Source organism: Pseudophryne corroboree, chromosome 6 (assembly GCF_028390025.1).
Source record: "Pseudophryne corroboree isolate aPseCor3 chromosome 6, aPseCor3.hap2, whole genome shotgun sequence".
In the NCBI taxonomy this organism is placed as follows: Eukaryota; Metazoa; Chordata; class Amphibia; order Anura; family Myobatrachidae; genus Pseudophryne; species Pseudophryne corroboree.
Window position 1 is genome coordinate 687,553,505 of NC_086449.1, and position 72,089 is coordinate 687,625,593.

General features: G+C 37.9%; 9 pseudogenes; all 9 read right to left on the bottom strand.

Moving 5' to 3' along the window:
- Positions 1 to 937: 937 nt before the first annotated feature.
- Positions 938 to 1,056, bottom strand: LOC134937254 (5S ribosomal RNA; annotated as a pseudogene).
- Positions 1,057 to 5,172: 4,116 nt separating this feature from the next.
- LOC134937255 (5S ribosomal RNA) lies at positions 5,173 to 5,291 on the bottom strand (annotated as a pseudogene).
- Positions 5,292 to 9,411: 4,120 nt separating this feature from the next.
- Positions 9,412 to 9,530, bottom strand: LOC134937256 (5S ribosomal RNA; annotated as a pseudogene).
- A 4,105-nt stretch (positions 9,531 to 13,635) lies between these two features.
- LOC134937257 (5S ribosomal RNA) lies at positions 13,636 to 13,754 on the bottom strand (annotated as a pseudogene).
- A 4,119-nt stretch (positions 13,755 to 17,873) lies between these two features.
- LOC134937258 (5S ribosomal RNA) lies at positions 17,874 to 17,992 on the bottom strand (annotated as a pseudogene).
- Positions 17,993 to 22,112: 4,120 nt separating this feature from the next.
- LOC134937259 (5S ribosomal RNA) lies at positions 22,113 to 22,231 on the bottom strand (annotated as a pseudogene).
- A 4,120-nt stretch (positions 22,232 to 26,351) lies between these two features.
- On the bottom strand, positions 26,352 to 26,470 carry LOC134937261 (5S ribosomal RNA; annotated as a pseudogene).
- Positions 26,471 to 30,582: 4,112 nt separating this feature from the next.
- LOC134939176 (5S ribosomal RNA) lies at positions 30,583 to 30,701 on the bottom strand (annotated as a pseudogene).
- A 10,614-nt stretch (positions 30,702 to 41,315) lies between these two features.
- Positions 41,316 to 41,434, bottom strand: LOC134937355 (5S ribosomal RNA; annotated as a pseudogene).
- Positions 41,435 to 72,089: the final 30,655 nt, after the last annotated feature.

Below are 72,089 nucleotides of genomic sequence, written 5' to 3' on the forward strand. Positions count from 1 at the left end.
ATGTAATAAACTTCAAATATAAATATAACTTCCTCCCTGTGGGCAAATGCTATAGCAAACCACATGAAAAATGAGAGTTTTGGAGCTTAAAATAATGTACAGAACATCTTTAAAAGTTCAGTTTCTGTGTATTGGTGGCACTTTCGCCACACTTCTGGTGTCCGGGTGCATTGAAAGTCCGGAGCACGTCACTTCTGCACCACTTCCAGAACGTTGCCATGCATGTGCATGCCTTCTCTTATGGTCTCAGTCAAAGTAGAGCCTTAGCTTCTGCTGTGTATATGTCTCCTGATGTGGTGGCCATCTTTCATTAGGTTTCTCTATATGGTTTATGGTGGCGGCCATTTTCTAGTAGCTTGTGGCACTCATGATATAGGACCTTTTCACATGTCCATGGGTTATTTCCATTGTGGTTAGTGGGAAAAGGAAAACACATTGTAAATTCTCATATACAGAAGTGATAATATTGCAATCGCTATGATTAATATTAGTAACATTTTGTCAAAAACCATGTATAGGTCTATTTAGAAAAATGTAAATACTGGTAATTGAATGTAGAGATATGTAAAAATAAGTGTATAAATAAACATGCATGGAAAAATATCTATATAAAAATATAAATATAAATATATAAAGAAATATATATAAAAATATTTAAAAATGTATACAAATATATAAAGATAAAAGAAAATGGAGATTTAAAGAGGATTGTGATAGTGCCATGACAATTAACATTTTTAATATATCAGTGATATTAAATATTAAAGTCAATACGTGCACTATTGTATAGCATTTGTTGTAATGGTGCTTTTATGTATTAAAGTGAATATGTGCACTATTGTATAGCTTTGTCATAATGGTGCTTCTATGTGTATTGATATATTAATTATTTGTGTTATCTAGTATGCACAGACAGCATATTCGGTATTACGAGTTTAGTTTACAGCACCTGATCTTCCCAGGTGGTCTCCTTTGCTGGTACTGATCCGGCCCAACACTGCTTTGCTTCCAAGTTCGGTCGAGATTGTGCCTTTCCAGTGTGGTTTGACTGTAGAATATTTTATTTTTTAACCATGCCTGTGTTGCCCGCTACAGTGAACTAAGTGGTGGTTAATTGACCATAACAGTGTCAATGACTACCAATACAGTGATATAGTGCAGGATGTGAACATGAGTGGGTGGTGATGGTAGGGAAAGTGGGGTAGGATATGTGGGGTGGAAAATGGGGAATACTGTTCGCTCTTCAGTGTGATGTGCTTTCATAAAAACAGAGCAATTTCGTAGTTCTCATTAAACCCCATCGGGTGTAGAGTCCGTAACTGGAATATCCAGAACATCGCTCTTCATGAAAGTTTATTGGCTAAGTCGCCTCCTTTTTCTCCCAGTTTGACCAATTTGATGGCTTTAAAAGTTAGTGATTCCGGATTAGACTTGTGTGTTATGTTAAAATGTTTTGAGACAGCATGAGATTCCACATTGTTCTGTATGTTTCGGATATGTTCTTGTATCCTCATTTTCAATGGTCTTTTCGTTTTTCCGACATATTGCTTTCCACAGTCTCATTCCAACAAATATATGACAGATTGGGTGTTACAATTGATAAAGTCTTTAATTTTACACTCCTTTTTTTCTGAGTCCGTGAAGGTCTTCCTAACCAGATGTAGGAACTTGCATATGTTGCATCTGCCACATTTGTGTGATCCTGTGCATTTAGGTAGTAAACGACTCTCCTCTTGTGCATTAGTTAACATACTTGGGGCCAAAATGTCCTTTAGATTCCGTGATTTTCTGAAAATAATTTCAGGGCATGGAGGTAAAAGTTCTTTGAGAATCGGGTCCATTAGTAAAATTCCCCGATGGTCATTGAGTGAATTGCCAATGGACGCCTCTTGCCGGTTGTATGTTGTAATGAACGCCATACAATCTTTTTATTTTCTCTATGTTTATATTCCAGCAGTTTTGATCTTTCCAAAGTTTTGGCTTTAGTCACCCACATGTACGTGTCTTTCCATTCAAGGTCTTTTAATACGTTTAATACAGATATGGTATCTTTTAAATAAGATGGTAATTATTTCACATAGGTTTTTAGAAAAACATCGGCATATTCAGATAGATTCGAGGTAAGTAAGTCAATACCTGCCACTACTGGTCTTCCTGGTGGGTTGGACTGATTTTTGTGAATTTTTGGCAGAAAGTGAAATATAGGGGTAGTGGGGTCTAATCTCATTAAATATTGAAATTAACTTTTAGTGATAGTGTCTGTACATAAACCGTGTAATAATAGTATTCGTAATTCTTCAACAAATGCATCTTTCAGATCGCCTATTAATTTTTCGTATAAGGTTTCATTCCCCAATAATCTTAAGGTTTCTTTGGTGTATTTGTTGCGATCCATTATGACCCCTTATGACCCCTTATGACCCCTTTGTCAGCTTGTTTTAAGAATATGCCGTTGTTCTTTTGTAAGTTTTTAAGTGCTTCACTTTCTTGGTTTGTGATGTTCTTCTTTATTTTCTCCTGTTAGGTTTCACAAAGGTCCAGTCAATTCATAACAGATTTTAAGATTGCTCCCTTTGGAATCTAACGGGTAGTATTTTGATACCAGTTTCAGACCTGATTTCGACTGATTCTCATAATTGCTGATGATGGCATCTTCCTTCCTAAGAAAATGTCTTTTGAGAGTTAATTTCCTTACAAATTTATTTAAGTCAATGAATGTTTCAAATTTGTTAAGACCTCCCATGGGAGCAAAAGTGAGGCCCTTGTTGAGTAAGGATACCTCTGTTTTCATCAATATATGTTTTGATAGAATGAATATCCCTTTTTCTCTTAGATCCGTTGTTAGTGTTCTTTTCTTGATCTCTCTCCCTCCTGCTGCCCCAATTTCCTCTTCTTCTGTGTAGCATCTTTTTAGTGGTGATGCTGGTCTGTAATCTTCTTTCAGTGTATTCCTCATTATTTCTTTTGGGCTTGTTCCTAATCATTGGGGTAAAAAAACTTGGTCGGTATTTGATCCCAATCTCTGTAGGGCTGTGAATTTGTTTGATGTTCCTGTGTTTGAGGATGGAGTTGTCAAATCTGAATTCTGTCTTGGTTTTCCTTTTATGGGTACTGTTTTCCAATATGATTTAACTGTTCTGTCATTTGGTTGTCCTGTTGCTCCAAATCTACTCCAATTCTTGATTCGTCCTTGTTCATAATCGTATTTGTCCCTGAGAAAATTTTTCTCTTTGCCTTTAGTGACCTTTGCTTCAATGTGTTCTAGTTTTTTGATGAGGACTTTCTCATTGATGTTGTAATCTTCTTTGCCTTTAAATGGTTCCAGTTCTGCCTCTTTGTTTTTGATAATGTTCTCCAATTCTGATAGACATTTTTTCTTCTCCTCAACTAGGAGTTTCATCAGATCAATAGAACAATTGTGCAACACTTTATCCCATTTTTCTAAAAAGGTTGTATCAAGATTGCCAAATGTGGGTTGTTTGGAAATTCTCAGACCCCTTGGTATTTTATCAACTGATATATAGTGTTCTAGGCCCTTTATATCCCACCACATTTTTACTTCTTTAGTGAGGAGTCTCTCTATTCCCCAGAACAAATCATCTAAGTCGCAAGGTGGGAGGGGTTCACTATTAGGTTTTTCTCATTATATATTTTTTTGACAACAATCAATTCTCTTTGTTGTTCAATCTGAATTTCTTAACGTAATTATAATGCTAAATTATTTCCCAGGCTACAGTAATTATTGTTACCAATAAAAATCACAAAAAAATTGGAAAAAACTGTCCAACAAATTAAAATTAAGATAAAGACTCTGCAACCCAACATATATGGCTGTTCTGCTTTGACACTCCCGATATATAGGGTGTCTGCTGATCCCCCAAGTAATATTGGGATGGTAAATCCCTAAATTAATTGAATTTAGGAAGGAAAAGGATGGGGCTAGCGACCGCTGGTGTCTATAAATAAATAAAAAATACTTAAAACAATTAAAACATTTATTAAGAATTCACAATCTTTTTCTAAAAATGGGATACAAGGTAATTTCACATATATAAAAAAATGACATAAAGTGCAAAAAGTTAAAGTGCTTATCTGAGTCAGAGGTCAAATGCTGCCCCATCATACAGACTTCATCAAGTAGTAAAGGCAGAGTGGGACTGGGCTCATATTTATACCTGCACTGCTCTTAACTCAGTTATGACATCATATCCTGTTTAATAAAGGTCTATTTTACTATGTAATAAACTTCAAATATAAATATAACTTCCTCCCTGTGGGCAAATGCTATAGCAAACCACATGAAAAATGAGAGTTTTGGAGCTTAAAATAATGTACAGAACATCTTTAAAAGTTCAGTTTCTGTGTATTGGTGGCACTTTCGCCACACTTCTGGTGTCCGGGTGCATTGAAAGTCCGGAGCACGTCACTTCTGCACCACTTCCAGAACGTTGCCATGCATGTGCATGCCTTCTCTTATGGTCTCAGTCAAAGTAGAGCCTTAGCTTCTGCTGTGTATATGTCTCCTGATGTGGTGGCCATCTTTCATTAGGTTTCTCTATATGGTTTATGGTGGCGGCCATTTTCTAGTAGCTTGTGGCACTCATGATATAGGACCTTTTCACATGTCCATGGGTTATTTCCATTGTGGTTAGTGGGAAAAGGAAAACACATTGTAAATTCTCATATACAGAAGTGATAATATTGCAATCGCTATGATTAATATTAGTAACATTTTGTCAAAAACCATGTATAGGTCTATTTAGAAAAATGTAAATACTGGTAATTGAATGTAGAGATATGTAAAAATAAGTGTATAAATAAACATGCATGGAAAAATATCTATATAAAAATATAAATATAAATATATAAAGAAATATATATAAAAATATTTAAAAATGTATACAAATATATAAAGATAAAAGAAAATGGAGATTTAAAGAGGATTGTGATAGTGCCATGACAATTAACATTTTTAATATATCAGTGATATTAAATATTAAAGTCAATACATGCACTATTGTATAGCATTTGTTGTAATGGTGCTTTTATGTATTAAAGTGAATATGTGCACTATTGTATAGCTTTGTCATAATGGTGCTTCTATGTGTATTGATATATTAATTATTTGTGTTATCTAGTATGCACAGACAGCATATTCGGTATTACGAGTTTAGTTTACAGCACCTGATCTTCCCAGGTGGTCTCCTTTGCTGGTACTGATCCGGCCCAACACTGCTTTGCTTCCAAGTTCGGTCGAGATTGTGCCTTTCCAGTGTGGTTTGACTGTAGAATATTTTATTTTTTAACCATGCCTGTGTTGCCCGCTACAGTGAACTAAGTGGTGGTTAATTGACCATAACAGTGTCAATGACTACCAATACAGTGATATAGTGCAGGATGTGAACATGAGTGGGTGGTGATGGTAGGGAAAGTGGGGTAGGATATGTGGGGTGGAAAATGGGGAATACTGTTCGCTCTTCAGTGTGATGTGCTTTCATAAAAACAGAGCAATTTCGTAGTTCTCATTAAACCCCATCGGGTGTAGAGTCCGTAACTGGAATATCCAGAACATCGCTCTTCATGAAAGTTTATTGGCTAAGTCGCCTCCTCTTTCTCCCAGTTTGACCAATTTGATGGCTTTAAAAGTTAGTGATTCCGGATTAGACTTGTGTGTTATGTTAAAATGTTTTGAGACAGCATGAGATTCCAAATTGTTCTGTATGTTTCGGATATGTTCTTGTATCCTCATTTTCAATGGTCTTTTCGTTTTTCTGACATATTGCTTTCCACAGTCTCATTCCAACAAATATATGACAGATTCGGTGTTACAATTGATAAAGTCTTTAATTTTATACTCCTTTTTTTCTGAGTCCGTGAAGGTCTTCCTAACCAGATGTAGGAACTTGCATATGTTGCATCTGCCACATTTGTGTGATCCTGTGCATTTAGGTAGTAAACGACTCTCCTCTTGTGCATTAGTTAACATACTTGGGGCCAAAATGTCCTTTAGATTCCGTGATTTTCTGAAAATAATTTCAGGGCATGGAGGTTAAAGTTCTTTGAGAATCGGGTCCATTAGTAAAATTCCCCGATGGTCATTGAGTGAATTGCCAATGGACGCCTCTTGCCGGTTGTATGTTGTAATGAACGCCATACAATCTTTTTATTTTCTCTATGTTTATATTCCAGCAGTTTTGATCTTTCCAAAGTTTTGGCTTTAGTCACCCACATGTACGTGTCTTTCCATTCAAGGTCTTTTAATACGTTTAATACAGATATGGTATCTTTTAAATAAGATGGTAATTATTTCACATAGGTTTTTAGAAAAACATCGGCATATTCAGATAGATTCGAGGTAAGTCAGTCAATACCTGCCACTACTGGTCTTCCTGGTGGGTTGGACTGATTTTTGTGAATTTTTGGCAGAAAGTGAAATATAGGGGTAGTGGGGTCTAATCTCATTATATATTGAAATTAACTTTTAGTGATAGTGTCTGTACATAAACCGTGTAATAATAGTATTCGTAATTCTTCAACAAATGCATCTTTCAGATCGCCTATTAATTTTTCGTATAAGGTTTCATTCCCCAATAATCTTAAGGTTTCTTTGGTGTATTTGTTGCGATCCATTATGACCCCTTATGACCCCTTATGACCCCTTTGTCAGCTTGTTTTAAGAATATGCCGTTGTTCTTTTGTAAGTTTTTAAGTGCTTCACTTTCTTGGTTTGTGATGTTCTTCTCCTTTATTTTCTCCTGTTAGGTTTCACAAAGGTCCAGTCTATTCATAACAGATTTTAAGATTGCTCCCTTTGGAATCTAACGGGTAGTATTTTGATACCAGTTTCAGACCTGATTTCGACTGATTCTCATAATTGCTGATGATGGCATCTTCCTTCCTAAGAAAATGTCTTTTGAGAGTTAATTTCCTTACAAATTTATTTAAGTCAATGAATGTTTCAAATTTGTTAAGACCTCCCATGGGAGCAAAAGTGAGGCCCTTGTTGAGTAAGGATACCTCTGATTTCATCAATATATGTTTTGATAGAATGAATATCCCTTTTTCTCTTAGATCCGTTGTTAGTGTTCTTTTCTTGATCTCTCTCCCTCCTGCTGCCCCAATTTCCTCTTCTTCTGTGTAGCATCTTTTTAGTGGTGATGCTGGTCTGTAATCTTCTTTCAGTGTATTCCTCATTATTTCTTTTGGGCTTGTTCCTAATCATTGGGGTAAAAAAACTTGGTCGGTATGTGATCCCAATCTCTGTAGGGCTGTGAATCTGTTTGATGTTCCTGTGTTTGAGGATGGAGTTGTCAAATCTGAATTCTGTCTTGGTTTTCCTTTTATGGGTACTGTTTTCCAATATGATTTAACTGTTCTGTCGTTTGGTTGTCCTGTTGCTCCAAATCTACTCCAATTCTTGATTCGTCCTTGTTCATAATCGTATTTGTCCCTGAGAAAATTTTTCTCTTTGCCTTTAGTGACCTCTTCTTCAATGTGTTCTAGTTTTTTGATGAGGGCTTTCTCATTGATGTTGTAATCTTCTTTGCCTTTAAATGGTTCCAGTTCTGCCTCTTTGTTTTTGATACTGTTCTCCAATTCTGATAGACATTTTTTCTTCTCCTCAACTAGGAGTTTCATCAGATCAATAGAACAATTGTGCAACACTTTATCCCATTTTTCTAAAAAGGTTGTATCAAGATTGCCAAATGTGGGTTGTTTGAAAAATCTCAGACCCCTTGGTATTTTATCAACTGATATATAGTGTTCTAGGCCCTTTATATCCCACCACATTTTTACTTCTTTAGTGAGGAGTCTCTCTATTCCCCAGAACAAATCATCTAAGTCGCAAGATGGGAGGGGTTCACTATTAGGTTTTTCTCATTATATATATTTTTTGACACCAATCAATTCTCTTTTTTGTTCAATCTGAATTTCTTAACGTAATTATAATGCTAAAATATTTCCCATGCTACAGTAATTATTGTTACCAATAAAAATCACAAAAAAAATGGAAAAAACTGTCCAACAAATTAAAATTAAGATAAAGACTCTGCAACCCAACATATATGGCTGTTCTGCTTTGACACTCCCGATATATAGGGTGTCTGCTGATCCCCCAAGTAATATTGGGATGGTAAATCCCTAAATTAATTGAATTTAGGAAGGAAAAGGATGGGGGTAGCGACCGCTGGTGTCTATAAATAAATAAAAAATACTTAAAACAATTAAAACATTTATTAAGAATTCACAATCTTTTTCTAAAAATGGGATACAAGGTAATTTCACATATATAAAAAAATGACATAAAGTGCAAAAAGTTAAAGTGCTTATCTGAGTCAGAGGTCAAATGCTGCCCCATCATACAGACTTCATCAAGTAGTAAAGGCAGAGTGGGACTGGGCTCATATTTATACCTGCACTGCTCTTAACTCAGTTATGACATCATATCCTGTTTAATAAAGGTCTATTTTACTATGTAATAAACTTCAAATATAAATATAACTTCCTCCCTGTGGGCAAATGCTATAGCAAACCACATGAAAAATGAGAGTTTTGGAGCTTAAAATAATGTACAGAACATCTTTAAAAGTTCAGTTTCTGTGTATTGGTGGCACTTTCGCCACACTTCTGGTGTCCGGGTGCATTGAAAGTCCGGAGCACGTCACTTCTGCACCACTTCCAGAACGTTGCCATGCATGTGCATGCCTTCTCTTATGGTCTCAGTCAAAGTAGAGCCTTAGCTTCTGCTGTGTATATGTCTCCTGATGTGGTGGCCATCTTTCATTAGGTTTCTCTATATGGTTTATGGTGGCGGCCATTTTCTAGTAGCTTGTGGCACTCATGATATAGGACCTTTTCACATGTCCATGGGTTATTTCCATTGTGGTTAGTGGGAAAAGGAAAACACATTGTAAATTCTCATATACAGAAGTGATAATATTGCAATCGCTATGATTAATATTAGTAACATTTTGTCAAAAACCATGTATAGGTCTATTTAGAAAAATGTAAATACTGGTAATTGAATGTAGAGATATGTAAAAATAAGTGTATAAATAAACATGCATGGAAAAATATCTATATAAAAATATAAATATAAATATATAAAGAAATATATATAAAAATATTTAAAAATGTATACAAATATATAAAGATAAAAGAAAATGGAGATTTAAAGAGGATTGTGATAGTGCCATGACAATTAACATTTTTAATATATCAGTGATATTAAATATTAAAGTCAATACGTGCACTATTGTATAGCATTTGTTGTAATGGTGCTTTTATGTATTAAAGTGAATATGTGCACTATTGTATAGCTTTGTCATAATGGTGCTTCTATGGGTATTGATATATTAATTATTTGTGTTATCTAGTATGCACAGACAGCATATTCGGTATTACGAGTTTAGTTTACAGCACCTGATCTTCCCAGGTGGTCTCCTTTGCTGGTACTGATCCGGCCCAACACTGCTTTGCTTCCAAGTTCGGTCGAGATTGTGCCTTTCCAGTGTGGTTTGACTGTAGAATATTTTATTTTTTAACCATGCCTGTGTTGCCCGCTACAGTGAACTAAGTGGTGGTTAATTGACCATAACAGTGTCAATGACTACCAATACAGTGATATAGTGCAGGATGTGAACATGAGTGGGTGGTGGTGGTAGGGAAAGTGGGGTAGGATATGTGGGGTGGAAAATGGGGAATACTGTTCGCTCTTCAGTGTGATGTGCTTTCATAAAAACAGAGCAATTTCGTAGTTCTCATTAAACCCCATCGGGTGTAGAGTCCGTAACTGGAATATCCAGAACATCGCTCTTCATGAAAGTTTATTGGCTAAGTCGCCTCCTCTTTCTCCCAGTTTGACCAATTTGATGGCTTTAAAAGTTAGTGATTCCGGATTAGACTTGTGTGTTATGTTAAAATGTTTTGAGACAGCATGAGATTCCACATTGTTCTGTATGTTTCGGATATGTTCTTGTATCCTCATTTTCAATGGTCTTTTCGTTTTTCCGACATATTGCTTTCCACAGTCTCATTCCAACAAATATATGACAGATTCGGTGTTACAATTGATAAAGTCTTTAATTTTACACTCCTTTTTTTCTGAGTCCGTGAAGGTCTTCCTAACCAGATGTAGGAACTTGCATATGTTGCATCTGCCACATTTGTGTGATCCTGTGCATTTAGGTAGTAAACGACTCTCCTCTTGTGCATTAGTTAACATACTTGGGGCCAAAATGTCCTTTAGATTCCGAGATTTTCTGAAAATAATTTCAGGGCATGGAGGTAAAAGTTCTTTGAGAATCGGGTCCATTAGTAAAATTCCCCGATGGTCATTGAGTGAATTGCCAATGGACGCCTCTTGCCGGTTGTATGTTGTAATGAACGCCATACAATCTTTTTATTTTCTCTATGTTTATATTCCAGCAGTTTTGATCTTTCCAAAGTTTTGGCTTTAGTCACCCACATGTACGTGTCTTTCCATTCAAGGTCTTTTAATACGTTTAATACAGATATGGTATCTTTTAAATAAGATGGTAATTATTTCACATAGGTTTTTAGAAAAACATCGGCATATTCAGATAGATTCGAGGTAAGTAAGTCAATACCTGCCACTACTGGTCTTCCTGGTGGGTTGGACTGATTTTTGTGAATTTTTGGCAGAAAGTGAAATATAGGGGTAGTGGGGTCTAATCTCATTAAATATTGAAATTAACTTTTAGTGATAGTGTCTGTACATAAACCGTGTAATAATAGTATTCGTAATTCTTCAACAAATGCATCTTTCAGATCGCCTATTAATTTTTCGTATAAGGTTTCATTCCCCAATAATCTTAAGGTTTCTTTGGTGTATTTGTTGCGATCCATTATGACCCCTTATGACCCCTTTGTCAGCTTGTTTTAAGAATATGCCGTTGTTCTTTTGTAAGTTTTTAAGTGCTTCACTTTCTTGGTTTGTGATGTTCTTCTTTATTTTCTCCTGTTAGGTTTCACAAAGGTCCAGTCAATTCATAACAGATTTTAAGATTGCTCCCTTTGGAATCTAACGGGTAGTATTTTGATACCAGTTTCAGACCTGATTTCGACTGATTCTCATAATTGCTGATGATGGCATCTTCCTTCCTAAGAAAATGTCTTTTGAGAGTTAATTTCCTTACAAATTTATTTAAGTCAATGAATGTTTCAAATTTGTTAAGACCTCCCATGGGAGCAAAAGTGAGGCCCTTGTTGAGTAAGGATACCTCTGTTTTCATCAATATATGTTTTGATAGAATGAATATCCCTTTTTCTCTTAGATCCGTTGTTAGTGTTCTTTTCTTGATCTCTTTCCCTCCTGCTGCCCCAATTTCCTCTTCTTCTGTGTAGCATCTTTTTAGTGGTGATGCTGGTCTGTAATCTTCTTTCAGTGTATTCCTCATTATTTCTTTTGGGCTTGTTCCTAATCATTGGGGTAAAAAAACTTGGTCGGTATTTGATCCCAATCTCTGTAGGGCTGTGAATTTGTTTGATGTTCCTGTGTTTGAGGATGGAGTTGTCAAATCTGAATTCTGTCTTGGTTTTCCTTTTATGGGTACTGTTTTCCAATATGATTTAACTGTTCTGTCGTTTGGTTGTCCTGTTGCTCCAAATCTACTCCAATTCTTGATTCGTCCTTGTTCATAATCGTATTTGTCCCTGAGAAAATTTTTCTCTTTGCCTTTAGTGACCTTTGCTTCAATGTGTTCTAGTTTTTTGATGAGGACTTTCTCATTGATGTTGTAATCTTCTTTGCCTTTAAATGGTTCCAGTTCTGCCTCTTTGTTTTTGATACTGTTCTCCAATTCTGATAGACATTTTTTCTTCTCCTCAACTAGGAGTTTCATCAGATCAATAGAACAATTGTGCAACACTTTATCCCATTTTTCTAAAAAGGTTGTATCAAGATTGCCAAATGTGGGTTGTTTGGAAATTCTCAGACCCCTTGGTATTTTATCAACTGATATATAGTGTTCTAGGCCCTTTATATCCCACCACATTTTTACTTCTTTAGTGAGGAGTCTCTCTATTCCCCAGAACAAATCATCTAAGTCGCAAGGTGGGAGGGGTTCACTATTAGGTTTTTCTCATTATATATTTTTTTGACAACAATCAATTCTCTTTGTTGTTCAATCTGAATTTCTTAACGTAATTATAATGCTAAATTATTTCCCAGGCTACAGTAATTATTGTTACCAATAAAAATCACAAAAAAATTGGAAAAAACTGTCCAACAAATTAAAATTAAGATAAAGACTCTGCAACCCAACATATATGGCTGTTCTGCTTTGACACTCCCGATATATAGGGTGTCTGCTGATCCCCCAAGTAATATTGGGATGGTAAATCCCTAAATTAATTGAATTTAGGAAGGAAAAGGATGGGGCTAGCGACCGCTGGTGTCTATAAATAAATAAAAAATACTTAAAACAATTAAAACATTTATTAAGAATTCACAATCTTTTTCTAAAAATGGGATACAAGGTAATTTCACATATATAAAAAAAGACATAAAGTGCAAAAAGTTAAAGTGCTTATCTGAGTCAGAGGTCAAATGCTGCCCCATCATACAGACTTCATCAAGTAGTAAAGGCAGAGTGGGACTGGGCTCATATTTATACCTGCACTGCTCTTAACTCAGTTATGACATCATATCCTGTTTAATAAAGGTCTATTTTACTATGTAATAAACTTCAAATATAAATATAACTTCCTCCCTGTGGGCAAATGCTATAGCAAACCACATGAAAAATGAGAGTTTTGGAGCTTAAAATAATGTACAGAACATCTTTAAAAGTTCAGTTTCTGTGTATTGGTGGCACTTTCGCCACACTTCTGGTGTCCGGGTGCATTGAAAGTCCGGAGCACGTCACTTCTGCACCACTTCCAGAACGTTGCCATGCATGTGCATGCCTTCTCTTATAGTCTCAGTCAAAGTAGAGCCTTAGCTTCTGCTGTGTATATGTCTCCTGATGTGGTGGCCATCTTTCATTAGGTTTCTCTATATGGTTTATGGTGGCGGCCATTTTCTAGTAGCTTGTGGCACTCATGATATAGGACCTTTTCACATGTCCATGGGTTATTTCCATTGTGGTTAGTGGGAAAAGGAAAACACATTGTAAATTCTCATATACAGAAGTGATAATATTGCAATCGCTATGATTAATATTAGTAACATTTTGTCAAAAACCATGTATAGGTCTATTTAGAAAAATGTAAATACTGGTAATTGAATGTAGAGATATGTAAAAATAAGTGTATAAATAAACATGCATGGAAAAATATCTATATAAAAATATAAATATAAATATATAAAGAAATATATATAAAAATATTTAAAAATGTATACAAATATATAAAGATAAAAGAAAATGGAGATTTAAAGAGGATTGTGATAGTGCCATGACAATTAACATTTTTAATATATCAGTGATATTAAATATTAAAGTCAATACATGCACTATTGTATAGCATTTGTTGTAATGGTGCTTTTATGTATTAAAGTGAATATGTGCACTATTGTATAGCTTTGTCATAATGGTGCTTCTATGTGTATTGATATATTATCTATTTGTGTTATCTAGTATGCACAGACAGCATATTCGGTATTACGAGTTTAGTTTACAGCACCTGATCTTCCCAGGTGGTCTCCTTTGCTGGTACTGATCCGGCCCAACACTGCTTTGCTTCCAAGTTCGGTCGAGATTGTGCCTTTCCAGTGTGGTTTGACTGTAGAATATTTTATTTTTTAACCATGCCTGTGTTGCCCGCTACAGTGAACTAAGTGGTGGTTAATTGACCATAACAGTGTCAATGACTACCAATACAGTGATATAGTGCAGGATGTGAACATGAGTGGGTGGTGATGGTAGGGAAAGTGGGGTAGGATATGTGGGGTGGAAAATGGGGAATACTGTTCGCTCTTCAGTGTGATGTGCTTTCATAAAAACAGAGCAATTTCGTAGTTCTCATTAAACCCCATCGGGTGTAGAGTCCGTAACTGGAATATCCAGAACATCGCTCTTCATGAAAGTTTATTGGCTAAGTCGCCTCCTCTTTCTCCCAGTTTGACCAATTTGATGGCTTTAAAAGTTAGTGATTCCGGATTAGACTTGTGTGTTATGTTAAAATGTTTTGAGACAGCATGAGATTCCACATTGTTCTGTATGTTTCGGATATGTTCTTGTATCCTCATTTTCAATGGTCTTTTCGTTTTTCTGACATATTGCTTTCCACAGTCTCATTCCAACAAATATATGACAGATTCGGTGTTACAATTGATAAAGTCTTTAATTTTATACTCCTTTTTTTCTGAGTCCGTGAAGGTCTTCCTAACCAGATGTAGGAACTTGCATATGTTGCATCTGCCACATTTGTGTGATCCTGTGCATTTAGGTAGTAAACGACTCTCCTCTTGTGCATTAGTTAACATACTTGGGGCCAAAATGTCCTTTAGATTCCGTGATTTTCTGAAAATAATTTCAGGGCATGGAGGTAAAAGTTCTTTGAGAATCGGGTCCATTAGTAAAATTCCCCGATGGTCATTGAGTGAATTGCCAATGGACGCCTCTTGCCGGTTGTATGTTGTAATGAACGCCATACAATCTTTTTATTTTCTCTATGTTTATATTCCAGCAGTTTTGATCTTTCCAAAGTTTTGGCTTTAGTCACCCACATGTACGTGTCTTTCCATTCAAGGTCTTTTAATACGTTTAATACAGATATGGTATCTTTTAAATAAGATGGTAATTATTTCACATAGGTTTTTAGAAAAACATCGGCATATTCAGATAGATTCGAGGTAAGTCAGTCAATACCTGCCACTACTGGTCTTCCTGGTGGGTTGGACTGATTTTTGTGAATTTTTGGCAGAAAGTGAAATAAAGGGGTAGTGGGGTCTAATCTCATTATATATTGAAATTAACTTTTAGTGATAGTGTCTGTACATAAACCGTGTAATAATAGTATTCGTAATTCTTCAACAAATGCATCTTTCAGATCGCCTATTAATTTTTCGTATAAGGTTTCATTCCCCAATAATCTTAAGGTTTCTTTGGTGTATTTGTTGCGATCCATTATGACCCCTTATGACCCCTTATGACCCCTTTGTCAGCTTGTTTTAAGAATATGCCGTTGTTCTTTTGTAAGTTTTTAAGTGCTTCACTTTCTTGGTTTGTGATGTTCTTCTCCTTTATTTTCTCCTGTTAGGTTTCACAAAGGTCCAGTCAATTCATAACAGATTTTAAGATTGCTCCCTTTGTAATCTAACGGGTAGTATTTTGATACCAGTTTCAGACCTGATTTCGACTGATTCTCATAATTGCTGATGATGGCATCTTCCTTCCTAAGAAAATGTCTTTTGAGAGTTAATTTCCTTACAAATTTATTTAAGTCAATGAATGTTTCAAATTTGTTAAGACCTCCCATGGGAGCAAAAGTGAGGCCCTTGTTGAGTAAGGATACATCTGATTTCATCAATATATGTTTTGATAGAATGAATATCCCTTTTTCTCTTAGATCCGTTGTTAGTGTTCTTTTCTTGATCTCTCTCCCTCCTGCTGCCCCAATTTCCTCTTCTTCTGTGTAGCATCTTTTTAGTGGTGATGCTGGTCTGTAATCTTCTTTCAGTGTATTCCTCATTATTTCTTTTGGGCTTGTTCCTAATCATTGGGGTAAAAAAACTTGGTCGGTATGTGATCCCAATCTCTGTAGGGCTGTGAATCTGTTTGATGTTCCTGTGTTTGAGGATGGAGTTGTCAAATCTGAATTCTGTCTTGGTTTTCCTTTTATGGGTACTGTTTTCCAATATGATTTAACTGTTCTGTCGTTTGGTTGTCCTGTTGCTCCAAATCTACTCCAATTCTTGATTCGTCCTTGTTCATAATCGTATTTGTCCCTGAGAAAATTTTTCTCTTTGCCTTTAGTGACCTCTTCTTCAATGTGTTCTAGTTTTTTGATGAGGACTTTCTCATTGATGTTGTAATCTTCTTTGCCTTTAAATGGTTCCAGTTCTGCCTCTTTGTTTTTGATACTGTTCTCCAATTCTGATAGACATTTTTTCTTCTCCTCAACTAGGAGTTTCATCAGATCAATAGAACAATTGTGCAACACTTTATCCCATTTTTCTAAAAAGGTTGTATCAAGATTGCCAAATGTGGGTTGTTTGAAAAATCTCAGACCCCTTGGTATTTTATCAACTGATATATAGTGTTCTAGGCCCTTTATATCCCACCACATTTTTACTTCTTTAGTGAGGAGTCTCTCTATTCCCCAGAACAAATAATCTAAGTCGCAAGATGGGAGGGGTTCACTATTAGGTTTTTCTCATTATATATTTTTTTTGACACCAATCAATTCTCTTTGTTGTTCAATCTGAATTTCTTAACGTAATTATAATGCTAAAATATTTCCCATGCTACAGTAATTATTGTTACCAATAAAAATCACAAAAAAAATGGAAAAAACTGTCCAACAAATTAAAATTAAGATAAAGACTCTGCAACCCAACATATATGGCTGTTCTGCTTTGACACTCCCGATATTTAGGGTGTCTGCTGATCCCCAAGTAATATTGGGATGGTAAATCCCTAAATTAATTGAATTTAGGAAGGAAAAGGATGGGGGTAGCGACCGCTGGTGTCTATAAATAAATAAAAAATACTTAAAACAATTAAAACATTTATTAAGAATTCACAATCTTTTTCTAAAAATGGGATACAAGGTAATTTCACATATATAAAAAAATGACATAAAGTGCAAAAAGTTAAAGTGCTTATCTGAGTCAGAGGTCAAATGCTGCCCCATCATACAGACTTCATCAAGTAGTAAAGGCAGAGTGGGACTGGGCTCATATTTATACCTGCACTGCTCTTAACTCAGTTATGACATCATATCCTGTTTAATAAAGGTCTATTTTACTATGTAATAAACTTCAAATATAAATATAACTTCCTCCCTGTGGGCAAATGCTATAGCAAACCACATGAAAAATGAGAGTTTTGGAGCTTAAAATAATGTACAGAACATCTTTAAAAGTTCAGTTTCTGTGTATTGGTGGCACTTTCGCCACACTTCTGGTGTCCGGGTGCATTGAAAGTCCGGAGCACGTCACTTCTGCACCACTTCCAGAACGTTGCCATGCATGTGCATGCCTTCTCTTATGGTCTCAGTCAAAGTAGAGCCTTAGCTTCTGCTGTGTATATGTCTCCTGATGTGGTGGCCATCTTTCATTAGGTTTCTCTATATGGTTTATGGTGGCGGCCATTTTCTAGTAGCTTGTGGCACTCATGATATAGGACCTTTTCACATGTCCATGGGTTATTTCCATTGTGGTTAGTGGGAAAAGGAAAACACATTGTAAATTCTCATATACAGAAGTGATAATATTGCAATCGCTATGATTAATATTAGTAACATTTTGTCAAAAACCATGTATAGGTCTATTTAGAAAAATGTAAATACTGGTAATTGAATGTAGAGATATGTAAAAATAAGTGTATAAATAAACATGCATGGAAAAATATCTATATAAAAATATAAATATAAATATATAAAGAAATATATATAAAAATATTTAAAAATGTATACAAATATATAAAGATAAAAGAAAATGGAGATTTAAAGAGGATTGTGATAGTGCCATGACAATTAACATTTTTAATATATCAGTGATATTAAATATTAAAGTCAATACGTGCACTATTGTATAGCATTTGTTGTAATGGTGCTTTTATGTATTAAAGTGAATATGTGCACTATTGTATAGCTTTGTCATAATGGTGCTTCTATGGGTATTGATATATTAATTATTTGTGTTATCTAGTATGCACAGACAGCATATTCGGTATTACGAGTTTAGTTTACAGCACCTGATCTTCCCAGGTGGTCTCCTTTGCTGGTACTGATCCGGCCCAACACTGCTTTGCTTCCAAGTTCGGTCGAGATTGTGCCTTTCCAGTGTGGTTTGACTGTAGAATATTTTATTTTTTAACCATGCCTGTGTTGCCCGCTACAGTGAACTAAGTGGTGGTTAATTGACCATAACAGTGTCAATGACTACCAATACAGTGATATAGTGCAGGATGTGAACATGAGTGGGTGGTGGTGGTAGGGAAAGTGGGGTAGGATATGTGGGGTGGAAAATGGGGAATACTGTTCGCTCTTCAGTGTGATGTGCTTTCATAAAAACAGAGCAATTTCGTAGTTCTCATTAAACCCCATCGGGTGTAGAGTCCGTAACTGGAATATCCAGAACATCGCTCTTCATGAAAGTTTATTGGCTAAGTCGCCTCCTCTTTCTCCCAGTTTGACCAATTTGATGGCTTTAAAAGTTAGTGATTCCGGATTAGACTTGTGTGTTATGTTAAAATGTTTTGAGACAGCATGAGATTCCACATTGTTCTGTATGTTTCGGATATGTTCTTGTATCCTCATTTTCAATGGTCTTTTCGTTTCTCCGACATATTGCTTTCCACAGTCTCATTCCAACAAATATATGACAGATTCGGTGTTACAATTGATAAAGTCTTTAATTTTACACTCCTTTTTTTCTGAGTCCGTGAAGGTCTTCCTAACCAGATGTAGGAACTTGCATATGTTGCATCTGCCACATTTGTGTGATCCTGTGCATTTAGGTAGTAAACGACTCTCCTCTTGTGCATTAGTTAACATACTTGGGGCCAAAATGTCCTTTAGATTCCGTGATTTTCTGAAAATAATTTCAGGGCATGGAGGTAAAAGTTCTTTGAGAATCGGGTCCATTAGTAAAATTCCCCGATGATCATTGAGTGAATTGCCAATGGACGCCTCTTGCCGGTTGTATGTTGTAATGAACGCCATACAATCTTTTTATTTTCTCTATGTTTATATTCCAGCAGTTTTGATCTTTCCAAAGTTTTGGCTTTAGTCACCCACATGTACGTGTCTTTCCATTCAAGGTCTTTTAATACGTTTAATACAGATATGGTATCTTTTAAATAAGATGGTAATTATTTCACATAGGTTTTTAGAAAAACATCGGCATATTCAGATAGATTCGAGGTAAGTAAGTCAATACCTGCCACTACTGGTCTTCCTGGTGGGTTGGACTGATTTTTGTGAATTTTTGGCAGAAAGTGAAATATAGGGGTAGTGGGGTCTAATCTCATTAAATATTGAAATTAACTTTTAGTGATAGTGTCTGTACATAAACCGTGTAATAATAGTATTCGTAATTCTTCAACAAATGCATCTTTCAGATCGCCTATTAATTTTTCGTATAAGGTTTCATTCCCCAATAATCTTAAGGTTTCTTTGGTGTATTTGTTGCGATCCATTATGACCCCTTATGACCCCTTATGACCCCTTTGTCAGCTTGTTTTAAGAATATGCCGTTGTTCTTTTGTAAGTTTTTAAGTGCTTCACTTTCTTGGTTTGTGATGTTCTTCTTTATTTTCTCCTGTTAGGTTTCACAAAGGTCCAGTCAATTCATAACAGATTTTAAGATTGCTCCCTTTGGAATCTAACGGGTAGTATTTTGATACCAGTTTCAGACCTGATTTCGACTGATTCTCATAATTGCTGATGATGGCATCTTCCTTCCTAAGAAAATGTCTTTTGAGAGTTAATTTCCTTACAAATTTATTTAAGTCAATGAATGTTTCAAATTTGTTAAGACCTCCCATGGGAGCAAAAGTGAGGCCCTTGTTGAGTAAGGATACCTCTGTTTTCATCAATATATGTTTTGATAGAATGAATATCCCTTTTTCTCTTAGATCCGTTGTTAGTGTTCTTTTCTTGATCTCTCTCCCTCCTGCTGCCCCAATTTCCTCTTCTTCTGTGTAGCATCTTTTTAGTGGTGATGCTGGTCTGTAATCTTCTTTCAGTGTATTCCTCATTATTTCTTTTGGGCTTGTTCCTAATCATTGGGGTAAAAAAACTTGGTCGGTATTTGATCCCAATCTCTGTAGGGCTGTGAATTTGTTTGATGTTCCTGTGTTTGAGGATGGAGTTGTCAAATCTGAATTCTGTCTTGGTTTTCCTTTTATGGGTACTGTTTTCCAATATGATTTAACTGTTCTGTCATTTGGTTGTCCTGTTGCTCCAAATCTACTCCAATTCTTGATTCGTCCTTGTTCATAATCGTATTTGTCCCTGAGAAAATTTTTCTCTTTGCCTTTAGTGACCTTTGCTTCAATGTGTTCTAGTTTTTTGATGAGGACTTTCTCATTGATGTTGTAATCTTCTTTGCCTTTAAATGGTTCCAGTTCTGCCTCTTTGTTTTTGATAATGTTCTCCAATTCTGATAGACATTTTTTCTTCTCCTCAACTAGGAGTTTCATCAGATCAATAGAACAATTGTGCAACACTTTATCCCATTTTTCTAAAAAGGTTGTATCAAGATTGCCAAATGTGGGTTGTTTGGAAATTCTCAGACCCCTTGGTATTTTATCAACTGATATATAGTGTTCTAGGCCCTTTATATCCCACCACATTTTTACTTCTTTAGTGAGGAGTCTCTCTATTCCCCAGAACAAATCATCTAAGTCGCAAGGTGGGAGGGGTTCACTATTAGGTTTTTCTCATTATATATTTTTTTGACAACAATCAATTCTCTTTGTTGTTCAATCTGAATTTCTTAACGTAATTATAATGCTAAATTATTTCCCAGGCTACAGTAATTATTGTTACCAATAAAAATCACAAAAAAATTGGAAAAAACTGTCCAACAAATTAAAATTAAGATAAAGACTCTGCAACCCAACATATATGGCTGTTCTGCTTTGACACTCCCGATATATAGGGTGTCTGCTGATCCCCCAAGTAATATTGGGATGGTAAATCCCTAAATTAATTGAATTTAGGAAGGAAAAGGATGGGGCTAGCGACCGCTGGTGTCTATAAATAAATAAAAAATACTTAAAACAATTAAAACATTTATTAAGAATTCACAATCTTTTTCTAAAAATGGGATACAAGGTAATTTCACATATATAAAAAAATGACATAAAGTGCAAAAAGTTAAAGTGCTTATCTGAGTCAGAGGTCAAATGCTGCCCCATCATACAGACTTCATCAAGTAGTAAAGGCAGAGTGGGACTGGGCTCATATTTATACCTGCACTGCTCTTAACTCAGTTATGACATCATATCCTGTTTAATAAAGGTCTATTTTACTATGTAATAAACTTCAAATATAAATATAACTTCCTCCCTGTGGGCAAATGCTATAGCAAACCACATGAAAAATGAGAGTTTTGGAGCTTAAAATAATGTACAGAACATCTTTAAAAGTTCAGTTTCTGTGTATTGGTGGCACTTTCGCCACACTTCTGGTGTCCGGGTGCATTGAAAGTCCGGAGCACGTCACTTCTGCACCACTTCCAGAACGTTGCCATGCATGTGCATGCCTTCTCTTATGGTCTCAGTCAAAGTAGAGCCTTAGCTTCTGCTGTGTATATGTCTCCTGATGTGGTGGCCATCTTTCATTAGGTTTCTCTATATGGTTTATGGTGGCGGCCATTTTCTAGTAGCTTGTGGCACTCATGATATAGGACCTTTTCACATGTCCATGGGTTATTTCCATTGTGGTTAGTGGGAAAAGGAAAACACATTGTAAATTCTCATATACAGAAGTGATAATATTGCAATCGCTATGATTAATATTAGTAACATTTTGTCAAAAACCATGTATAGGTCTATTTAGAAAAATGTAAATACTGGTAATTGAATGTAGAGATATGTAAAAATAAGTGTATAAATAAACATGCATGGAAAAATATCTATATAAAAATATAAATATAAATATATAAATAAATATATATATATAAAAATATTTAAAAATGTATACAAATATATAAAGATAAAAGAAAATGGAGATTTAAAGAGGATTGTGATAGTGCCATGACAATTAACATTTTTAATATATCAGTGATATTAAATATTAAAGTCAATACATGCACTATTGTATAGCATTTGTTGTAATGGTGCTTTTATGTATTAAAGTGAATATGTGCACTATTGTATAGCTTTGTCATAATGGTGCTTCTATGTGTATTGATATATTAATTATTTGTGTTATCTAGTATGCACAGACAGCATATTCGGTATTACGAGTTTAGTTTACAGCACCTGATCTTCCCAGGTGGTCTCCTTTGCTGGTACTGATCCGGCCCAACACTGCTTTGCTTCCAAGTTCGGTCGAGATTGTGCCTTTCCAGTGTGGTTTGACTGTAGAATATTTTATTTTTTAACCATGCCTGTGTTGCCCGCTACAGTGAACTAAGTGGTGGTTAATTGACCATAACAGTGTCAATGACTACCAATACAGTGATATAGTGCAGGATGTGAACATGAGTGGGTGGTGATGGTAGGGAAAGTGGGGTAGGATATGTGGGGTGGAAAATGGGGAATACTGTTCGCTCTTCAGTGTGATGTGCTTTCATAAAAACAGAGCAATTTCGTAGTTCTCATTAAACCCCATCGGGTGTAGAGTCCGTAACTGGAATATTCAGAACATCGCTCTTCATGAAAGTTTATTGGCTAAGTCGCCTCCTCTTTCTCCCAGTTTGACCAATTTGATGGCTTTAAAAGTTAGTGATTCCGGATTAGACTTGTGTGTTATGTTAAAATGTTTTGAGACAGCATGAGATTCCAAATTGTTCTGTATGTTTCGGATATGTTCTTGTATCCTCATTTTCAATGGTCTTTTCGTTTTTCTGACATATTGCTTTCCACAGTCTCATTCCAACAAATATATGACAGATTCGGTGTTACAATTGATAAAGTCTTTAATTTTATACTCCTTTTTTTCTGAGTCCGTGAAGGTCTTCCTAACCAGATGTAGGAACTTGCATATGTTGCATCTGCCACATTTGTGTGATCCTGTGCATTTAGGTAGTAAACGACTCTCCTCTTGTGCATTAGTTAACATACTTGGGGCCAAAATGTCCTTTAGATTCCGTGATTTTCTGAAAATAATTTCAGGGCATGGAGGTAAAAGTTCTTTGAGAATCGGGTCCATTAGTAAAATTCCCCGATGGTCATTGAGTGAATTGCCAATGGACGCCTCTTGCCGGTTGTATGTTGTAATGAACGCCATACAATCTTTTTATTTTCTCTATGTTTATATTCCAGCAGTTTTGATCTTTCCAAAGTTTTGGCTTTAGTCACCCACATGTACGTGTCTTTCCATTCAAGGTCTTTTAATACGTTTAATACAGATATGGTATCTTTTAAATAAGATGGTAATTATTTCACATAGGTTTTTAGAAAAACATCGGCATATTCAGATAGATTCGAGGTAAGTCAGTCAATACCTGCCACTACTGGTCTTCCTGGTGGGTTGGACTGATTTTTGTGAATTTTTGGCAGAAAGTGAAATATAGGGGTAGTGGGGTCTAATCTCATTATATATTGAAATTAACTTTTAGTGATAGTGTCTGTACATAAACCGTGTAATAATAGTATTCGTAATTCTTCAACAAATGCATCTTTCAGATCGCCTATTAATTTTTCGTATAAGGTTTCATTCCCCAATAATCTTAAGGTTTCTTTGGTGTATTTGTTGCGATCCATTATGACCCCTTATGACCCCTTATGACCCCTTTGTCAGCTTGTTTTAAGAATATGCCGTTGTTCTTTTGTAAGTTTTTAAGTGCTTCACTTTCTTGGTTTGTGATGTTCTTCTCCTTTATTTTCTCCTGTTAGGTTTCACAAAGGTCCAGTCAATTCATAACAGATTTTAAGATTGCTCCCTTTGGAATCTAACGGGTAGTATTTTGATACCAGTTTCAGACCTGATTTCGACTGATTCTCATAATTGCTGATGATGGCATCTTCCTTCCTAAGAAAATGTCTTTTGAGAGTTAATTTCCTTACAAATTTATTTAAGTCAATGAATGTTTCAAATTTGTTAAGACCTCCCATGGGAGCAAAAGTGAGGCCCTTGTTGAGTAAGGATACCTCTGATTTCATCAATATATGTTTTGATAGAATGAATATCCCTTTTTCTCTTAGATCCGTTGTTAGTGTTCTTTTCTTGATCTCTCTCCCTCCTGCTGCCCCAATTTCCTCTTCTTCTGTGTAGCATCTTTTTAGTGGTGATGCTGGTCTGTAATCTTCTTTCAGTGTATTCCTCATTATTTCTTTTGGGCTTGTTCCTAATCATTGGGGTAAAAAAACTTGGTCGGTATGTGATCCCAATCTCTGTAGGGCTGTGAATCTGTTTGATGTTCCTGTGTTTGAGGATGGAGTTGTCAAATCTGAATTCTGTCTTGGTTTTCCTTTTATGGGTACTGTTTTCCAATATGATTTAACTGTTCTGTCGTTTGGTTGTCCTGTTGCTCCAAATCTACTCCAATTCTTGATTCGTCCTTGTTCATAATCGTATTTGTCCCTGAGAAAATTTTTCTCTTTGCCTTTAGTGACCTCTTCTTCAATGTGTTCTAGTTTTTTGATGAGGACTTTCTCATTGATGTTGTAATCTTCTTTGCCTTTAAATGGTTCCAGTTCTGCCTCTTTGTTTTTGATACTGTTCTCCAATTCTGATAGACATTTTTTCTTCTCCTCAACTAGGAGTTTCATCAGATCAATAGAACAATTGTGCAACACTTTATCCCATTTTTCTAAAAAGGTTGTATCAAGATTGCCAAATGTGGGTTGTTTGAAAAATCTCAGACCCCTTGGTATTTTATCAACTGATATATAGTGTTCTAGGCCCATTATATCCCACCACATTTTTACTTCTTTAGTGAGGAGTCTCTCTATTCCCCAGAACAAATAATCTAAGTCGCAAGATGGGAGGGGTTCACTATTAGGTTTTTCTCATTATATATTTTTTTTGACACCAATCAATTCTCTTTGTTGTTCAATCTGAATTTCTTAACGTAATTATAATGCTAAAATATTTCCCATGCTACAGTAATTATTGTTACCAATAAAAATCACAAAAAAAATGGAAAAAACTGTCCAACAAATTAAAATTAAGATAAAGACTCTGCAACCCAACATATATGGCTGTTCTGCTTTGACACTCCCGATATTTAGGGTGTCTGCTGATCCCCCAAGTAATATTGGGATGGTAAATCCCTAAATTAATTGAATTTAGGAAGGAAAAGGATGGGGGTAGCGACCGCTGGTGTCTATAAATAAATAAAAAATACTTAAAACAATTAAAACATTTATTAAGAATTCACAATCTTTTTCTAAAAATGGGATACAAGGTAATTTCACATATATAAAAAAATGACATAAAGTGCAAAAAGTTAAAGTGCTTATCTGAGTCAGAGGTCAAATGCTGCCCCATCATACAGACTTCATCAAGTAGTAAAGGCAGAGTGGGACTGGGCTCATATTTATACCTGCACTGCTCTTAACTCAGTTATGACATCATATCCTGTTTAATAAAGGTCTATTTTACTATGTAATAAACTTCAAATATAAATATAACTTCCTCCCTGTGGGCAAATGCTATAGCAAACCACATGAAAAATGAGAGTTTTGGAGCTTAAAATAATGTACAGAACATCTTTAAAAGTTCAGTTTCTGTGTATTGGTGGCACTTTCGCCACACTTCTGGTGTCCGGGTGCATTGAAAGTCCGGAGCACGTCACTTCTGCACCACTTCCAGAACGTTGCCATGCATGTGCATGCCTTCTCTTATGGTCTCAGTCAAAGTAGAGCCTTAGCTTCTGCTGTGTATATGTCTCCTGATGTGGTGGCCATCTTTCATTAGGTTTCTCTATATGGTTTATGGTGGCGGCCATTTTCTAGTAGCTTGTGGCACTCATGATATAGGACCTTTTCACATGTCCATGGGTTATTTCCATTGTGGTTAGTGGGAAAAGGAAAACACATTGTAAATTCTCATATACAGAAGTGATAATATTGCAATCGCTATGATTAATATTAGTAACATTTTGTCAAAAACCATGTATAGGTCTATTTAGAAAAATGTAAATACTGGTAATTGAATGTAGAGATATGTAAAAATAAGTGTATAAATAAACATGCATGGAAAAATATCTATATAAAAATATAAATATAAATATATAAAGAAATATATATAAAAATATTTAAAAATGTATACAAATATATAAAGATAAAAGAAAATGGAGATTTAAAGAGGATTGTGATAGTGCCATGACAATTAACATTTTTAATATATCAGTGATATTAAATATTAAAGTCAATACGTGCACTATTGTATAGCATTTGTTGTAATGGTGCTTTTATGTATTAAAGTGAATATGTGCACTATTGTATAGCTTTGTCATAATGGTGCTTCTATGGGTATTGATATATTAATTATTTGTGTTATCTAGTATGCACAGACAGCATATTCGGTATTACGAGTTTAGTTTACAGCACCTGATCTTCCCAGGTGGTCTCCTTTGCTGGTACTGATCCGGCCCAACACTGCTTTGCTTCCAAGTTCGGTCGAGATTGTGCCTTTCCAGTGTGGTTTGACTGTAGAATATTTTATTTTTTAACCATGCCTGTGTTGCCCGCTACAGTGAACTAAGTGGTGGTTAATTGACCATAACAGTGTCAATGACTACCAATACAGTGATATAGTGCAGGATGTGAACATGAGTGGGTGGTGGTGGTAGGGAAAGTGGGGTAGGATATGTGGGGTGGAAAATGGGGAATACTGTTCGCTCTTCAGTGTGATGTGCTTTCATAAAAACAGAGCAATTTCGTAGTTCTCATTAAACCCCATCGGGTGTAGAGTCCGTAACTGGAATATCCAGAACATCGCTCTTCATGAAAGTTTATTGGCTAAGTCGCCTCCTCTTTCTCCCAGTTTGACCAATTTGATGGCTTTAAAAGTTAGTGATTCCGGATTAGACTTGTGTGTTATGTTAAAATGTTTTGAGACAGCATGAGATTCCACATTGTTCTGTATGTTTCGGATATGTTCTTGTATCCTCATTTTCAATGGTCTTTTCGTTTTTCCGACATATTGCTTTCCACAGTCTCATTCCAACAAATATATGACAGATTCGGTGTTACAATTGATAAAGTCTTTAATTTTATACTCCTTTTTTTCTGAGTCCGTGAAGGTCTTCCTAACCAGATGTAGGAACTTGCATATGTTGCATCTGCCACATTTGTGTGATCCTGTGCATTTAGGTAGTAAACGACTCTCCTCTTGTGCATTAGTTAACATACTTGGGGCCAAAATGTCCTTTAGATTCCGTGATTTTCTGAAAATAATTTCAGGGCATGGAGGTAAAAGTTCTTTGAGAATCGGGTCCATTAGTAAAATTCCCCGATGGTCATTGAGTGAATTGCCAATGGACGCCTCTTGCCGGTTGTATGTTGTAATGAACGCCATACAATCTTTTTATTTTCTCTATGTTTATATTCCAGCAGTTTTGATCTTTCCAAAGTTTTGGCTTTAGTCACCCACATGTACGTGTCTTTCCATTCAAGGTCTTTTAATACGTTTAATACAGATATGGTATCTTTTAAATAAGATGGTAATTATTTCACATAGGTTTTTAGAAAAACATCGGCATATTCAGATAGATTCGAGGTAAGTAAGTCAATACCTGCCACTACTGGTCTTCCTGGTGGGTTGGACTGATTTTTGTGAATTTTTGGCAGAAAGTGAAATATAGGGGTAGTGGGGTCTAATCTCATTAAATATTGAAATTAACTTTTAGTGATAGTGTCTGTACATAAACCGTGTAATAATAGTATTCGTAATTCTTCAACAAATGCATCTTTCAGATCGCCTATTAATTTTTCGTATAAGGTTTCATTCCCCAATAATCTTAAGGTTTCTTTGGTGTATTTGTTGCGATCCATTATGACCCCTTATGACCCCTTATGACCCCTTTGTCTGCTTGTTTTAAGAATATGCCGTTGTTCTTTTGTAAGTTTTTAAGTGCTTCACTTTCTTGGTTTGTGATGCTCTTCTCCTTTATTTTCTCCTGTTAGGTTTCACAAAGGTCCAGTCAATTCATAACAGATTTTAAGATTGCTCCCTTTGGAATCTAACGGGTAGTATTTTGATACCAGTTTCAGACCTGATTTCGACTGATTCTCATAATTGCTGATGATGGCATCTTCCTTCCTAAGAAAATGTCTTTTGAGAGTTAATTTCCTTACAAATTTATTTAAGTCAATGAATGTTTCAAATTTGTTAAGACCTCCCATGGGAGCAAAAGTGAGGCCCTTGTTGAGTAAGGATACCTCTGTTTTCATCAATATATGTTTTGATAGAATGAATATCCCTTTTTCTCTTAGATCCGTTGTTAGTGTTCTTTTCTTGATCTCTCTCCCTCCTGCTGCCCCAATTTCCTCTTCTTCTGTGTAGCATCTTTTTAGTGGTGATGCTGGTCTGTAATCTTCTTTCAGTGTATTCCTCATTATTTCTTTTGGGCTTGTTCCTAATCATTGGGGTAAAAAAACTTGGTCGGTATTTGATCCCAATCTCTGTAGGGCTGTGAATCTGTTTGATGTTCCTGTGTTTGAGGATGGAGTTGTCAAATCTGAATTCTGTCTTGGTTTTCCTTTTATGGGTACTGTTTTCCAATATGATTTAACTGTTCTGTCGTTTGGTTGTCCTGTTGCTCCAAATCTACTCCAATTCTTGATTCGTCCTTGTTCATAATCGTATTTGTCCCTGAGAAAATTTTTCTCTTTGCCTTTAGTGACCTTTGCTTCAATGTGTTCTAGTTTTTTGATGAGGACTTTCTCATTGATGTTGTAATCTTCTTTGCCTTTAAATGGTTCCAGTTCTGCCTCTTTGTTTTTGATACTGTTCTCCAATTCTGATAGACATTTTTTCTTCTCCTCAACTAGGAGTTTCATCAGATCAATAGAACAATTGTGCAACACTTTATCCCATTTTTCTAAAAAGGTTGTATCAAGATTGCCAAATGTGGGTTGTTTGGAAATTCTCAGACCCCTTGGTATTTTATCAACTGATATATAGTGTTCTAGGCCCTTTATATCCCACCACATTTTTACTTCTTTAGTGAGGAGTCTCTCTATTCCCCAGAACAAATCATCTAAGTCGCAAGGTGGGAGGGGTTCACTATTAGGTTTTTCTAATTATATATTTTTTTGACAACAATCAATTCTCTTTGTTGTTCAATCTGAATTTCTTAACGTAATTATAATGCTAAATTATTTCCCAGGCTACAGTAATTATTGTTACCAATAAAAATCACACAAAAAATGGAAAAAACTGTCCAACAAATTAAAATTAAGATAAAGACTCTGCAACCCAACATATATGGCTGTTCTGCTTTGACACTCCCGATATATAGGGTGTCTGCTGATCCCCCAAGTAATATTGGGATGGTAAATCCCTAAATTAATTGAATTTAGGAAGGAAAAGGAAGGGGCTAGCGACCGCTGGTGTCTATAAATAAATAAAAAATACGTAAAACAATTAAAACATTTATTAAGAATTCACAATCTTTTTCTAAAAATGGGATACAAGGTAATTTCACATATATAAAAAAATGACATAAAGTGCAAAAAGTTAAAGTGCTTATCTGAGTCAGAGGTCAAATGCTGCCCCATCATACAGACTTCATCAAGTAGTAAAGGCAGAGTGGGACTGGGCTCATATTTATACCTGCACTGCTCTTAACTCAGTTATGACATTATATCCTGTTTAATAAAGGTCTATTTTACTATGTAATAAACTTCAAATATAAATATAACTTCCTCCCTGTGGGCAAATGCTATAGCAAACCACATGAAAAATGAGAGTTTTGGAGCTTAAAATAATGTACAGAACAACTTTAAAAGTTCAGTTTCTGTGTATTGGTGGCACTTTCGCCACACTTCTGGTGTCCGGGTGCATTGAAAGTCCTGCACCACTTCCAGAACGTTGCCATGCATGTGCATGCCTTCTCTTATGGTCTCAGTCAAAGTAGAGCCTTAGCGTCTGCTGTGTATATGTCTCCTGATGTGGTGGCCATCTTTCATTAGGTTTCTCTATATGGTTTATGGTGGCGGCCATTTTCTAGTAGCTTGTGGCACTCATGATATAGGACCTTTTCACATGTCCATGGGTTATTTCCATTGTGGTTAGTGGGAAAAGGAAAACACATTGTAAATTCTCATATACAGTAGTGCTAATATTGCAATCGCTATGATTAATATTAGTAACATTTTGTCAAAAACCATGTATAGGTCTATTTAGAAAAATGTAAATACTGGTAATTGAATGTAGAGATATGTAAAAATAAGTGTATAAATAAACATGCATGGAAAAATATCTATATAAAAATATAAATATAAATATATAAATATATAAAGAAATATATATAAAAATATTTAAAAATGTATACAAATATATAAAGATAAAAGAAAATGGAGATTTAAAGAGGATTGTGATAGTGCCATGACAATTAACATTTTTAATATATCAGTGATATTAAATATTAAAGTCAATACGTGCACTATTGTATAGCATTTGTTGTAATGGTGCTTTTATGTATTAAAGTGAATATGTGCACTATTGTATAGCTTTGTCATAATGGTGCTTCTATGTGTATTGATATATTAATTATTTGTGTTATCTAGTATGCACAGACAGCATATTCGGTATTACGAGTTTAGTTTACAGCACCTGATCTTCCCAGGTGGTCTCCCTTGCTGGTACTGATCCGGCCCAACACTGCTTTGCTTCCAAGTTCGGTCGAGATTGTGCCTTTCCAGTGTGGTTTGACTGTAGAATATTTTCTTTTTTAACCATGCCTGTGTTGCCCGCTTCAGTGATTTAAGTGGTGGTTAATTGACCATAACAGTGTCAATGACTACCAATACAGTGATATAGTGCAGGATGTGAACATGAGTGGGTGGTGGTGGTAGGGAAAGTGGGGTAGGATATGTGGGGTGGAAAATAGGGAATACTGTTCGCTCTTCAGTGTGATGTTCTTTCATAAAAACAGAGCAATTTTGTAGTTCTCATTAAACCCCATCGGGTGTAGAGTCCGTAACTGGAATATCCAGAACATCTCTCTTCATGAAAGTTTATTGGCTAAGTCGCCTCCTCTTTCTCCCAGTTTGACCAATTTGATGGCTTTAAAAGTTAGTTATTCCGGATTAGACTTGTGTGTTATGTTAAAATGTTTTGAGACAGCATGAGATTCCACATTGTTCTGTATGTTTCGGATATGTTCTAGTATCCTAATTTTCAATGGTCTTTTCGTTTTTCCGACATATTGCTTTCCACAGTCTCATTCCAACAAATATATGACAGATTCGGTGTTACAATTGATAAAGTCTTTAATTTTTTACTCCTTTTTTTCTGAGTCCGTGAAGGTCTTCCTAACCAGATGTAGGAACTTGCATATGTTGCATCTGCCACATTTGTGTGATCCTGTGCATTTAGGTAGTACGCGACTCTCCTCTTGTGCATTAGTTAACATACTTGGGGCCAAAATGTCCTTTAGATTCCGTGATTTTCTGAAAATAATTTCAGGGCATGGAGGTAAAAGTTCTTTGAGAATCGGGTCCATTAGTAAAATTCCCCGATGGTCATTGAGTGAATTGCCAATGGACGCCTCTTGCCGGTTGTATGTTGTAATGGACGCTGTACAATCTTTTTATTTTCTCTATGTTTATATTCCAGCAGTTTTGATCTTCCCAAATTTTTGGCTTTAGTCATAGCTCGTTCTAGAATTGACTCTGGGTATTCTTTTTCCTTAAATCGTTTTCTGTATTATTCCAGTTGTTTGTCACATTCTATCTAGTTACTGCAGTTCCTTTTAATTCTATTAATTTGAGAAAAGGGGATGTTGTATTTCCATCGCTTGAGATGGTTGCTTTTATAGTGGAGGTAGCTGTTCGTGTCTACTTGTTTCACAAAGTTCCGTTTTCCCCTGTCAGGACTAGTAATGTGCACCGGACATTTTTCGGGTTTTGTGTTTTGGTTTTGGATTCGGTTCCGCGGCCGTGTTTTGGATTCGGACGCGTTTTGGCAAAACCTCACCGAAAATTTTTGGTCGGATTCGGGTGTGTTTTGGATTCGGTTTTTTTTTTCAAAAACCCCTAAAAAACAGCTTAAATCATAGCATTTGGGGGTCATTTTGATCCCATAGTATTATGAACCTCAATTACAATAATTTCCACTCATTTCCAGTCTATTCTGAACACCTCACACCTCACAATATTATTTTTAGTCCTACAATTTGCACCAAGGTTGCTGGATGACTAAGGTAAGCGACCCAAGTGTCCGACACAAATACCTGGCCCATCTAGGAGTGGCACTGCAGTGTCAGACAGGATGGACGATTTAAAAAATATTCCCCAAACAGCACATGATGCAAAGAAAAAAAGAGGCGCACCAAGGTGGCTGTTTGACTAAGCTAAGCGACACAAGTGGCCGACACAAACACCTGGCCCATCTAGGAGTGGCACTGCAGTGTCAATCAAGACAGGATGGCACTTCCAAAAAATAGTCCCCAAACAGCACATGATGCAAAGAAAAAAAGAGGCGCACCAAGGTGGCAATGTGACTAAGCTAAGCGACACAAGTGGCCGACACAAACACCTGGCCCATCTAGGAGTGGCACTGCAGTGTCAATCAAGACAGGATGGCACTTCCAAAAAATTGTCCCCAAACAGCACATGATGTAAAGAAAAAAAGAGGCGCACAAAGGTGGCTGTGTGACTGAGCTAAGCGACACAAGTGGCCAACACAAACACCTGGCCCATCTAGGAGTGGCACTGCAGTGTCAATCAAGACAGGATGGCACTTCCAAAAAAATTGTCCCCAAACAGCACATGATGCAAAGAAAAATGAAAGAAAAAAGAGGTGCAAGATGGAATTGTTCTTGGGCCCTCCCACCCACCCTTGTGTTGTATAAACAGGACATGCACACTTTAACGAACCCATCATTTCAGCGACAGGGTCTGCCACATGACTGTGACTGAAATTACTGGTTGGTTTGTGCCCCCACCAAAAAAGAAGCAATCAATCTCTCCTTGCACAAACTGGCTCTACAGAGGCAAGATGTCCACCTCATCATCATCCTCCGATTCCACACCCCTTTCACTGTGTACATTCCCCTCCTCACAGATTATTAATTCGTCCCCACTGGAATCCACCATCTCAGGTCCCCGTGTACTTTCTGGAGGCAATTGCTGCTGGTGAATGTCCCCACGGAGGAATTGATTATAATTCATTTTGATGAACATCATCTTCTCCACATTTTCTGGAAGTAACCTCGTACGCCGATTGCTGACAAGGTGAGCTGCTGCACTAAACACTCTTTCGGAGTACACACTGGAGGGAGGGCAACTTAGGTAGAATAAAGCCAGTTTGTGCAAGGGCCTCCAAATTGCCTCTTTTTCCTGCCAGTATACGTACGGACTGTCTGACATGCCTACTTGGATGCAGTCACTCATATAATCCTCCACCATTCTTTCCATGGTGAGATAATCATATGCAGTGACAGTAGACAGTAATCATTTGCAGGTCCTTCAGTCCGGACCAGATGTCAGCACTCGCTCCAGACTGCCCTGCATCACCGCCAGCGGGTGGGCTAGGAATTCTTAGCCTTTTCCTCGCACCCCCAGTTGCAGAAAAATGTGAAGGAGGAGATGTTGACGGGTCACGTTCCGCTTGACTTGACAATTTTCTCACCAGCAGGTCTTTGAACCTCTGCAGACTTGTGTCTGCCGGAAAGAGAGATCCAATGTAGGTTTTAAATCTAGGATCGAGCACGGTGGCCAAAATGTAGTGCTCTGATTTCAACAGACTGACCACCCGTGAATCCTGGTTAAGCGAATTATGGACTCCATCCACAAGTCCCACATGCCTAGCGGAATAGCTCTGTTTTAGCTCTTCCTTCAATGTCTCCAGCTTCTTCTGCAAAAGCCTGATGAGGGGAATGACCTGACTCAGGCTGGCAGTGTCTGAACTGACTTCACGTGTGGCAAGTTCAAAGGGTTGCAGAAACTTGCACAACGTTGAAATCATTCTCCACTGCACTTGAGACAGGTGCATTACCCCTCCTTTGCCTATATCATGGGCAGATGTATAGGCTTGAATGGCCTTTTGCTGCTCCTCCATCCTCTGAAGCATATAGAGGGTTGAATTCCATCTCGTTACCACCTCTTGCTTCTGATGATGGCAGGGCAAGTTCAGGAATGTTTGGTGGTGCTCCAGTCTTCTTTACGCAGTGCCTGAATGCCGAAAGTGGCCCGCAATTCTTCGGGCCACCGACAGCATCTCTTGCACACCCCTGTAGTTTTTTAAATAATTCTGCACCACCAAATTCAATTTATGTGCAAAACATGGGACGTGCTGGAATTTGTCCAGATGTAATGCATGCACAATATTGCTGGCGTTTTCCGATGTCACAAATCCCCAGGAGAATCCAATTGGGGTAAGCCATTCTGCGATGATCTTCCTCAGTTGCCGTAAGAGGTTGTCAGCTGTGTGCCTATTCTGTAAAGCGGTGATACAAAGCGTAGCCTGCCTAGGAACGAGTTGGCGTTTGCGAGATACTGCTACTGGTGCCGCCGCTGCTGTTATTGCTGCGGGAGGCAATACATCTACCCAGTGGGCTGTCACAGTCATATAGTCCTGAGTCTGCCCTGTTCCACTTGTCCACATGTCCGTGGTTAAGTGGACATTGGGTACAACTGCATTTTTTAGGACACTGGTGACTCTTTTTCTGAGGTCTGTGTACATTTTCGGTATCGCCTGCCTAGAGAAATGGAACCTAGATGGTATTTGGTACCGGGGACACAGTACCTCAATCAAGTCTATAGTTGCCCCCGAATTAACGATGGATACCGGAACCACGTTTCTCACCGCCCAGGCTGCCAAGGCCAGAGTTATCTGCTTTGCAGCAGGATGACTGCTGTGATATTTCATCTTCCTCGCAAAGGACTGTTGGACAGTCAATTGCTTACTGGAAGTAGTACAAGTGGTCTTCCAACTTCCCCTCTGGGATGACGATCGACTCCCATCAGCAACAACAGCAGCGCCAGCAGCAGTAGGCGTTACACTCAAGGATGCATCGGAGGAATCCCAGGCAGGAGAGGACTCGTCAGACTTGACAGTGACATGGCCTGCAGAACTATTGGCTTTCCTGGGTAAGGAGGCAATTGACACTGAGGGAGTTGGTGGTGTGGTTTGCAGGAGCTTGGTTACAAGAGGAAGGGATTTAGTGGTCAGTGGACTGCTTCCGCTGTCACCCAAAGTTTTTGAACTTGTCACTGACTTATGATGAATGCGCTGCAGGTGACGTATAAGGGAGGATGTTCCGAGGTGGTTAACGTCCTTACCCCTACTTATTACAGCTTGACAAAGGCAACACGCGGCTTGACACCTGTTGTCCGCATTTGTGTTGAAATAATTCCACACCGAAGAGCTGATTTTTTTTGTATTTTGACCAGGCACGTCAATGGCCATATTCCTCCCACGGACAACATGTGTCTCCCCGGGTGCCTGACTTAAACATTCCACCTCACCATCAGAATCCTCCTTGTCAATTTCCTTCCCAGCACCAGCAACACCCATATCCTCATCCTGGTGTACTTCAACAGTGACATCTTCAATTTGACTATCAGGAACTGGACTGCGGGTGCTCCTTCCAGCACTTTCAGGGGGCGTGAAATGGTGGAAGGCGTAAGCTCTTCCCGTCCAGTGTTGGGAAGGTCAGGCATCGCAACCGACACAATTGGACTCTCCTTGAGGATTTGTGATTTATAAGAATGCACAGTTCTTTGCTGTGCTTTTGCCAGCTTAAGTCTTTTCTTTTTTCTAGCGAGAGGATGAGTGCTACCATCCTCATGTGAAGCTGAACCACTAACCATGAACATAGGACAGGGCCTCAGCCGTTTCTTGCCACTCTGTGTCGTAAATGGCATATTGGCAAGTTTACGCTTCTCCTCAGATGCTTTTAATTTTGATTTTTGGGTCATTTTACTGAACTTTTGTGTTTTTGGTTTTACATGCTCTCTACTATGACATTGGGCATTGGCCTTGGCAGACGACGTTGATGGCATTACATCACCTCGGCCATGACTAGTGGCAGCAGCTTCAGCATGAGGTGGAAGTGGATCTTGATCTTTCCCTATTTTAACCTCCACATTTTTGTTCTCCATTTTTTAATGTGTGGAATTATATGCCAGTATCAATAGCAATGGCCTACTACTATATTTACTGCGCATAACTAAAATGCACCACAGGTATAGAATGTAGATGGATAGTATACTTAATGGATGACGAGTGACGACACAGAGGTAGGTACAGCAGTGGCCTACCGTACTGCTATATATAGTATACTGGTGGACACTGTCAGCAAACTGCAAAACTAAAATGCACCACAGGTATAGAATGTAGATGGATAGTATACTTAATGGTTGACGACACAGAGGTAGGTACAGCAGTGGCCTACCGTACTGCTATAAGTATATATTGTATACTGGTGGACACTGTCAGCAAACTGCAAAACTAAAATGCACCACAGTTATAGAATGTAGATGGATAGTATACTTAATGGATGACGACACAGAGGTAGGTACAGCAGTGGCCTACCGTACTGCTATATATAGTATACTGGTGGACACTGTCAGCAAACTGCAAAACTAAAATGTACCACAGGTATAGAATGTAGATGGATAGTATACTTAATGGATGATGAGTGACGACACAGAGGTAGGTACAGCAGTGTCCTACCGTACTGCTATATATAGTATACTGGTGGACACTGTCAGCAAACTGCAAAACTAAAATGCACCACAGGTATAGAATGTAGATGGATAGTATAATTAATGGATAACGAGTGACGACACAGAGGTAATTACAGCAGTGTCCTACCGTACTGCTATATATAGTATACTGGTGGACACTGTCAGCAAACTGCAAAACTAAAATGCACCACAGGTATAGAATGTAGATGGATAGTATACTTAATAGATGACGACACAGAGGTAGGTACAGCAGTGGCCTACCATACTGCTATATATAGTATACTGGTGGACACTGTCAGCAAACTGCAAAACTAAAATGCACCACAGGTATAGAATGTAGATGGATAGTATACTTAATGGATGACGACACAGAGGTAGGTACAGCAGTGCACTCTGCACTGTACTCCTCCTATATAATATTAATTATACTGGTGGTCCCAAGTCCCCACAATAAAGCAGCACACTGAATATGGAGTGTTTTTCAGGCAGACAACGTATACTGGTGGTCACTGTCAGCAAAACTCTGCACTGTACTCCTGCTATAGCTGCTCCCCAGTCCCCACAATTAAGCAGTGTGAGCACTCAGTACAGATATATTATGCAGCACACTGAGCACAGATATGGTATGGAGCGTTTTTTTCAGGCAGAGAACGGATAAAAACTGGTGGTCACTTATCAGCAAAACTCTGCACTGTACTCCTCCTAACAGCTGCTCCCCAATCCTCCCCACAATTTAGCAATAAACCAATCAACTTCTACAATAAACAGAGAGGACGCCAGCCACGTCCTCTCCCTATCATCTCTAACACACGAGTGAAAATGTCGGCGACGCGTGGCTGCTTATATAGAATCCGAATCTCGCGAGAATCCGACAGCGAGATGATGACGTTCGGGCGCGCTCGGGTTAGCCGAGCAAGGTGGGAAGGTTCTAACCTGCCTCGGACACGTTTAAAAAAGGTGAAGTTCGGGGGGGTTCGGTTTCCGAGAAACCGAACCCACTCATCACTAGTCAGGACCAGATCTAAAAATTCTATTGACTCTTTATTTATGTTGGATGTGAATGCTAGGTTAATTTCATTGTTACCAAGAAAGTCTAAAAAATTATAAAAACTCAACTGTACCATTCCAAATTATTAAAATATCATCAATATAACGTCGATAAAAAGCAATGTGTTTTTTAAAAACCTGGTTATTATATGTGACTTTTTCCTCCCAACAACCCATAATAATGTTCGCGAAAGTGGAGGCAAAGATTGTAGCCATCGGTGTACCACAGCGTTGTATATAAAACTGGTCCAGGAATTTAAAATAATTGTGTTGAATACTAAAATACATAATATTGCAAATAAAATCTTTATGAATGGCTATTAATGAGACATCTTTATCTAAAAATTCCCTACATGCTGTGACCCCCTTGATGTGTTCTATGCAAGTGTATAATGATTGTACATCTATTGTCACCCACATGTACGTGTCTTTCCATTCAATGTATTTCAATACATTTAATACAGAGATGGTATCTTTTAAATAAGATGGTAATGATTTCACATAGGTTTTTAGAAAAACATCGGCATATTCAGATAGATTCGAGGTAAGTCAGTCAATACCTGCCACTATTGGTCTTCCTGGTGGGTTGGACTGATTTTTGTGAATTTTTGGCAGAAAGTAAAATATAGGGGTAGTGGGGTCTAATCTCATTAAATATTGAAATTCACTTTTAGTGATAGTGTCTGTACATAAACCGTGTAATAATACTATTTGTAATTCTTCAACAAATGCATCTTTCAGATCGCCTATTAATTTTTCATACGAGTTTTCATTCCCCAATATTCTGAAGGTTTCTTTGGTGTATTTGTCGCGATCCATTATGACCAGGCCCTCCTCTCTTTGTCAGCTTGTTTTATGAATATGCCATTGTTCTTTTGTAGGTTTTTAAGTGCTTCACTTTCTTGGTTTGTGATGTTCTTCTCCTTTATTTTCTCCTGTTCGGTTTCACAAAGGTCAAGTCAGTTCATAGCAGACTTTAAGATTGCTCCCTTTGGATTCTAAAGGGTAGTATTTCCATACCAGTTTCAGACCTGATTTCGACTGATTCTCGTAATTGCTGATGATGGCATCTTCCTTCCTAAGAAAATGTCTTTTGAGAGTTAATTTCCTTACAAATTTATTTAAGTCAATGAAAGTTTCAAATTTGTTAAGACCTCCCATGGGAGCAAAAGTGAGGCCCTTGTTGAGTAAGGATGCCTCTGGTTTCGTCAATATATGTTTTGATAGAATGAATATCCCTTTTTCTCTTAGATCCGTTGTTAGTGTTCTTTTCTTGATCTCTCTCCCTCCTGCTGCCCCAATTTCCTCTTCTTCTGTGTAGCATCTTTTTAGTGGCGATGCTGGTCTGTAATCTTCTTTCAGTGTGTTCCTCATTATTTCTTTTGGCCTTGTTCCTAATCGTTGGGGTAAAAAAACTTAGTCGGTATTTCATCCCAATCTCTGTAGGGCTGTGAATCTGTTTGATGTCCTTGTGTTTGAGGATGGAGTTGTCACATCTGAATTCTGTCTTGGTTTTCCTTTTATGGGTACTGTTTTCCAATATGATTTAACTGTTCTGTCGTTTGGTTGTCCTGTTGCTCCAAATCTACTCCAATTCTTGATTCGTCCTTGTTCATAATCGTATTTGTCCCTGAGAAAAATTTTCTCTTTGCCTTTAGTGACCTCTTCTTCAATGCGTTCTAGTTTTTTGATGAGGACTTTCTCATTGATGTTGTAATCTTCTTTGCCTTTAAATGGTTCCAGTTCTGACTCTTTGTTTTTGATACTGTTCTCCAATTCTGATAGACATTTTTTCTTCTCCTCAACTAGGAGTTTCATCAGATCAATAGAACAGTTGTGCAACACTTTATCTAATTTTTCTAAAAAGGTTGTATCAAGATTGCCAAATGTGGGTTGTTTGGAAATTCTCAGACCTCTTGGTATTTTATCAACTGATATATAGTATTCTAGGCCGTTTATATCCCACCACATTTTTACTTCTTTAGTGAGAAGTCTCTCTATTCCCCAGAACAAATCATCTAAGTCGCAAGGTAGGAGGGGTTCACTATTAGGTTTTTTCTCATTATATATTTTTTTGACACCAATCAATTCTCTTTGTTGTTCAATCTGAATTTATTAATATAATTATAATGCTAAATTATTTCCCAGGATACAGTAATTATTGTTACCAATAAATATCACAAAAAAACGGAAAAAACTGTCCCACAAATGAAAATTAAGATAAAGACTCTACAACCCAACATATATGGCTGTTCTGCTTTGACACTCCCGATATATAGTGTGTCTGCTGATCCCCCAGGTAAATCCCTAAATTAATTGAATTTAGGAAGGAAAAGGATGGGGGGAGCGACCGCTGGTGTCTATAAATAAATAAAAAATACTTAAAACAATTAAAACATTTATTAAGAATTCACAATCTTATTCTAAGAATGGGATACAAGGTAATTACACATGTATAAAAAAATGATATAAAGTGCAAAAAGTTAAAGTGCATATCTGAGTCAGAGGTGAAATACTGCCTCATCATACAGACTTCATCAAGGAATAAAGGCAGAGTGGGACTGGGCTCATATTTATACCTGCACTGCTCTTAACTCAATTATGACATCATATCCTGTTTAATAAAGGTCTATTTTACTATGTAATAAACTTCAAATATAAATATAACTTCCTCCCTGTGGGCAGACCACATGAAAAACGAGAGTTTTGGAGCTTAAAATAATGTACAGAATGTCTTTAAAAGTTCAGTTTATGTGTATTGGTGGCACTTTCGCCACACTTCCGGTGTCCGAGTGCATTGAAAGTCCAGAGCACGTCACTTCCGCCAAATTTCTGGATCATTGCCGTGCATGTGCTTATGGTCTCAATCAAAGTAGAGCCTTAGCTTCTGCTGTGTATATGTCTCCTGATGTGGTGACCATCTCTCATTAGGTTTCTCTATATGGTTTATGGTGGCAGCCATTTTCTAGTAGCTTGTGGCACTTGTGATAAAGGACCTTTTCACATGTCCAGGGGCCATTTCCATGGTGGTTAGTGGGAAAAGGAAAACACATTGTAAATTCTCATATACATTAGTGCTAATATTGCAATCGCTATGATTAATATTAGTAACATTTTGTCAAAAACCATGTATATATGGAACCAATATAGTATTAGGTCTATTGAAAAAAATGTAAATACTGGTAATTGAATGTAGAGATATGTAAAAATAAGTATATAAATAAACATGCATGGAAAAATATCTATATAAAAATATAAATATAAATATATAAATATATACATATATAAAGAAATATATATAAAAATATATAAAAATGTATACAAATATATAAAGATAAATGAAAATGGAGATTTAAAGAGGATTGTGATAGTGCCATGACAATTAACATTTTTAATATATCAGTGATATTAAATATTAAAGTGAATACGTGCACTATTGTATAGCATTTGTTGTAATGGTGCTTTTATGTATTAAAGTGAATATGTGCACTATTGTATAGCTTTTTCATAATGGTGCTTCTAAGTGTATTGATATATTAATTATTTGTGTTATCTAGTATGCACAGACAGCATATTCGGTGTTACGAGTTTAGTTTACAGCACCTGATCTTCCCAGGTGGTCTCCCTTGCTGGTACTGATCAGGCCCAACACTGCTTTGCTTCCAAGTTCGGTCGATTTTGGGCCTTTCCAGTGTGGTTTGACTGTAGAATATTTTCTCTATCGTCCTAAGTGGATGCTGGGGTTCCTGAAAGGACCATGGGGAATAGCGGCTCCGCAGGAGACAGGGCACAAAAAAGTAAAGCTTTTACCAGATCAGGTGGTGTGCACTGGCTCCTCCCCCTATGACCCTCCTCCAGACTCCAGTTAGATTTTGTGCCCGAACGAGAAGGGTGCAATCTAGGTGGCTCTCCTAAAGAGCTGCTTAGAGAAAGTTTAGCTTAGGTTTTTTACTTTACAGTGAGTCCTGCTGGCAACAGGATCACTGCAACGAGGGACTTAGGGGAGAAGTAGTGAACTCACCTGCGTGCAGAGTGGATTTGCTGCTTGGCTACTGGACACTAGCTCCAGAGGGACGATCACAGGTACAGCCTGGATGGTCACCGGAGCCGCGCCGCCGGCCCCCTTGCAGACGCTGAAGAGAGAAGAGGTCCAAAATCGGCGGCTGAAGACTCCTGAGTCTTCATAAAGGTAGCGCACAGCACTGCAGCTGTGCGCCATTTTCCTCTCAGCACACTTCACACAACAGTCACTGAGGGTGCAGAGCGCTGGGGGGGGCGCTCTGAGAGGCAAATAAAAACCTTATTAGAGGCAAAAAATACCTCACATATAGCCCACAGAGGCTATATGGAGATATTTAACCCCTGCCTAACTTCAAAAATAGCGGGAGACGAGCCCGCCGAAAAAGGGGCGGGGCCTATCTCCTCAGCACACAGCGCCATTTTCTCTCACAGAAAAGCTGGAGAGAAGGCTCCCAGGCTCTCCCCTGCACTGCACTACAGAAACAGGGTTAAAACAGAGAGGGGGGGCACTGATTTTGGCGATATTGTATATATATAAAAGATGCTATAAGGGAGAAACACTTATATAAGGTTGTCCCTATATAATTATAGCGTTTTTGGTGTGTGCTGGCAGACTCTCCCTCTGTCTCCCCAAAGGGCTAGTGGGTCCTGTCCTCTGTCAGAGCATTCCCGGTGTGTGTGCTGTGTGTCGGTACGTGTGTGTCGACATGTATGAGGACGATGTTGGTGAGGAGGCGGAGAAATTGCCTGTAATGGTGATGTCACTCTCTAGGGAGTCGACACCGGAATGGATGGCTTATTTAGAGAATTACGTGAGAATGTCAACACGCTGCAAGGTCGGTTGACGACATGAGACGGCCGACAATCTATTAGGACCGGTCCAGGCGTCTCAGAAACACCGTCAGGGGTTTTAAAAACGCCCATTTACCTCAGTCGGTCGACACAGACACAGACACGGACACTGAATACAGTGTCGACGGTGAATAAACAAACGTATTTCTCATTAGGGCCACACGTTAAGGGCAATGAAGGAGGTGTTACGTGTTTTCTGATACTACAAGTACCACAAGAAAGGGTATTATGTGGGAGTGAAAAAACTACCTGTAGTTTTTCCTGAATCAGATAAAATAAAATGAAGTGTGTGATGATGCGTAGGGTTACCCCGATAGCAAATATTGGCGTTATACCCTTTCCCGCCAGAAATTAGGGTACGTTGGGAAACACCCCTTAGGGTGATAAGGCGCTCACACGCTTATCAAGTGGCGTTACCGTCTCCAGATACGGCCGCCCTCAAGGAGCCAGCTGATAGGAAGCTGGAAAAATATCCTAAAAAGTATATACACACATACGGTGGTTATACTGCGACCAGCGATCGCCATCAGCCTGGAGATGCAGTGCTGGGTTGGCTTGGTCGGATTCCCTGACTGAAAATATTTTATTCATGTAGAGCATTTAATAGGATGCATTCTATATATATGTATGTGAGATGCACAGAGGGATATTTGCTCTCTGGCATCAAGATAAGTGCGTTGTCCATATCTCCCAGAAGATGTCAGGGACACGACAGTGGTCAGGTGATACAGATCCCATACGGCAGATGGAAGTATTGCTGTATAAAGGGAAGGAGTTATTTGGGGGTCGGTCCATCGGACCTGGGGACCACAGCAACAGCTGGGAAATCCAACCTTCTTTTACCCCAAGTTACATCTCAGCTAAAAAAGACACCGTCTTTTCAGCCTCAATCTTTCCTTTCCCATGAGGGCATGCAGGCAAAAGGCCAGTCATATCTGCCCAGACATAGAGGTAAGGGAAGTAGACTGCAGCAGGCAGCCCTTTCCCAGGAAAAGAAGCCCTCCACCGCGTCTGCCAAGTCCTCAGCATGACGCTGGGGCCGTGCAAGCGGACTCAAGGTGGGGGGGTAGTCTCAAGAGTCTCAGGGCGCAGTGGGATCACTCGCAAGTTGACCCCTAGATCGTACGAGTATTATCCCAGGGGTAAAGATTGGAGAGTCGAGACATCTTCTCCTCGCAGGTTCCTGAAGTCTGCTTTACCAACGGCTCCCTCCGACAGGGAGGCAGCATTGGAAACAATTCACAAGCTGTATATCCAGCAGGTGATAATCAAAGTACCCCTCCTACGACAAGGAAAAGGGTATTATTTTTCCACACCATATTGTGGTACTGAAGCCAGACGGCTTGGTGACACATAGTCTAAATCTAAAATGTTTTGAACACTTACATAAAAGGTTCAAATCGAGATAAAGTCACTCAGAGCAGTGATAGCGAACCGGAAAAAAGGGGACTATATGGTGTCCCTGGACATCAAGGATTACCTCCATGTCCAAATTTTGTCCTTCTCATCAAGGGTACCTCTGGTTCGTGGTACAGAACTGTCAATATCAGTTTCAGACGATGCCGTTTGAATTATCCACGGCACCCCGGGCCTTTTTACCAAGGTAATGGCCGAAAAGATGTTTCTTCAAAGAAAAAAGGCATCTAAATTATCCCTTACTTGCACGACCTAAAAAGGGCAAGTTCCAGAGAACAGTTGGAGGTCGGAAGAGCACTATCTAAAGTAGTTCTTCGACGGCACGACTGGATTCTAAATATTCCAAGAATCGCAGCTGTTTTCCGACGATACGTCTGCTGTTCCTAGGGATGATTCTGGACACGGTTCAGAAAAAGGTTTTTCTTCCCGAGGAAAAAGCCAAGGAGTTATCCGACCTGTCAGGAACCTCCTAAAACCAGGAAAGGTGTCTGTACATCAATGCACAAGAGTCCTGGGAAAAATGGTGGCTTTTTACGAAGCAATTCCATTCGGCAGATTCCATGCAAGAATTTTCCAAAGGGATCTGTTGGACAAATGGTCAGGGTCGCATCCTCAGATGCACCTGCGAATAACCCTGTCGCCAAGGACAAGGGTATATCTTCTGTGGTGGTTGCAAAAGGCTCATCTATTGGAGGGCCGCAGATTCGGCATACAGGATTTGATCCTGGTGACCACGGACGCCAGCCTGAGAGGCTGGGGAGCAGTCACACAAGGAAGAAACTTCCAGGGGGTATGGACGAACCTGGAAAAGTCTCTTCACATAAACATTCTGGTACTAAGAGCAATCTAAAATGCTCTAAGCCAGGCGGAACCACTCCTGCAAGGAAAACCGGTGTTGATTCAGTCGGACAACATCACGGCGGTCGCCCATGTAAACAGACAGGGCGGCACAAGAAGCAGGAGTGCAATGGCAGAAGCTGCCAAGATTCTTCGCTGGGCGGAGAATCACGTAATAGCACTGTCAGCAGTGTTCTTCCCGGGCGTGGACAACTGGGAAGCAGACTTCCTCAGCAGACACGATATTCACCCGGGAGAGTGGGGTCTTCATCCAGAAGTCTTCCACATGCTAATAAACTGTTGGGAAAGACCAATGGTAGACATGATGGCGTCTCGCCTCAACAAGAAACTGGACAAGTATTGCGCCAGGTCAAGAGATCCACAGGCAATAGCTGTGGACGCACTGGTAACACCTTGGGTGTACAAATCAGTATATGTGTTTCCTCCTCTGCCTCTCATACCAAAGGTATTGAAGATTATACGGTGAAGAGGAGTAAGAACAATACTAGTGGCTCCGGATTGGCCAAGAAGGACTTGGTACCCGGAACTTCAAGAGTTGGTCACGGACGACCCGTGCCCTCTACTTCTGAGAAGGGACCTGCTACAACAGGGTCCCTGTCTCTTTCAAGACTTACCGCGGCTGCGTTTGACGGCATGGCGGTTGAACGCCAGATCCTAAAAGGGAAAGGCATTCCAGAAGAAGTCATTCCTACCTTGATTAAGGCAAGGAAGGAAGTCACCGCGAAACATTATCACCGCATTTGGCGAAAATATGTCGCGTGGTGCGAGGATCGGAGTGTTCCGACGGAGGAATTTCAACTGGGTCGTTTCCTACATTTCCTACAATCAGGATTGTCTATGGGTCTCAAATTGAGATCTATTAAGGTTCAAATTTCGGCCCTGTCAATATTCTTCCAAAAAGAATTGGCCTCAGTTCCTGTGGTACAGACTTTTGTTAAAGGAGTACTGCATATACAGCCTCCTGTGGTGCCTCCGGTGGCACCGTGGGATCTAAATGTAGTTTTAGATTTCCTCAAATCCCATTGGTTTGAACCATTGAAAAAGGTGGATTTTAAATATCTCACATGGAAAGTGACTATGTTACTGGCCCTGGCTTCCGCCAGGAGAGTATCTGAATTGGCGGCTTTATCTTATAAAAGCCCTTATCTAATCTTCCATTCGGATAGGGCAGAACTGAGGACTCGTCCGCATTTTCTCCCTAAGGTGGTATCAGCGTTTCACCTGAACCAACCTATTGTGGTGCCTGCGGCCACTGGCGACTTGGAGGACTCCAAGTTGTTGGACGTTGTCAGAGCCTTAAAAATATACATTTCAAGGACGGCTGAAGTCAGAAAATCTGACTCGCTGTTGATACTATATGCACCCAACAAGTTGGGTGCCCCTGCTTCTAAGCAGACGATTGCTCGTTGGATTTGTAACACAATTCAACTTGCTCATTCTGGGGCAGGCCTGCCACAGCCTAAATCTGTTAAGGCCCATTCCACAGGGAAGGTGGGCTCATCTTGGGCGGCTGCCCGAGGGGTCTCGGCATTACAATTCTGCCGAGCAGCTACGTGGTCGGGGGAAAACACGTTTGTAAAATTCTACAAATTTGATACCCTGGCAAAAGAGGACTTGGAATTCTCTCATTCGGTGCTGCAGAGTCATCCGCACTCTCCCGCCCGTTTGGGAGCTTTGGTATAATCCCCATGGTCCTTTCAGGAACCCCAGCATCCACTTAGGACGATAGAGAAAATAAGAATTTACTTACCGATAATTCTATTTCTCGGAGTCCGTAGTGGATGCTGGGCGCCCATCCCAAGTGCGGATTATCTGCAATACTGTACATAGTTATTGTTAACAAATTCGGGTTATATTGTTAAGGAGCCATCTTTAAGAGGCTCTTTCTGTTATCATACTGTTAACTGGGTTTAGATCACAAGTTGTACGGTGTGATTGGTGTGGCTGGTATGAGTCTTACCCGGGATTCAAATTGCCTCCCTTATTGTGTACGCTCGTCCGGGCACAGTACCTAACTGGAGTCTGGAGGAGGGTCATAGGGGGAGGAGCCAGTGCACACCACCTGATCTGGTAAAAGCTTTACTTTTTTGTGCCCTGTCTCCTGCGGAGCCGCTATTCCCCATGGTCCTTTCAGGAACCCCAGCATCCACTACGGACTCCGAGAAATAGAATTATCGGTAAGTAAATTCTTATTTTCTTTTTTAACCATGCCTGTGTTGCCCGCTACAGTGAACTAAGTGGTGGTTAATTGACCATTACAGTGTCAATGACTACCAATACAGTGATATAGTGCAGGATGGGAACATGAGTGGGTGGTGGTGGTAGGGAAAGTGGGGTAGGATATGTGGGGTAGAAAATGGGGAATACTGTTCGCTCTTCAGTGTGATGTTCTTTCATAAAAACGGAGCAATTTCATAGTTCTCTTTAAACCCCATCGGGTGTGGAGTCCGTAACTGGAATATCTAGAACATCTCTCTTCGTGAAAGTTTATTGGCTAAGTCAATACTCTTTCTCCCAATTTGACCAATTCGATGGCTTTAAAAGTTAGTGATTCCGGATTAGACTTGTGTGTTAAAATGTTTTGAGACAGCATGAGATTCCACCTTGTTCTTTATGTTTTGGATATGTTCTTGTATCCTCATTTTCAATGGTCTTTTCGTTTTTCTGACATATTGCTTTCCACAGTCTCATTCCAACAAATATATGACAGATTGGGTGTTACAATTGATAAAGTCTTTAATTTTATACTCATTTTCTTCTGAGTCCATGAAGGTCTTCCTAACCAGATGTAGGAACTTGCATATGTTGCATCTGCCACATTTGTGTGATCCTGTGCATTTAGGTAGTAAACGACTCTCCTCTGGTGCATTAGTTAACATACTTGGGACCAAAATGTCCTTTAGATTCCGTGATTTCTGAAAATAATTTCAGGGCGTGGAGGTAAAAGTTCTTTGAGAATCGGGTCCATTAGTAAAATTCCCCAATGGTCATTGAGTGAATTGCCAATGGATGCCTCTTGCCGGTTGTATGTTGTAATGAACGCCGTACAATCTTTTTATTTTCTCTATGTTTATATTCCAGCAGTTTTGATCTTTCCAAAGTTTTGGCTTTAGTCATGGCTCCTTCTAGAATTGACTCTGGGTATTATTTTTCCTTAAATCGTTTGCTGTATAATTCCAGTTGTTTGTCACATTCTATCTGGTTACTGCAGTTCATTTTAATTCTATTAAATTGAGAAAAGGAGATGTTGTATTTTCAACGCTTGAGATGGTTGCTTTTATAGTGGAGGTAGCTGTTCATGTCTACTTGTTTCACAAAGTTCTTTGTTGTGATACATCCATTTTCCCCTGTCAGGACCAGATCTAAAAATTCTATTGACTCTTTATTTATGTTGGATGTGAATGCTAGGTTCATTTCATTGTTACCAAGAAAGTCTAAAAAATTATAAACACGCTCAACTGTACCATCCCAAATTATTAAAATATCATCAATATAACGTCGATAAATAGCAATGTGTTTTTTTAAAACCTCGTTATTATATGTGACTTTTTCCTCCCAACACCCCATTAAAAGGTTTGCGAAAGTGGGGGCAAAGATTGTAGCCATCGCGGTACCACAGCGTTGTAGATAAAACTGGTCCAGGAATTAAAAATAATTGTGTTGAAGACTAAAATACATAATATTTCAAATAAAATCTTAATGAATGGCTGTTAATGAGACATCTTTGTCTAAAAATTCCCTACATGCTGTGACCCCCTTGATGTGTTCTATGCAAGTGTATAATGATTGTACATCTATTGTCACCCACATGTACATGTCTTTCCATTCAAGGTCTTTCAATACATTTAATACAGTGATGGTATCTTTTAAATAAGATGGTAATTCTTTCACATAGGTTTTTAGAAAAACATCGGCATATTCAGATAGATTCGAGGTAAGTCAGTCAATACCTGCCACTATTGGTCTTCCTGGTGAATTGGACTGATTTTTGTGAATTTTTGGCAGAAAGTAAAATATAGGGGTAGTGGGGTCTAATCTCATTAAATATTGAAATTCACTTTTAGTGATAGTGTCTGTACATAAACCGTGTAATAATAGTATTCGTAATTCTTCAACAAATGCATCTTTCAGATCGCCTATTAATTTTTTGTATCAGGTTTCATTCCCCAATAATCTTAAGGCTTCTTTGGTGTATTTGTTGTGATTCATTATGACCAGGCCCTGCCTCATTTGTCAGCTTGTTTTATGAATATGCCATTGTTCTTTTGTATGTTTTTAAGTGCTTCTCTTTCTTGGTTTGTGATGTTATTCTTTATTTTCTCCTGTTCGGTTTCACAAATGTCCAGTCAGTTCATAATAGATTTTAAGATTGCTCCTTTTGGATTCTAACGGGTAGTATTTCGATACCAGTTTCAGACCTGATTTCGACTGATTCTCATAATTGCTGATGATGGCATCTTCCTTCCTAAGAAAATGTCTTTTGAGAGTTAATTTCCTTACAAATTGATTTAAGTCAATGAATGTTTCAAATTTGTTAAGACCTCCCATGGGAGCAAAAGTTAGGCCCTTGTTGAGTAAGTTTACCTCTGGTTTCATCAATATATGTTTTGATAGAATGAATATCCCTTTTTCTCTTAGATCCGTTGTTAGTGTTCTTTTCTTGATCTCTCTCCCTCCTGCTGCCCCAATTTCCTCTTCTTCTGTGTAGCATCATTTTAGTGGCGATGCTGGTCTGTAATCTTATTGATATATACACATATGATATATAGATATATAGATATTGTATGAATATTTAGATGATATATTCACAGATGATATATAGATAGAAATGTATATCGATGATATATAGATATAAAGATGAAACATAGATAGATGATAGATTGATTTATAAATGATAATATGTAAATAATTGATGATATGTATTTATACAAATGATATATAGATTTATAGATAATATATAGATAGATGATATATAGATATATCAATGAAATATAGCTATATAGATAAATAGATAAAATATAGATATAAAGAAATATAGATGATATAAAGATATATAATATTTAAAATATATAAATGTTATATATATATAGATGATATAAAGATATATAGATGATATTCAGGTATATAGATGATAAATAGAGTTATAGATTAAATATAGATAGAAAATATAGATAGAAATAAAGATGATATGTAAATAAATCAATGATATATTGCTATTTAGATGATATATAGATATATAAATATATGGGTGATATATAGATCTAAAGATGATTTATAGATAGAAGAAATATAGGTATAAAGATAATATGTAAATAATTGATGATATATATTTATATAAATAATATATAGATATGTAGATACTATATAGATAAATGATATATAATTAAATAGATATTCAGATAATATAAAGATAGATGATATATAGATATATAGATGATTTATAAATATTGAGATGATAACTAGATAGATGGCTTAAAGATATATCGATGATATATAGATATTTTCATGATATTTAGATAGATGATATATAAAAATAGATGAATTAAAGATATACAGATACATAGATTATATAAAGATAGATGATATTTTTTAATATATAAATGTTATTTATATATATATATATATGATATATAGAAATCTAGATGATATATACACAGATTATATATAGATAATATAGATATTTAGATGATATATTCATAGATAATCAATGATATATTGCTATTTAGATGATATATAGATATATAAATATATGGGTGATATTTAGATCTATAGATGATTTATAGATAGAAGAAATATAGATATAAAGATAATATGTAAATAATTGATGATACATATTTATCTAAATAATATATAGATATGTAGATAATATATAGATATATGATATATAGATAAATAGATATTTAGATAATATAAAGATAGATGATATATAGATATATAGATGATTTATAAATATAGAGATGATAGATAGATGATATAAAGATATATAGCTGATATATAGATATTTTCATGATATTTAGATAAATGATATATAAAAATAGATGAATTATAGATATATAGATTATAAAAAGATAGATTATATTGTTAATATGTAAATGTTATTTTTATATATATATATATATATATATGATATATAAAAATCTAGATGATATATATACACAGATTATCTATAGATAATATATATATTTAGATGATAAATTCATAGATGAGATAAAGATATATAAATATGTAGATACATCGATGATATAATGATAGATGACATAGATATATTAATGTCTTAGAAATATAAAGATATATTGATGATATATAGATTTATCGATGATATATACATACATTTTAAATAGACATATAGATAAATAGATGATATATAGATAGATGATTAAAAGATACATAGATATATAGATGATATATAGATATTTAGATAATTTATGAAGAGATGATATATAGATTAATAGATGATATATATAAATGAAGATGATAGATGATATATGTGACAACACAGCCGACGCGTTGTGTCACACAGTGGTAAAAGACATGCAGCAACTTCCCTAGCCCTGGTCCTACCCGTGGACTACACTGATTGTTGATCTGTATTTGGCTATGTACTAGGCAATATTGTATTATATTATATGATGTTATTGTTACAAGAATACAGTTATGTTTTCGATGTATATATATGAATGTATTGGTTATTGTGTTATAACCTGTAAAATAATGTTTCCCCCATGTGACTGCTCAGATAACCTGTGTGTTTGCTGTTGGAGATACAGCCAGTCTCAGATGTCAGGCCAATACAACCCCCTCATTCTTCCCCACACAATGGATTCCAGGCCACACAATCAGATTAAGTAAGGTTAATTTAGTTAACATCTATTGTGGCCTAGGGGACATGCCTGGACATGTGAACGTAGGTCTACTCTGAAACTGTTCTGGGGGGTCGCCTTATTGTAGGAAAGACAAAGGTTTTGATGATAGCAAACAGAGGAGTTGAGATATAAATGACAGAGAGAGAGAGAGAGTGGCAGGAGACTGGCTAAGAAGTAATGTTCTGTCAGGAGTTCCAGGAGGAATTGTCGTGTAGAATTGGATCACAGAAGTGTGCTGAACTGTTTATAACCCATTCTGTTCAATAAACCACTGTTGGTTTTTCATCTACCACCATGACTGAGTGATTTGGAACCCAGAATCCTCACAATATATAAATGTTGTATAGATATATTGATGATATATTCATAGATTATATATAGATAGGTGATATATATATAAAGATAGACAGATAGATAATTATAGATAAAAAATTATATATATAGATAATATATTGATATATAGATGATATAATGATAGATGATATATAAATTTATAAATTTTATATAGATATATAGATATATCAATGTAATACACATACACATACACACAGATATATCAATGATATATAGATATATCAATGTAATACACATAGATGTATAGATATATAGATCATTTATAGTTAGATGATATATAGATATTTAGATGATACATTCTGAGATTATATCTATATAATATAAAGAAATGTAGATGATATAATAATAGATGATATAAAAATGTTATATAGATATATTAATGATATAAACATAGATGATATCTAGATTAATAGATAAAAATATATATTACATATAGATATATAGATGATATACATAAATATAGATGATAAATATAGTTATAGATGAAATATAGATAGAATATATATAGAAATAAAGATGATATGTGTGATAACACAGCCAGCGTGTCGTGTCGCACAGTGGTAAAAGACACGTGGTTACTTTCCTAGCCCTGGTCCTATACATGGACTTCACCAATTGCCAATATGTTATTAGTTCTATGTTAGGCAATATTGTATTGTATTGTGTGGTTATTATATTGTACAGTTATATTTTATCTGTTATATTTGGTATATTTAGTTTATTTGGTTATTATATATTCAATGTAATTGTTAACTGAATAAGTCTAGGCTAGAGTGTTAGTAACATAGATAAATCAGTTCATTGTAATGTAAGTCCCCTAGCTGTACACACTCAGATGTGATTAGGATGAGTAAGTTATGTAGTAAACAGAATCTGTATGGAGATTCAGGTAATATGACCCTGTGCCCTCCATTGTGTACAAGAGTCCAGACACCTCGTCTCCACTCCTGACTGACCAGCTTGTGTTATGAATAGACAGGAGGAGTGAGCTCTGCTGGGGAGAGAGTGGCAGGAGACTGACTAAGAAGTAATGTTCTGTCAAGAGTTCCAGGAGGGAATTTTCGTGTAGAATTGGATCACAGAAGTGTGCTGAGTTGTTTATAACCCATTCTGTTCAATAAACCACTGTTGGATTTTCATCTACCACCGTGACTGAGTGATTTTGAACCCAGTATCCTCACAATATGTAAATAATTTGATGATACATAGCTCTATATATGATATATAGATATATAAATATATAGATGATATATAGGGTTTTAGATGATTTATAGATAGAATTATAGATATAAAGATAATATGTAAATAATTGATGATATGTATTTATACAAATGATATATAGATTTATAGATAATATATAGATAGATGATATATAGATATATCAATGAAATATAGCTATATAGATAAATAGATAAAATATAGATATAAAGAAATATAGATGATATAAAGATATATAATATTTCAAATATATAAATGTTATATATATATAGATGATATAAAGATATATAGATGATATTCAGGTATATAGATGATAAATAGAGTTATAGATTAAATATAGATAGAAAATATAGATAGAAATAAAGATGATATGTAAATAAATCAATGATATATTGCTATTTAGATGATATATAGATATATAAATATATGGGTGATATATAGATCTATAGATGATTTATAGATAGAAAAAATATAGATCTAAAGATAATATGTAAATAATTGATGATATATATTTATATAAATAATATATAGATATGTAGATAATATATAGATATATGATATATAGATAAATAGATATTTATATAATATAAAGATAGATGATTTATAGATAAAGAGGATAATTTATAAATATAGAGCTGATAACTACATAGATGACATAAAGATTTATAGATGATATATAGATATTTTCATGATATGTAGATAGATGATATATAAAAATAGATGAATTATAGATATACAGATAGATAGATATATAGATTATAAAAAGATAGATTATATTTTTAATATATAAATGTTATTTTGATATATATATATATATATATATGATATATAGAAATATAGATGATATATACACATATTATATATAGATAATATAGATATTTAGATGATATATTCATAGATGAGATATAGATATATAGATATGTATACATCGATGATATAATGATAGATGACATAGATATATTAATGTCTTAGAGATATAAAGATTTATTGATGATATATAGATATATCGATGATATATACATAAATTCTAAATAGACGTATAGATAAACAGATGATATATAGGTAGAAGATAAAAAGATATATAGATATATAGATGATATATAGATATTTAGATCATTTATTAAGAGATGATATATAGATTTATAGATGATATATATAAATGAAGATGATAGATGATATATAAATGTGTAGATATATTGATGATATATTTACATAGATTATATATAGATAGGTGATATAGATAGATAGATTATATATAAAAAAAAGATATATATAGATAATATATTGATATATAGATGATATAATGATAGATGATATATAAAGTTATAAATGTTATATAGATATATAGATATATCGATAATATATGTATATATCAATGTAATACACATAGATTTTATAGTTGTATAGATAAATAGATAATTTATAGTTAGATTATATATAGATATATAGATATTTTGATGATACAATCTGAGATGATGTATATATATAATATAAAGAAATGTAGATGATATAATGATAGATGATATAAAAATGTTATATAGATATATTAAGGATACAAACATAGATGATATCTAGATGAATAGATAAAAATATATATTACATATAGATATATAGATGATATACAGAAATATAGATGATAAATAGAGTTATAGATTTTTTTAGATATAATTATAGATATAAAGATAATATGTAAATATTTGATGATATATATTTAAACCAATGATATATATATTTATAGATAATATATAGATAGATGATATATAGATATATCGATGAAACATAGCTATATAGATAAATAGATCAAATATAGATATATAAAAATATAGATGATATAAAGATATATAATATTTAAAATATATAAATGTTATATAGATATATAGATGATATAAAGATATAGAGATGATATTCAGAAATATATATGATAAATAGAGTTATAGATTAAATATATATATATAGAAGATATATAGAAGTAAAGATGATATATAAATAAATTAATGATCTATTGCTATTTAGATGATATATAGATATATAAATATATGGATGATATATATATGTATAGATGATTTATATATAGAAGAAATATAGATATAAAGATAATATGTAAATAATTGATGATATATATTTATATAAATAATATATAGATATGTAGATAATATATGGAAATATGATATATAGATAAATAGATATTTAGATAATATAAAGATAGATGAGATATATATATATATATATATATATATATATATAGATGATTTATAAATAGATAAATGATAAATAGATGATATAAAGATATATAATTGATATAAAAATATTTTCATGATATTTAGTTAGATGATATATAAAAAATAGCTGAAATATAGATATCTATATATATAGATTATATAAAGATAGATGATATTTTTAATATATAAATGTTATATATATATATATATATATATATATATGATATATAGAAATATAGATGATATATACACAGATGATATATAGTTTATATACAGTAGATATTTAAATAATATATTCATAGATGATATATAGATATTTAGATGATTTATGAAGACATGATATATAGATTTATAGATTATATATATATATATATATATATATATAAATGAAGATGATAGGTGATATATAAATGTTGTATAGATATATTGATGATATATACATAGATTATATATAGATACGTGATAGATAGATATATATATATATATATATTATATATAAAAAAATGCTATATATATATATATATATATATATAGATAATATATTGATATATAGATGTTATGATGTTAGATGATTTATAGATTTAGAAATGTTATATATATATATATATATATATATTGATGATATATTGATATATCAATGTAATACACATAGATTTTATATAGATGTATAGATATATAGATCATTTATAGTTAGATGATATATAGATATATAGATGATACATTCTGAGATTATATCTATATAATATAAATAAATGTAGATGATATAATGATAGATGATATAAAAATTTTATTTAGATATATTAATGATATAAACATAGATGATATCTAGATGAATAGATATAAATATATTACATATAGATGTACAGATGATATACAGAAATATAGATGATAAATAGAGTTATAGATAAAATATAGATAGAAGATATATAGAAATAAAGATGTTATGTAAATAAATCGATGATACATATATAAAGATGATATATATATAGATGATATATAGGGTTATAGATGATTTATAGATAGAATTATAGATATAAAAGATCATATGTAAATAATTGATGATATATATTTATACAAATGATATATAGATTTATAGATAATATATAGATAGGTGATATATAGATATATCAATGAAAAATAGCTATATTGATAAATAGATAAAATATAGATATATAGAAATATAGATGATATAAAGAAATATAGATGATATATACCCATATGATATAGATATATAGATATAAGTCCACAGTTAGGGCAGCACTCCCAGTAAAACATACATTTGTTCTGGTGCCCTCCTAGGTGCCCAAATTAGCCTACAACATACTTCCCAGTACGGCGGCACTCGGATATAAATCACGTCTTTAAGGCAGAAGTTACAACGTTTTGGAGAACTTTATTTCCACTCCGTCATCAGGTAAGACAAACATATAAAAAACATACCTTAAATAGAATCCCCACCACGAGTGATGCTTGGCGCGCGGCTCCGGGGGGCGGGCGCACGCTGATGACGTACGTTCTCATCACAATCACACTAAGGCCTCCATGTGACCCAGCATGCGATGTCAGAGGACGGACGCACGTTGATGACGTCCGTTCCGATCCTAACGACACTATAGCAACCACTGTGAACAAAAAATATGGAAAATACATTACATTTAAAAATGAAGGGACATAGCAGAACCTGTGTCAAAGACACTTAGCAAAACACACCTATAAATACAGTTTAGCTGAGAACACCTGAATAGCAGCAAAGTACATAATAAAACATACCCCTTATTAAACAGAGAATAGAGTTATAATCCACAGGAGTACATATAAACTCCACAAAGATGCAGAAAATAATCAAAGCATCACAGTCTACAAAAAACAGTGTAGACCAGGAGTTTCGTTTAAACCTCTAGGTGAAAGTGTTCCTAGCTCGTGGATCCACCGTGCTCAAAGATGCAGAAAATAATCAAAGCATCACAGTCTACAATAAACAGTGTAGACCAGGAGTTTCGTTTAAACCTCTAGGTGAAAGTGTTCCTAGCATGTGGATCCACCATGCTTCCTTCTGCAAGAGGCGTAAAGATCGATCCCCACCTCTGAGCCTAGCCGGTTCATGATCTATTATAATATACTTAAGTGACGCCAAACTGTGTCCAGCACTTAAAAAGTGATATGCCACAGGTTGGTCACTATTGCCAGAACTTAGTGCGTTGCGAATGGCCAATTTATGATTGGCCATACGCTCTCTAAGAATATGGTCAGTCTTTCCTATGTAATTCTTACCACAAAGGCATACAATCATGTATATTATAAATTTCGTGGTGCATGTAACTCTATATCTGATCTCATACTTCTTATCACTGTGTGGATGTGAAATATATTTTTCCACCATCAACGCACTGCATGTAACACAGTTGAGGCACCTTAAGCATCCTTTTTTAAGAGTCATAAAGCTGATCTACACACTCTGATGTATCTGTAGACCCGTGATGTTGGTCTTCATCACCCAGTCCCTAATATTATGCCCACGTGTATAACATGGCATAATAGTGGTGTTGCCCAGATTTAGATCTTGATCAGTGGCAACTATGGGCCACAACTTCTTTGCTGAATTAATCACAGCTCCACTTGCGGTGCTATAGTAATTAACCCAAGGCATCCTACTAGACTCTTGTTTATCCTTCCTGGAATGTAGCAGAGACTCCCTACTACACCCCAAGGCTTGTGCTTTAGCCTTCAACAATAGATCCATATCGTATCCTCTACTGTTGAATTTGCAAACCATATCATCTATCTGAGCTTCTGCCTGCTCATGATCACTGCAGATGCTGATAGCACGTAGAAACTGCGAATAGGGCAATCCGAACTTCAGGGGTCTAGGATGAAAGCTCCGTGCATGGAGAATGTGTTTCTATCAGTCAATTTATAGTATAATTCAGTGTTGACTTTACCGTGTTTAATCGTGACTTTGACATCTAGATAATTAACTGTATTAGGGCTAATGTTGTAAGTGAATTTAACAGGATGATCTGATCCATGATGCTCTTCCAATAGCTTAACGAGGGCATCCTGTCCCCCTGACCAGATCATGAACAGATCATCGATATATCTTACATAAAAATGGATATGATCATTAAAAAGGCAATTATTAAAAAATATGTCTTGTTCGACCATAAACATGTAGGCATTTGCATACGATGGGGGCACACTGGACCCCATCGCATTTCCTTACGTTTGCAAATAAAATTTCCCATCAAAGAGAAAAAAATTGCACGTCAAAACCATTTCTAACAACTCCCAAAAAAATTCAACATCAGGACCTTTATACAGAGCATTACCAGTGATCAACCTTTTAACAGCCAATAAGCCCTGCTCATTGGGAATTACAGTGTAAAGGCAAGAGATGTCAACACTACTCAACAGGCTACCAGATTTAATATCACCCAATAACTATAGCTTGTTAAGAAACATGGTAGTATCGAGCAAATATCTTGAATGATTAATTATACAGGGCTGAAGTAGTGCGTCAAGGTACGTAGATACATTCTGAAATAAACCACCTTGGGCAGAAATAATAGGTCTGCCAGGAGGATCTATTACACTCTTGTGGATTTTAGGCAATGAATAAAGAACCGGTGTTACAGGTGATTCAGTAATTAATGCCACCATCAATTCACTGGTGATGACACCCGCATCCACAGCCATTTGGAGTATATCTCTTAATTGTTTACAAAAGATTTTAGTAGGATCCCCTTTACGTAATCTATATACATTATGAACACCTAACTGACGTTCAAGCTCAGCCCTGTGTACACCAATATCTTGTATTACGATAGCCCTGCCTTTATCAGCGGGGCGTATCATGATATCAGTGTATGATGAAAGATCACGTAAAGTATCATACTCATCCTTGGTCATGTTATTAGCCACAAATTTATTAGCTGTTATAGTATCAGGCAAATCAGCATATATAGATCTGTAGATGATTTATAGATAGAAGAAATATAGATATAAAGATAATATGTAAATAATTGCTGATATATATTTATATAAATAATATATAGATATGTAGATAATATATAGATATATGATATATAGATAAATAGATATTTAGGTAATATAAAGGTAGATGATATATAGATATATAGCTGATTTATAAATATAGAGATGATAACTAGATAGATGACATAAAGATATATAAATGATATATAGGTATTTTCATGATATTTAGATAGATGATATATAGAAATAGATGAAATATAGATATAGATATATATAGATATATAGATTATATAAAGATAGATGATATTTTTTTATATAAATGTTATATTTATATACATATATATATATATATATGAAATATAGAAATATAGATGATATATACACAGATGATATATTGACTATATAGATATTTAAATGATATATTCGTAGATGAGATATAGATATAAAGATATGTAGATACATCGATGATATAATGATAGATGACATAGATATATTAATGTCTTAGAGATATAAATATATGTCGATGATATATAGATACATACATAAATGTTAAATAAATGTATAGATAAATAGATAATATATAGATAGATGATAAAAATATATATAGATAAATAGATGATATATAGATACTATTGTGATTATTGAAGAGATGATATATAAATTTATAGATGATTTATATAAATGAAGATGATAGATGATATATAAATTTTGTATAGATATATTGATGATATATATTGATTATATATAGATAGCTGATATATATATATATATATATATATATATATATATTGATAGATTATATATAAAAAGATGATATATATATAGATATAATATTGATATATACATGATATAATGATAGATGATATATAGATTTATAAATGTTATATAGATATATAGATATATTGATGATATATAGATATATCAATGTTATACACATAGATTTTATATAGATGTATAGATATATAGATCATTTATAGTTAGATGATATATAGATATATAGACATTTAGATGATACATTCAAGATTATATGTATATAATATAAAAAGAAATGTAGATGATATAATGATAGATGATATAAAAATGTTATATAGACATTGTCACGATCCGGGTATTTGGACGCCATTACTTACCCTTCAGATGCCTCCTAAGGCTGGCTCAGCGCTCCAGGACCGGATCCCATCTGTTATTCTGACGTCCACATTCCTGTCTCCTCTCCTGTCACTCTGAGACGCTGTCACAGCGGCGCCATGTTGTATCCGGAATGGCGACACCGCCGCCGTCCCTGAGTTTCCGCATGCAGGATGTCAGAGTGGCGCCTACATCAGCCGCGGCCTCCGCTGTGCCCGCGTGGTTCAAATGTGCACTCATCAGTCTGGCGTCTCCTGTCTACTGTGGCTGGTGCCGCCATTACTGTTATAATTCTCACATGGATTACAAACCAATTTTCCCTCCAAATGTCTGCATGGGCGCAGCCATGTTGGATCCTATCACCTGCTCAAATTCCTCCAATCCGTTGTTATCATTGTAATCTGCATAATTGCCTAGCCAATCCCTTCCTTGCTGCAGGTATAAGTATTCCGTGCCTGAGCAAGGAAGGCGTCAGTGCTTTGGTTGTCAAACCTAGTTCCAGTTTGTCTCTTTTCCCTGTGGTTGTTTTCCAGGTTCCAGTTACCATTTCCAAACCTCCACTGAAGAGACCCGCTTCTGATCATCATCTACGGTGCAGCCTGACTTTCCAGTGTTCTGGGATTCATCTGTTTCCAGCTACAGCATTACCTGCTTCCAGCAGAGTACAGCTTCTCTTAAAGGGCCGGTGTCCTTTCTACAGTTTACCACTCTCCACCGGTATTATTATTTCTCCGCTCTCAAGCTCCACCTTTCATTCATATTGCATCACTCTCAAGCTTCATTTATTATTTAACTGGTTCCAGCCAGTATCCACTCCGTGCCAACATCTGTCTGGTTCCAACCAGTACCCACAGCAGCTATTTTATCTACAGCAGTCCAGCTTTCCCTGGAACACCAGCTGGTATGATCCTGGGCTTTCTTAATTGCTACAGTCAGGCCTGGTAAGGACTTTCCAACTTGCAGATAATAAGAACTGTCTCATACTACCAGAGCCCTGTGGCCCCTGCCACCCTGTAGTACCCAGGAACTGTATTATTTCTCTGCTGATTTTATGTTTCTTTTTACTGCTACTGTGATGCATGGAGTTTGTCAAAATAAACATCATTGACTTTTATCCTGGTTGTCATGGTCACGCCTTCGGGCAATTCTTCTACATGTACTTACATGTCTAGGGGTCTGATACAACCTCCCAGGTTCCTTTACACCTCAGCCCCTACAACTGAGGCTGCCTCCCGTCAGCTCAGGCCCTCAGTTGTGACAGTAAGCACTGACCATATGAATCCAGCCGGAGACCAGGATCAAGCGGCCAGGCCGATGCAAGAACTAGCAGCCCGACTTGAACATCAGGAGGCTGCACAGGGCCACATCATCCGCTGTCTCCAGGATCTCTCTACTCGGCTGGATGGGATTCAGACAACCCTCCGTGGATCAGGTGCGTCCGGTGCCTCACCCACAGTGACTCCAGCTTTAACCCCACCCACCTTACCCATTTCTGCTCCACGTCTTCATCTTCCAACACCAGCTAAGTTTGATGGATCTCCAAGATTCTGCAGGGGATTTCTCAACCAGTGTGAAATTCATTTTGAGCTACAACCTGGCAATTTTCCTAGTGACCGTACTAAAATTGCTTACATTATTTCTCTTCTCAGTGGCTCAGCCCTTGATTGGGCATCACCATTATGGGAGAGGTCTGACACCCTGCTGTCCTCCTATTCTGACTTTGTGGCAACATTCAGGCGTATCTTCGACGAGCCAGGCCGGGTAACTTCAGCTTCATCTGAGATTCTCCGTTTACGCCAGGGATCGCGTACTGTAGGACAGTATCTTATACAGTTCCAGATCCTGGCATCCGAACTGGCATGGAACAACGAGGCCCTTTATGCTGCATTCTGGCATGGCTTTTCAGAGCGTATTAAGGATGAGTTAGCTACCAGAGACTTGCCTTCTAAGTTAGATGAGCTAATCTCACTCTGCACGAAAGTTGATTTGCGTTTCAGAGAAAGAGCAACTGAGTGTGGAAGATCATCTGCTCCAAAGTCTTCTGCTACTCCTTCTCGCCAACTGTCACCATCCAAAGATGAGCCTATGCAAATTGGTCATTCCCGTCTAACTCCTGCTGAGCACCGAAGACGTCGCTCTGAGTCTCTTTGTCTCTACTGTGCAGCTCCGTCTCACATCATCAATGCCTGTCCCAAACGTCCGGGAAAACTCCAAACCCTAGCTCGCCAAGGAGAGGGCCGGCTAGGAGTAATGATCTCCTCTCCATCTCCTCATGATTGTAATCTCCCAGTCTCGCTCCAAAATTGCTCAATGTTACAGGAACGTCATTGCCCTCCTTGATTCCGGAGCAGCTGGGAACTTTATAACCGAAGCCTATGTTAAACGGTGGTCCCTATCCACCGAGAGACTTCCTTCGTCTATTTCCTTAACTGCCGTGGATGGCAGCAAGATTTTCGACGCAGTTATTTCTCTAAGGACTCTACCAGTTCGTCTGAGAGTGGGAGTTCTTCATTCTGAATTTATCTCTTTTCTAGTGATTCCAAGAGCCACACATCCAGTGGTTCTGGGCCTTCCATGGCTCCGTCTCCACAATCCATCAATTGACTGGACGTCTACGCAAATACTGGCATGGGGTCCCTCCTGTGCTGAGACATGTTTGTTTAAAGTATTGCCTGTTTTTTCTTCCTCCTCCAGGTCGTCTGATGTTCCACCTCCACCATATCAAGATTTCTCGGATGTGTTCAGTAAAGCTTCTGCTGATATCCTTCCTCCTCATAGAGAATGGGACTGCCCGATTGATCTTGTTCCAGGGAAGGTTCCACCTCGAGGCCGAACTTATCCGTTGTCTCTGCCTGAGACGCATTCCATGGAGGAATACATTAAAGAGAATCTAGCAAAGGGGTTCATCCGACCTTCCTCCTCTCCAGCCGGCGCAGGCTTCTTTTTCATAAAGAAAAAAGATGGTGGTCTGTGGCCGTGCATCGACTACAGAGGTTTGAACGACATTACCATCAAGAACCGTTATCCTTTACCCCTGATTACTGAGCTCTTCGATAGAGTTAGCGGAGCCACCATCTTCACGAAATTAGATTGAGAGGTGCATACAATCTCATCCGGATCCGTGAGGGCGATGAGTGGAAGACCGCCTTTAACACCCGTGACGGACATTATGAGTACCTCGTCATGCCCTTCGTATTGAGCAACGCTCCAGCTGTCTTCCAGCATTTCGTGAACGAGATCTTCAGAGACATCTTATACCGCCATGTAGTGGTATATCTAGATGATATCCTCATCTTTGCCAATAGTCTGGAGGAACATCGTTTCTGGGTAAAGGAGGTTCTGTCCCATCTTCGTGTCAATCATCTCTATTGCAAATTAGAGAAATGTGTCTTTGAAGTCAAATCCATTCCGTTTCTAGGTTACATTGTGTCCGGTTCTGGACTAGAGATGGACCCGAGAAACTACAAGCAATCCAAAATTGGCCGATACCCTTAACCCTCAATGGGGTCCAGAGGTTCTTAGGGTTCGCCAATTATTACAGAAAGTTTATACGAGACTTTTCCACCATTGTGGCGCCTATTACTGCATTAACCAAGAAGGGTGCTAACCCGTCCAAGGGGTCTGAAGACGCTACGCAAGCTTTCCATCTCCTAAAACAACGGTTCATCTCTGCACCAGTGTTGAAACAGCCCGACATCGACTCTCCTTTCATCTTAGAGGTGGATGCCTCCTCCGTTGGAGTAGGAGCGGTGTTATCTCAGAGGGCTTGCAGTTTCTTCTCCCGGAAGTTCTCTCCAGCTGAGCGCAACTATGCCATTGGCGACCAGGAGTTGCTAGCCATCAAGCTCGCTCTGGAAGAGTGGAGATATCTGTTGGAGGGAGCTACTCATTCAATTACTATACTTACTGACCACAAGAATATTTTATATCTGAAAAGCGCACAATGTCTCAATACTCGTCAGGCCAGATGGGCACTTTTCTTTTCCAGGTTCGATTTTAAACTCCAGTTCTGTCCGGGCTCTCAGAATCGCAAGGCCGATGCCCTTTCCCGCTCATGGGAGCAAGAGAATGAGTCAGAGTCTTCAGACAAGCATCCTATTATTAATCCGTTGGCATTCTCCACGGTAGGGATGGACTCTACGCCCCCACCAGGGAAAAGTTTTGTGAAACCGGTACTAAGGAAAAAGCTCATGCATTGGGCCCATGCTTCCCGTTTTGCCGGACATACAGGTATCCAAAAAACCGTGGAGTTTATCTCTAGGTCCTATTGGTGGCCAACTCTGAAAAAGGACGTCACGGAGTTTATTGCATCTTGCCCAAAGTGTGCCCAACATAAAATATCCCGCCAGTCACCTGCAGGGCAACTGGTTCCACTATCCGTTCCCCGTCGACCATGGACCCATTTGTCGATGGATTTCGTCACAGACTTTACCTATGTGCAATAAGTTCAATACCATCTGGGTGGTAGTTGACCGGTTCACCAAGATGGCACACTTCATTCCTCTTACCGGTCTTCCGTCAGCTTCCAAGCTGGCTCAAGTGTTCATACAAGAGATCTTCAGACTCCACGGTCTTCCTGAAGAAATTATCTCAGATCGAGGAGTCCAATTCACAGCCAAATTCTGGCGAAATTTATGTCAAGTCCTCTAAGTCAAACTAAAGTTTTCCATGGCTTACCATCCTCAGACCAATAGTCAAACTGAGAGGGTGAATCAGGACTTGGAGGCCTTCCTCCGCATCTATGTGTCTTCCTCTCAAGATAACTGGGTTCAACTACTTCCCTGGGCCGAGTTTTGTCATAACAACCAATATCATTCCTCATCTTCTTCAACACCATTCTTCACTAACTATGGATTCCACCCAAAAGTTCCCGAATTCCAACCGCTTCCAGCAACTTCTGTTCCAGCAGTGGATATCACTTTATGTCAGTTTGCGAACAACTGGAAGAATGTACGAGCGCCTCTGCTCAAAGCATCATTCAGGTACAAGAAGTTTGCGGATAAGAAGCGTAGAGCGGTTCCTGCTCTCAAGGTGTTATGTTCCTGGTGCTCAGAACAAGGGAGATGTTTATGAAGTGAGTCCAGAGCACCAGGACGTAATGCTGGGAAAGGGGAATGGAAAGGGAATAGCCCCTGGCGCCCTAACTCTGTTGTCTCACCCGTGCTGTCAGAAATCCCCTGCGAGACTATGGTTGCTTGAGCCCATGGCAGCCGCGTTTGAAGGGCGGATTATGTCTGCCCAACTCCGATGCCCCCCGGTCTTAATGAGAGACAAAGGGAAATCCGAGGCAGGGTGATAACAAGGGGCCCTCTTACTGAAACAACCAAAGCCAGGGGCTACTAACTAGTCTAAAACTAAATGTATGTGCGGCTTGCCGCCAAAGGAAAAGAACAACAAAGGAAATGCTGATCACACGCCGACACAATACTGTACCAATGCCGGCGGTGACAGCATAAGCAGAACCCTCTGCAAAACACCAGGGACAGAAATAATAATGGAATACAGCGGCCTAGGCAAATGGACGCGGCAGAGCCGCTACTCACGGAGTCAGACACTGCTATACAGGAGCTCAGGGACTCGCAGGAACCAGCTCAGACTTCAAGCAGACTGAAAACCAAGAAATATCACCAGCCTCTGCAAACTACAGTGAGCCAGCATATAACAGAGAGGCCTAATTAATTATCTAGTGCAGCTGCCCTGTTGCATGACTCCAAACTGACAAGATACAATTAGCAGCCAGGTGAGGCTGAACACATGGGAACAAGCTGCAATTACATAGACTCACCAGCGGCAGCAGACAAGAGTATTCTAAAACAGAGCAACGGGAAATCCTGGCATGCAAGACAACTTTATAAACATAAAATACAAAACCAAAATGCAAAACAGGAATGAGCCACAGCCGTGGCTCATAACATTACCCCCCCCTTGAGGAGGGGTCAAAAGACCCCAAAATTCAGACTATCCAGAACAAGGGATACAAAAAAAAAAAAACTGACACACTGGTCTAACAGACAAGAAAACAAAAACAAGCTGTAGCAACAACTTGTAACAGTGCCCTCCCCTTGATGGACGGCTGACCTAGAGGAACCTGAACCAGTTTCTTTGGAACCATATCTTTTAATAATTGCATCACTGAATGCTGGGGGATCCTGAAGAATGGGATCTTCAGCTTTCATTAGGCTGGTCGCCCACTCAAAAGGCTCTCCTCTAAAAGAATAAATCAGATAGAGCACAAGGTTCTCTGGAGTGATGCCCAGAAATGGTCTAGACAACATAATAATGTAATAGTGTTTGTAAAGCGCCAGAAATTGGGCTAAGTCCCCATCAAAGATTATGGATGTTGAGATATCAGAGTCAGGATCTGTTTCCTTCCCATCTGACTGACTGAAGTGCTTTGCTAGTACCTGGTCAATATTGACCTTACTCGAAGCTGAGACTCTCTGAACCCCACCCGGGGCAGTAGCTTTCTGAACCCCACCTAGGGCAGTGACTTTCTGAACCCCACCCGGGGCAGTGACTTTCTGAACCCCACCCGGGGCAGTGGCCTCCGGGAACCCCGCTGGGGCAGTGGCATCCGGGAACCCCGCTGGGGCAGTGGCCTCCGGGAACTCCGCTGGGGCAGTGGCCTCCGGGAACCCCGCTGGGGTCAGCACCTCGGATTCTTTTACTGGGACCGGGCTGTTGGCCTCCCTCTCTGAGTCGATAATTATCGAAAGTTCTCCAGGGACTATGACTTCCGGGACTTTTGCTGAAGCAATAACGTTCAGCACCTCCACTAATGCTACGCCTCTTAAGTTCTTTCCTGGGGAAGCGACCTCTAGACCCTTCTTAGAGGCTGCGTCTCTCGAGACCCCACTTGGGGATATTACTTCAAATATCCCTTCTGGGGTTTTGCTTCTCGAGTTCCTTTCTAGAACTATGGTTTTAGATACCCTTTCTGGGGTTGCGCTTTTCATGTCCCTACCTGGGGTAACAGCTTCTGAGACCCCTTCTGGTATGGACACCTGAACTACAATATTTGATGTCCCTCTATAAGCTTGGGCATCGGGTACCGCACCAGCACTCTGGGCATTGGGTACCGCACCAGCACTCTGGGCATCGGGTACCGCACCAGCACTCTGGGCATCGGGTACCGCACCAAGATCCTGGGCTACGGGCACCACTCCAGGACCCTGGGCTACGGGCACCACTCCAGGACCCTGGGCTACGGGCACCACTCCAGGACCCTGGGCTACGGGCACCACTCCAGGACCCTGGGCCACGGGCACCACTCCAGGACCCTGGGCTACGGGCACCACTCCAGGACCCTGGGCATCGGGCACCACTCCAGGAACCTGGGCACCACTCCAGGAACCTGGGCATCGGGCACCACTCCAGGAACCTGGGCATCGGGCACCACTTTAGGAACCTGGGCATCGGGCACCACTCCAGGAACCTGGGCATTGGGCACCACTCCAGGAACCTGGGCATCGGGCACCACTCCAGGGGCTTGCAACTCCGCTTCCACAGGAACCTCAAGAGAGGAGAGAAACATTCTCTTTTGATTCCTGAATCTATAATGGGGCTCCCTTGCCCAAGGACCCCAATTATAGGACAGAGAGCTCTTCAGTGTGGGTTGTGTGACAAGCACCTCCGCCACAGTAGAGACAGGAGTAGGTCTTGTATCCTGACTCAACTTGGCCTGAGGGCAAGACTCGTCACCACACTTTGGCTTGCGCAACTCACAGGTCTGCAGATAGTGGCCTAAACCCCCACAATATAGGCACAGGTTTAAGTTTCTGCGACGCAGACGCTCCTCTTCTGAGAGCCTGGGCCGCAGAAAACTTTTAAACCTTTTCTCTTCAACTAAACCAGAGGATTCTCCTGTCACCACACTGTGAACAAGAGTCTCTTTAGAGATAGATGTACTCTCAACGACGTCTGGCAAGATGAGCAAGATTTTAGTCAGAATGTTTTGCAGTTGCTTTAAAGATTGCTGCAAAACTTCTAGTCGCTCAGGTTTCAGAGCACTGACAGCAGAGTTCAGGGCTGAGAGAGATGCCTGCAGGGCTTGCATAGTTGACATAGGAGGATTTAAAATTAGACAAGGCAAGACTAGACAAGGCAAGACTAGACAAGGCAAGACTAGACAAGGCAAGACTAGACAAGGCAAGACTAGAATTTCTCTTTTTTTTTTTTTTTTTAAAACACCGGACTGGATCTCTAAACACCGGACTGGATCTCTAAACACCGGACTGGATCTCTAAACTAGACACTGGACTGGGCCAAAAAAGAAAAAAAAAAGTTTTATTTATTTTTTGTGGTATGGCTGGTGATAATGTTATGTTCCTGGTGCTCAGAACAAGTGAGATGTTTATGAAGTGAGTCCAGAGCACCAGGACGTAACGCTGGGAAAGGGGAATGGAAAGGGAATAGCCCCTGGCGCCCTAACTCCGTTGTCTCACCCGTGCTGTCAGAAATCCCCTGCAAAACTATGGTTGCTTGAGCCCATGGCAGCCGCGTTTGAAGTGTCTGCCCAACTCCGATGCCCCCCCGGTCTTAATGAGAGACAAAGGGAAATCCGAGGCAGGGTGATAACAAGGGGCCCTCTTACTGAAACAACCAAAGCCAGGGGCTACTAACTAGTCTAAAACTAAATGTATGTGCGGCTTGCCGCCAAAGGAAAAGAACAACAAAGGAAATGCTGATCACACGCCGACACAATACTTTTGTGTACCGGCGGTGACAGCATAAGCAGAACCCTCTGCAAAACACCAGGGACAGAAATAATAATGGAATACAGTGGCCTAGGCCAACGGACGCGGCAGAGCCGCTACTCACGGAACCGGTACGAATACTGGCAAACGGACAGGAACCCTCAATGATGCCGACACACACTCTCAGAACTGGAGGACAGGCAGAATCCCAAACGACAGACCGGTGGACACCAGGAAACCAGGAACTTGACCAGGGATAGGCAAAGCCACTGGACCTCAGGGCAGGAACGCCTCACAGCAGGACATGGAATCAGACACAGGAATTGACACAGGGACTGACACAGGAATCAACACAGGAAGCAGCTAGTCAGACACTGCTATACAGGAGCTCAGGGACTGGCAGGAACCAGCTCAGACTTCAAGCAGACTGAAAACCAAGAAATATCACCAGCCTCTGCGAACTGCAGTGAGCCAGCATATAACAGAGAGGCCTAATTAATTATCTAGTGCAGCTGCCCTGTTGCATGACTCCAAACTGACAAGATACAATTAGCAGCCAGGTGAGGCTGACACATGGGAACAAGCTGCAATTACATAGACTCACCAGCGGCAGCAGACAAGAGTATTCTAAAACAGAGCAACGGGAAATCCTGGCATGCAAGATAACTTTATAAACATAAAATACAAAACCAAAATGCAAAACAGGAATGAGCCACAGCCGTGGCTCATAACGCAAGGTGGGTGATCGGGTGTGGTTATCCACGAAGAATTTGAGGTTAAGAGTTCCCAGTATGAAGTTTGCACCTTGCTACATCGGTCCTTTCAAGGTTGAACAAGTCATCAATCCTGTTGCTTACAGACTTCAGTTACCTCCCTTCTTAAAAATTCCTCACTTCCTCCAACTCCGAAAGTCCAAACTCAACGAGGCGTTGAGTATGAAGTGGCCAAGATCCTGGACTCACGTCACCGTTACGGTCAATTACAGTATCTCATTGACTGGAAGGGTTACGGCCCTGAGGAACGCTCATGGACCAATGCTTCTGATGTCCATGATCCTGCCTTGGTCCGGAATTTCCACTCCAAGTTTCCTCAAAAGCCAAAGAAGTGTCCTGGGGCCACTCCTAAAGGGGGGGGGGGTGCTGTCACAATCCGGGTATCTGGACGCCATTACTTACCCTTCAGATGCCTCCTAAGGCTGGCTCAGCGCTCCAGGACCGGATCCCATCTGTTATTCTGACGTCCACATTCCTGTCTCCTCTCCTGTCACTCTGAGACGCTGTCACAGCGGCGCCATGTTGTATCCGGAATGGCGTCTCCCGCTGCCTCCGCCGCCGTCCCTGAGTTTCCGCATGCAGGATATCAGAGTGGCGCCTACGTCAGCCGCGGCCTCCGCTGTGCCCGCGTGGTTCAAATGTGCACTCATCAGTCTGGTGTCTCCTGTCTACTGTGGCCGGCGCCGCCATTACTGTTATAATTCTCACATGGATTACAAACCAATCTTCCCTCCAAATCTCTGCATGGGCGCAGCCATGTTGGATCCTATCACCTGCTCAAATTCCTCCAATCCGTTGTTATCATTGTAATCTGCATAATTGCCTAGCCAATCCCTTCCTTGCTGCAGGTATAATTATTCCGTGCCTGAGCAAGGAAGTCGTCAGTGCTTTGGTTGTCAAACCTAGTTCCAGTTTGTCTCTTTTCCCTGTGGTTGTTTTCCAGGTTCCAGTTACCATTTCCAAACCTCCACTGAAGAGACCCGCTTCTGATCATCATCTGCGGTGCAGCCTGACTTTCCAGTGTTCTGGGATTCATCTGTTTCCAGCTACAGCATTACCTGCTTCCAGCCTAGCTTCCAGCAGAGTACAGCTTCTCTTAAAGGGCCGGTGTCCTTTCTACAGTTTACCACTCTCCACCGGTATTATTATTTCTCCGCTCTCAAGCTCCACCTTTCATTCATATTGCATCGTCTCAAGCTTAATTTATTATTTAACTGGTTCTAGCCAGTATCCACTCCGTGCCAACATCTGTCTGGTTCCAACCAGTACCCACAGCAGCTATTTTATCTACAGCAGTCCAGCTTTCCCTGGAACACCAGCTGGTATGATCCTGGGCTTTCTTCATTGCTACAGTCGGGCCTGGTAAGGACTTTCCAACTTGCAGATAATAAGAACTGTCTCATACTACCAGAGCCCTGTGGCTTCTGCCACCCTGTAGTACCCAGGAACTGTATTATTTCTCTGCTGATTTTATGTTTCTTTTTACTGATACTGTGATGCATGGAGTTTGTCAAAATAAACATCATTGACTTTTATCCTGGTTGTCGTGGTCACGCCTTCGGGCAATTCTTCTACATGTACTTACATGTCTAGGGGTCTGATACAACCTCCCAGGTTCCTTTACACCTCAGCCCCTACAACTGAGACTGCCTCCCGTCAGCTCAGGCCCTCAGTTGTGACAGATATATTTATGATATAAACATAGATGATATCTAGATGAATAGATAAAATATATATATTACATATAGATATATAGGTGATATACATAAATATAGATGATAAATTGAGTTATAGATGAAATATAGATAGAAGATATATAGAAATAAAGATGATATGCAAATAAATTGACAATGCATAGCTCTATATATGATATATAGATATATAAATATATAGATGATATATAGGGTTATAGATGATTTATAGATAGAATTATAGATTTAAAGATAATATGTAAAAAATTGATGATATATATTAATAC